The following is a 72,089-nucleotide window of genomic DNA, read 5'->3' on the forward strand; positions in this document are numbered from 1 at the left end:
CATGACAGAGGAGTTTCTTGTTGGTGGCAAGTACCCCACCAACTACTTTTTGAAAGCAGTGGGCAGATGCAGGCTTCTTTTTCTTATATTTCTCAGATGTTGCAGGATTAGCTTAAGTGCTCTGAGACTTTGAAACAAGTAATTGAATTCTTCCTTGGTATAGGGTGACAACTGAAGAAAAGCTCAGGAAGTGAAAGTGTTAAGGAGAATAAAGGCACTCTAATTCTGTTAAAATCTGTCCTTGTGCTACTAGAGATTCATTGACTGATTTTTCTTCTAGTCCTGAATATGTTTGGCTTCAGGACTCACCTAAAGACTCATTTCTATAATTGCCTAGAAGACCATAGATAGTTTGATAAGCTACTGAATAATGAGACAGACTTTTTTTTTCTAAACAGTATTAGATCAAAGTACACACTATTAATTATTAAATGTATTACACACATGTGATAATATTAAGTGCTACTAAAAAACCACCCATTGCATAATTTATAAGAAGCTAAGTATCTCTCTCCAGACCCTCAACTATTTTGAGGAAGGAGGGAAAAAACCAAAAGGAGCTACTCTTTAAGTTAATTACTATGTAACAGTCACAGCAGAACATTACATTTCTATCCCAGATGGTAAAGCGCCAGCTATATCAGTTTATCCCAGCAAAACAAAACATACTTCAGTCTTACAACATTTTGGAACAATGACTCAGTTTTTCATAGATGGCTAAGGTCTCACCTTGACTCGTGCAAATATCTAGGGCACGCATGTGTAACTGTTGCAAACTAAAAACCAAAAAAATTCTAGGAGGAGGGAAGGGTGCTAACCATTCTTCCACCAGCAGTTTTCCACCACTCCCATGTTTTCCCACGTGACAGCTGGAAAAAGCAGAAGAGATCTCTTTTTGACAGTTCTTTTGACTATGAAATTATACAACTTCAGAGCGTTTGGAACACACGAAAGCCAAAAAACCCGAAAACAAACCCCAAAACAACAACAGCAACAAACCCACCCTGCCCCCCCAACCAAAAAAACCTAAACAAACAAACAAAACCAACAAAAAAACAACAAAAAAACCAACCACAGGCAGTGTTTGCTATTGACACTTCTTCCTAAAAGGGAGAAAGAAGACTCTTGGAAGAGACCGTCCATAATTTTGTTTTTTTTCTCTTGCATAAATACTATCTGGATTACATCTCACTCAAATCACTGCACTTCTTTTTGTAAGGAAGCTGGACTCGATACTTGAGATTTTTAATGGAAAACCAGGGTTGAAGCAGTCAGAGATTCTCAGGAACAGCCCCCTTCCCCACCAAACACAACCGAAGGGTTCCTCAGGAACACTGAGCTCTGCCGAATATTATTTTGAAAGGCAGTGTAACTGAGTCTGGTAGCAGCAGCTGCCTTGGTTTACCTCCCCAGTGTGCTGCCCTAGGACAGCTGTGAGCTTCACTTAATGCAAATCAGGCTAATACAGCTTTTGGCAGCAAATCCCGAGCTCTTGTGCTGCCTGCTGCCACCAGGGCAAAGGCAAGTTGTGTGGAGCAGTAGAGCTGTTTTCACTCCTCTCTTCAGGAGAGGAAGTGAATTTACCGCTGCAGGGCTTGGTCCCTTCACCCTATTTCTCATCTCCACTCACCTTATTATTCAGCCTTTCTCCCACTCTTTATCCTTCCTGCTGCAAAAGACAATTTTCCTTGCCTGGAGTAATAGCGTGGAATACAGCTCATTTCAGCTGCAGCCTTGACAAACACAACAACATCACCCTGAGAAACAACTTTGGAAGAGCAGTTTTGAACGTACTAATTGAGAAGGCTTTTAGTGCTATTTTTTAAAATTTATTACTCTGGTCTTCAAAGGAACAGAAAGTGTTGTTTTGTTTTAAACAGACTGAACTGCATGAAAGATTTTCATGCCAGTTTCTTCTTAAAAGTAGATTAATCTGCAAGGCTTGTGATTTGTTTTGTGTGCTAGATTCTCGTGTCAAAGATGCTAGAAATAAAATAAGAAACTGCTACGTGTCTTAAAACCCCAATTTGATCTCATAGTGAGTTTTCTTAAACTCCAAGACCTCCCACAAGAACTGCCAACATAAGTAAGTAAAAGTCACTTTGACGCGTGTGTATTTTTTTGGACACTCTTTAGTGCCTGTTTAAGCAGATCTCAAAATCCATGTAAGAACATCCCATTGATATCAATAAATCCAATGGTTTTTTAACTTTATTCTCAGCAACCTAACACACTCTTATGAAAAGAAGGCAAGATGAAGGTTAATGACTTGCCCATGGCAGGCTAAAATTAAATTTATTCTGCGCTTTCCTGCTGTGCTTCTCTCTCCTCCCACCATTAGTCTGGAGAGTTTGTAGGATAGATAATCTGCCATGCATTTGTATAGTGTCAGCACAAGGGGAGTGCAAAGGTCTTTTAATGATAAACCATGTAATGACAAACTTTGCAATGCAGCCTTGAGAACGATAGTGTCAGTGCCCTCGGTGTCAAGTTCATTCATCACTTGACAAGTTGATGAATAAAGGTGCCTTCAAACACAAATTCAGAGGACATTTGTGGTGTTATGCTTGATGCACATAATTCTGCCTCTGTGAAGTCTTATCCCAATACTCTCAATAGTGATCCTCTTAGCATGTGTTTATTATGTACTTTGACTTAGGTTGTTGGAGCAGAATATCGTTCTGGGGACACATTTCTCTGAGTTAACAAAATTAAATTTTCTCTGCCTTTCATTTTCCTGAGGTTGTTTTCTCTTTTTCTGTAGACCATCTCCATTGAATGAGGCTGCCTACTTCTGGTAGGTCTGGTACCTCAGCTGGCATCTATTCTCTACTGCTACACCCTTCTAATATCCAGCACAGAGGCCTAGGACTGATGAGACTGTCTGAGATTTGAAGATCTTAAAAGGTCTTTTCCCACCTACAAACTCAACCTCCTGTAAGTTAAACTTCTGCAAGTGATTACATCCCGCAGGTTGGTTGCAAAAAGTGAGTTGCCAGACACTCTTAAAACACTACCAGACACCTTGTCGAATCCCTCACCGCTTCCTAGGGAGTAACCGGGACCTCAAAACCCACCGGGCATCGCTCCGGGCGTTCGCGCCTCTTGCACGGAGGAGGACACACCCCCGGGATGGGGGGCTCAGCGGCGGGGAGGCCGAGGGCTTGCGGGGCACCCCTCGCACCTCCCGGGCACCCCCGGCCGCCTCCCGCCCGGCGGCGTCGGGGGAAGGCGAAGCGTGCGGCCCGGCCTCCCGCCCTCCTTGCGCCGAAACCACTCCCTGAAGAGAAAGTCACCAGGGGGTGGGGAAATGGTGACAGCTCCAGGAAGCCGGCGGCGGCACCGGGAGACACCGAGGGGACGCAGCCCGCGGGGTGGCAGCTCCCAGCCCGCGCCCGCCAAGCCCGCCGCCGCCATGGGCTCCCCGCAGCGTCCGCCGCTCGCCCAAGTCTTCAAGGGGACCTTCGTGCACTCCAGCGCCTCCGCCCCCATGGAGATCCTCCACGGACACCTTCTGGGGGTGGACGATAACGGGACGGTGAGTGGGGGGCGCGGGCGGGGTGTCGCGGCCGCGGGCGCGGTCCGGGTGGCGGGGGAGATGCGGGGCAATCCCTGCCGGTCCGCTCGGCGGGGGCGGTGGTCCCCGAGAGCCCCGCTCTTCCGCAGGGTCCATCAGGGGCGGTGAGAACGACCCTTTTCGGCCCCGAGTCCGCGTCCGGGGGTGGTGAGGCGCAGGGCCGGCTCCGGCGGTCTTTGGGGAGAAAGCGAAAAATTTTTGCACTCCGGTCTATCGGGGCAGGCGCCGCGGAGAAGGGTTTTCGCACTTGCGGGAGCTGGAGGTAACCGGGATGGAGCATTTCGTCGGCACGAGTCTGCAGTTGGCGTAGATCTGCTTTTGAGGTGTGCTGAGTGTTCCCAGAACAGCAGCGTGCCTAAACCTGGCATTCTTTCAGATTTTCTGTTTTCTTTCAGTTTCACAAGCTGTTTTGTTTTTCTTAGGGTATCTAAACAGGGATTGTGACTAATTGCTGTGTACCCAGTGCACGGCCGTCTAAATGAGGCTTTTTTGTCTTCTTGTCACCAAAAAAAAAAAAAAAAAAAAAAAAAAAAAAATGCCCCACGACATATACCCATAAAGAATTACAAAAATGGTGATGTTGGCATGTCAGTAGTATGAGCCAAGCTTAAAACAAGCATTGCACTTGCTGAAAATGCAGGATAGAGTCTAGCAGGGAAGCAGTGTCATTCCCTTTACAGTATCACACTTGAAACTCAGTTTCACAGTGCAGGTTGTGGAGGCAGACTGGTGATTTCCTATAGACTCCATAACATATATGGGCACCCTATACAAAATTTTTAAAAGTAATTTTCTTTCTTGTGGCTAAAGGCTTCAGTGTGCCAGGCTTCAGTAACATTTGAAATCTGTGCAAAGCACATTTTGAGCCCTAACTCTTTGTTTTCTTTATTCACACCAGTCCGTGAGGGCCTGTTTCAAGACAGCCCTTTTATAGCTGTTGAGGAGTCTGGTGCAAGGTATATCAAGTCTGTGAGGAGCTGTATTTTGAGGTACAGGAGGGGAGTAAAAATTTGCAGAGATATGTATGTATTGGCTGGTATTCACTAAAATAATAGATTTGAATGAAGAAAGGTTTGGGCGGTGTAACTCAGATGCAGAAGACAGAATTTCATACCCCATCACACTCTCTTTAATGGCAATTTCTGGAAAAGTGTCTCATCACAGCACTCATAGGAAATCAGATTTTTTAGTGATTTTCTTGAAAAAGAAGTACCTTAGTAAGCTACACCTAGGGATCTGTGCTCTCACTTATTCTCTCTCCTTCTCCTAGGGAACAAGGATTCACAGTACACTGTTTTCCTTGCATAAATTAGCAGGTGGTTTTGGTTTTTTGTTTTTTTTTTTTTTTTAATTTCCATTAAAACACTATCTTCTTAAAATAAAATTCCCACCAGAATACAGAAACAAGCCCTTTTAATTTCTTCTCTTTTTATTACAAATTCTTGGCATTTTAATATTCCGGGGGTTGATATAGTGAGTATCCCATATGCTCTTTTCCTTCCCTATTACTCATAGTGTAGCCCCATGCAGAACAACCTCTGGAATCACAGAAGAGTTGGCTTTTTGAGAAGGACATAGTGGTTAGAAAATGTCTTACCTTTATTCTTCAAATTTACACCAAAACTGCTTTTCCTTTCCTCCCAAAGATGTAAATTTAACTAAGCAGGTGCTTTTGCCTCATGTCGCTGACTCCATCATGGAAGATTCTTGCATGGTCTCTGATACTGTGAACAGGTCAACTTGTATGAACGGCTGGGTCCTGTTGTGTGAGTCCCTGCATATTCCCCAAGGGATGTAAAATGTCATCTTTCTCTGCTTTGACCCAGATGTAAAGGGAGTTTTATGAAGAAAAACATTGCTTTTGGGTATAAAAACCCAAATTATCATCAATTTAGCAAAGTAAAGGACCATGTTTAACCAAGTGGTTTGCAGAGCAGTGTAATATCTCTCTTGAGGAACAGCAAATAGAAGGAACATCATTCCTTAGGGTAAAGAAAACAGACATGAGTGCTGTTCAGTAACATAATTGTTATTGAAATGTTGGTGTAATTATCCTACGTGAGTAGAATATTTAGTAAATAGAAAAAATATTAAAATAAAAGCTCCTGTGAAAGTCATGAGAAGCGCAAGAGTTGAGTAATAAGGATTTTAAATCTGAGGTTTGATTTAAGCCAGTTGGGACAGCAAGTGGACATGTGTCAGCTGTAAAAGGAGGAAGGTACCAAGGTACCAACATCCATCTGGAGTTCATTGCTTAGCCTTTCTCAGCAGGCTGGGCAGTTCCTTTAGCAGCTGGGTCTAGTAAGTGTTGTTGTCTCTCATTTAGCCTCACATTCTAGTTTTGGGAACCAGTCAAACAATAGGCATCATGTCTATAATTGCAGAAGTAATTTAATGACTGTGGGAATAGGGAGGGAAGAGATCATGTGGGAGGGGGAAGAGGGATCACCCCTTCTCATGCTCACCTATGAATGTCATAGCCAGAAATAAAGTAAGACTGGCACTGTTGGGTCCAAACAAACCATGTTTCTTCAGCCAGTATCATTCATTTTCCATTCTCTTGGCAGCAAAATATTTGCACTGTGGTGCTTGGAGGCACTCAGGGTTTGCTACACTGGGGTTGATGCACAATTTAGTTGCCCAGCTACGCTTTGATGGAAGAGCTTTGGGTATCACTTGGTATAAAAAAGACCTAAGTTAGTCACAAGCATAGGGAGGTCTTTACCCCTGATCTTTGATGCTTCAGCCCCATTACAAGGGTAACACATGAGAACTTACAGAAGTGTTTGGTGTTAGCAGCCACTGATTCTGAGTTTTTTGATATACCTTTCCCAAAGTGCCAATTATTCTACTTGACTTTCTTCTTTAAAGCTGAAGTTCTTAGTATTATGCAATTCCATTGACCCTGTAGTGACACTGCTGTAAAATTTTTTCTTGCTTCTACAGTGTTGAGGTGCAGAACTAATTTAAAGAACAGTGCATCTAGTTGGTTACCTTGAATGTGCAAGCAAATGCTGGAGCAAATATCCAAGCATAGGATCCCAAAGAGCTTAGAGCATTCAATATCAGAAATGTGTCTAAAGCAAATGCATCCTAAAGCAATAGGGTACTACTCTTGGCTGACTAAGGAGTTCCATTGGTAAGTTTGTTTGAAAAGAGTGTTGATGTCTTGCTGATTTACCCACAGCGTCATTCGACCATAATGGACCAGGTGTCAGGTTTAGAATTGATTTCATGTATCCAGCTTCCTTGAAACATATTTTCTTCATTTTTCCGTGATTCAAGTATTTTATTTTTCTGCGCCCTAAGAGTACATAACAGCCACTGCTTTTCCATGGCAACGCCTGTTTCCAGAATTTGTCGTCTGGTGTTTCATGTTTTTCTCTCTCTCTTTTTTTTTTCCCTCCCTCTTTACCCATCTCCCCCCCAGCAGCTCTAACATTGCTCATTGTACATCCATTTTGACTTCAGTATCTGAATGACATTTTCTTTATTGCACATCAGATATTTCAGTAGGTCTGTGTTCCAAGCCTTCTGCAGTTATAGAGTTAATTAAGTTGGCTGTATTCCTCTTTGGAAGGAAGATGACACTGCTTTTTGCGAACTACTAATGGAATACTATAATGTTACAATTTTTGCTAGTGCGGTATTTATTTATTTATATGGCATTATTTTAATTTTTTTTCTGACTTAAAATGTTAGACATCTGGTCTTTAGACAATGTAAATCATACCAGCCATAACTAATTTAAAAGACTAGGCAGCTGATAACTTCTTCTCTACAGTTTAACAGCCTTTAGAGTTTAGCAGCTTTGCTTATTTTTGTCTATAGAAAGAACAGAAAATGGTAAATTTCTATGCAAAAGAAACATACACATAAAAAAATGGCATGCAAGTAACTGCTAAACAATGCTTTTTTGGTCCTCTTGCTCTTCCTCCTAAGTTTCTCCCTATTGACATTTTACAAGTACAAGTACAAGTCTTGCCTTTTTTAAATGTGCTATTTTTTTTTTTCTTTTTAACTGTTGCCCTAGAAACTGCTGTCATGAGGGTGATACAGGCCCTCAGCGTGGACATCTTCCCAGGAGGAGAAGTATACTGGTAGCAGAAATAGTATTCCCTTGAACTTAGAGGAATGAGCTCTTACACCAAGCGAGTTGGAAGACCATGAATTGGTTTCTGGCAGAAACTGTGGTTAGGCAAGAATTTCTGTAAGCTCAGATGGGCAGTCATTGGCCAGGGGAGACTTTTGAGTCCTCTAACTTGTCAAATCTTGAGGAAACCTGGATCCCACCTGGAGCCTGTAGCAGGACTTGCAGTTCCTAGGCTCCACAATCTCTGTTTCCTGGGGAGTTGTCATGACTATTATTGACAGACAAGAGAATCAAGGAGTTGAGAATTCAGCTGCTAAGAGACATTTTGTAGATTAAAACACCATGGAATTTAAAAATAAGTAGGAAGTATGCTAAAATTCTGACTTGGCAACAGCAACTCGTCATCAGTAGAGTCGATGTTCTCTAGGAGTCAAATGGGGTTGAGTTTGGCTCCAGATTGCAGTTTTTTGGTTTTTTTTTTTTTAATAAACAAAGATCTCAGCATCCTTTTAACTTGTTCTGTAGAATGAAAATATTATCCACATTTCCCCCCTCAATTTCTTTTCTTATCCTAGGCACTGAAAAAATTAATAAAGCCCAACACAAGCAGAAAATTAGAAAATACTTCGCTCGATGTCGGTCAGTTGTAGGCAAAGCAAGTAATTTGACCCCTCTGGTTGTGAATACTGTAACCTAATTCCTGTAAGGCTGTTGTGCACCTCCTCAGCAAGTGACTGTACTGCTAGCATGATGTTACGTTACAGGACACCAAGGTCTGTGCTGTTCTGCCTGTTATTACCTGAGAAGAAATTAATTGTTTCATTACAAGTTACAAGGTGGGTGCGATTATGAGAAGGTATTTCAAAATCATGCTTGACAGTCAGGAGGAGCAAGTGTCTCAATGTAAACCTAACACCTTTGTAGTAAGCATGTAAAATTGGTTTTAAGATATAACTTGTTTTGCCTTCACATAAACCTGATGAGGGATGCACGTTTAAAGAACCTAACTGTGTTTTCTTTTTTTTTAGATTGTGTTTGTGGAACAAGCTGATCAGCTAGAGGAACTGGCTAAGACGTGGGGGTTCAAAACATCTGACATAAGACAACTGAGTAAACAGTATGTGTTTTGTTAAGATTAATTTCAGCAAATGCAGTTTATTCTTTGAGTGAGGGCAAGTGAGGCAGGGAGCACATTAAATCCACATAATACCCATAAATACAATGGGCAAAACTCTGTTTTGGTGCAGTGACATCTCTTTACCCAAAGGTGCTTGTGCTCTGGAAGAGACTTGGAGGATGGACAGTCCATGTTATTTTTGCATTCCTTGGTTTGGGATGGCAGACATGGCTGAATTGTGCTGGCTGACATATGCTGCACAGAACAAAATGCCATATTTACTTTTCAGGCATAATCTCTTCTGTGCTCACAGAACTAAGTGCCATTCTTTCTTGAGATTACATTTTATACCCATTTTGTTAGCAGTGGGCTGTGCCTAACATGAAACTCTAGACGCAGTAAATGTAGGTAACACTGACACTGCAAATATGAAACTCATTTGCTTGGACTTTGACATATTCCATAATAAAAATTAATACAATTAGAAGATTTAAAACTTCTACACACAGAACTTCTGATTTCTCACTATACTGCAGCTAGAGGATTTCTTTTTTCTTCAGCCAGTGAAATGCCCCAACTTTATGGTGAAGTGAAATAGTTTTGGACTGTATCTACTATGCTTTGCATGTAGTAGCACTGTGAACAACTTGTGACTTAGAATTGAGAGCTACAGCATCCTTCTAGTAATCAATTGTTAAAAAACTTGTATGTTTTGCTGAAAGGCTAATCATATAGTATATACATCAGTAATCAGATATTTTCTTCACCTGAAATAGCCTGAGGAAAGTGGAAGGTGCTGAGAATATGGACCAGGTTGAGGAAGACTTTTCAGCATTTATAGCCTGCAAGAAAACAGAAAGAAGGGGAATTAAAAAGAGATAAAATTCAGATCATTTAGTAGACAGGAAGAAGGAAAGAGGAGTGAGAGAAATGTTATGCAGTAGGGAATTTCAGCACAAACCAAAACAGTCATAGCAACTTCCTAGTAATGTTGATATATTCATCCCTGTTATTGCATGAACATTACATGACAACATATGGTTTTACAGTTCCATTGTAAACATGCCTTTCCTGTCAAGATATTGAGCAGAGCTTTTTTCACCAGTGCCTGTGTCTGCATTTTTAGACACAGTGTCTGTTCTTCCATTAAACCTTGAAATTAATTGATTTTATATATCTATATAGACATAGAAATAATGTAGAGGAAAACTGGCATATAGAAAGGCACATTTTGTAAGTGTTATGGTCTGGAAGCTAAAAGCATTTCATATATATCCATACTAGAAAGCAAGGCTGTGTACAAATGTCTTTTTCAGGTGGATTCGACAGTGGAATAATTTTAGTTATTGTGAAGTCAGTTTGCCTTTTTGGCATTTAGGGTGGGTCAATATCAGAGATAATTGGATTCATCATACTCTTGCACTGTTTTTCTCAAAGGTAGATATGTGTATTTTGCCATGTAAATGTACTACTCAATTGCTTCATACCAAAAAATGGGTGTGGGTAGAGGTACAGCAGGAGTTACAGGCTGAAGCTGGAAGAGACAGGTTAATCTATACTTGCTATTTACTCTGGTGGATTTTACTCAAATATACTGTTTAAAACAAAGCTACTTACCATGGAGAATTTTGAGACATTTTGGATTACTATAATTTTATTTTCTTTCCTTAGTGAATTCTTCATGCCAGGATTGGTTGATACACATATTCATGCCCCTCAGTATTCATTTACTGGTACAAGAGTAGACCTGCCTCTTTTGCAGTGGTTGACTTCCTACACATTCCCAACAGAAGCCAAATACCAGGACAGTGGTTTTGCAGAAGAAGTGTACACCAGAGTTGTTGTAAGTCCTGCAAACAACATTTACCTGCTTGATGACATTAATGTTTTTGTAATATAGGTATGTTTTCAGAAGGTCAGCAGAAAGAATAGCGCATGTTTTACTGTCATGGAAACCAGATAAAACCAAGATAGCCACTCTTCTAATTGCTAGCCAAGATTGTCTGTTACTAGTTCCAGTCTCGTTCTGTTGTTGTTGGCAATAGAGTTCATTTAGTCACAAGGTTAACAATGAACTGTTTATCACATTTTCTGAATACAATGACCAACATTTAAGACTACTTGCAGAATTAGTACAGCCAGCAGGTGCAGACATAACCAGGCATAGTAAAAAAAAAAAAAAAAAAAATTCAGAGGGTGTTTCCTTTGCTGCACAAAAATCATCTATTAGGAACTCATCTTTTGCCAAAACCACATGAAAGAGAAGATGCTTCTCATAGACTACAAATCTGGGGTGTTTTGGAGTAGTAAAGGAAGACACTGCTGCTGCTGAGGTCCTTGTAGTAGGAATGTCTTTCACTGCAGGGCCTTTAGATGGAGTCTCTCAGTGGTATTGTGGGACAGAGACTGTGAGCTAGGCTGGTTCTGAGCAATGTGAAGCCTTTTTGTCCACTGGATGGACAATAAGCAGCTAGGTCATATTGCAGAGTACTAGTTCCATCCTATAACTGAAATTTATCCTTTAATATGTGGACTGAAATATCTTCAACAGATTAAATTATTTGGCCAACATAATTTGCCTTGCATTTGTCTATTACTGTGACAGCATCTGTTGTCAACATAATATAACAAATCTGAAATAGTTATATTGTTCCTTGCCACACAAATTTAAAAAGAAATTACTTTCTGCCATCTGCCATGATAAAAACACGTGGGAGCAGCTTGGTCATAAGCTCTAGTGATAAACACATGTGCCTTCAGCTGCTTAAAACATCGAGGTGACCTCACCTTCGAGCTCTGTGCCCCCACATGCTATTACAGTGCAAACTGAGTGACCCCAGCACAGCTAGAGAGCTCACCGTGCAAGGTGTGTCACAACATCATCTGGAAAAGAGCTGCCAGTGAGAGGTGGAAGTCAGTGGTGGGAGCCTGGACACAACAGTTAGGCTCTCCCCATGTGAATCAGATAGGACAGGGTCAGGAAAACATCTTCACCCACAGAAGATGCAGCATACCAGTCACTCTGCAGTGTTTGATGGGGCCAATAATAACCTTCAGCTGTTAGAAACAGGACTAAACCTGCACAGAACAGATGATTTTTCGTAAGTTTCATTGTACTTTTGAAGTTGTAGTGAAAAAAAAGGTGGATTTTTTCAAATCAAAATCCTGTTTCCACCAAACACTTTCTATACTCAGAAAAAAAACAATTTAAGGTGAAATTTACCTGCTTTTAGCTGGAACCTCCTCTTCGTGCTGATGATTTGGAAACAGATTGTTTTTAGATTTCATTTAATAATGTTAGGATTTCAGAAGTAGAGAATTCTGAATTTTAAAAGCTAAGAAAGACAAAGGTAACTTGTCTCAGTAATGACATTGTTATTTTTGAGACTCATTTTTGGAATTCTTAAAGATTTTCATTTGAATATTGTAAGGAAAAGACAGAGTTTGGCTTCATGTTTGTCAAATAATTAGCTCTAGCTTTTCTCAAACATTGTGTTGGATGTCCCACCTTCTATCTCACTGAAAAAACTTAAAGAAAATTCTCAAATTACTTGGCAACCAGAATCCAAAAATATGGTTTAAACCTATATGTTGGATAAGTAGTCAATATAGTTTGCATCAGTTCCAAGGACAAGAGAAGCTACAAATTTCATCATGAATGAATGTAACTAAAATAGCTGGTCATTTACTATTATGTTCCCCAAAAGTAATATGAAGAAGCGTCAGCCACCAGTTCCTTTCAAATGATGTATTAGATAAATAATTAGCTCACAGTCTGAGTGGTTGTGCTCAGTTTACTTTTACAGTAAGTTTGTTACTTTGTAATTGGGGACAACAAAGATTTTAGATACATGAAAACCTGACTTGTTTTTCCAGCTAGATCAGGAAGCTAAAAGAAGACGACCATGTTCCCCAAAAGCCTTGCCTTGCTAATGCTAGATAAACAGTGCTTCACTGTACTGTGAAAATTGGAGAGCCTTTCATAACAAGGAAATAACAAAAATGACTAGTTGTTTGTATTTCTAAATATAAATTGGAGTATTTCCAGTTTGGGGGAAGGAATATAGACTGGTTTATATGGGTTTAGCCTTTGCAAGAGTTCTGTGAGGAATTCTTTGTATTTATTAACACTCAGACTTAAAAAAAGCTAATATGAAATTAAAAATCTGTATTTTTACCTTCCCACTTCACTGCACAATTTCACAATAACTAAATGTTCTTGCAGTTTGAAATGAGACTGCCTGTTCTGCATTTTGGCAGCTTTATTGAGTTTTTTTTCCAGACAGTTGAAACTGATTTCTTTTTTTAGAGACGAACTCTAAAGAATGGCACGACTACAGCTTGCTACTTTGCAACAATTCACACAGATAGTTCTCTTCTTCTCGCTGAAATTACAGGTGAGTCTAGCAGTGAATTCTGAAGGATATTGTGTGCATCGTATTAGTTGAAGGAAACAATGTTTAGGAGTTTGAGAATACCTAGGGATCTGTCTTTCTCCTAATTTGTTTTTTATTCATTGTACCTGTCACACTGTGCCCCCAAAGCCCACCTGTTATCCACATTCACTTAGGCACTTCTGTCCTACTGTTGCTTCTCCTTGTCTCTTCACTCCCAAACCTGCTGCTGGCTGAGCTTGAATTAGGTCTGCTGGAGCTATTCTCCAGCTGCAGCTCTCTGCTCTTTCTAACCTTTTGTTATTTGAAGTTTAAAAGGACTGCATGCCAAGAGGCCCAGTCAGTGAATTAATTTCCTGATACTCTGAGGTTTCAGCTGATAATCAATGTCAAAAATCTTCACACAGCCTCTGAAATTGGAGAAGTGGAACCTGCATCAGAATCTTATCCTTCCCTTCTGTTCACAGTTGCAAATGCCTGCTGTTTGAAAATGCTGTAGTTCTTGCAGGATTTCTCAAGGCTCAGACAACTCCCAAAGCAGAGAAATTTAATAAAAACCTCAGATTTCATCAAAAATTACCTTGTCTTTCCGATTTAGTAGAAAATTTTGAAGCCATTACATTCAACAACTCAAATAGTAAAAGTGGACAAAAGATCTGATTTAGAAACACATTTGACAGCCTAGAATTGAGTATTATATGCATTTCTTACACATGAGTTCTGATTTATTCATCTATCATGGGTAAATCTCAAGAAAGAGGCTAGAATAGATCTGGAAATTTCTCCCTCTAACTGCATGTGGGAGGCATGTTGGCAATCTTGCTCCTTTCCCTTAAGAAGACATGGTTTGCTGAAATCTTTGTGCCTTTTCTTATCTCCAGGTAGTCATCTACTACAGCTACTGTACTTCCATGCTGGTGTTTCTCATCCTCTATTTCACGCCCATCTTCATATACAACCATTATGAATTCTAGTTGTGGTTAAATTACAGTAATCTAGCTCTCATTTATAAAGTTGGATAATAATGTAGAAGACAGCTCCTATTTAAGTGTTGTTTGTTTCCTTATTTCTTCTTTTCTTTTTATCCTTAAAAGTCACATGAATGAGCCCAACTTAGAGCTAAGAAAAGAGTATAAACTCTGGTCATCTTAAATGAAGCTGGGTGGGGTGGAATTTGTTTTTTATTTCAGTACAAGTTTTGATAATGGTTTCTGGGAACCAGTGATTCTGAGTTTTTATTCTAATGCATCTCAACAGATAAATTTGGTCAACGAGCATTTGTTGGAAAAGTCTGCATGGATACGAATGACAGTGTGCCACAATACAGAGAGATTACTGCTGACTGTGTCCAAGAGACAGAAAGGTAAAATGATAAAATTGATTGCATAACCTTTTAAAATAAGATTTTTCATATGTCTGAAAAGTGAATGTGAATCTAAGAGATTACAGGTGTGAATTTATTAGCAACAGGTTTTATTCTTCCAACAGTACTGTCCGCTATAGTCCTGGCAATTCCTGCATATCCAGTTGCTGCACAGCCCAAATGGCATCTCTCTGGCTTTTCCAAAGAGATGGAGAAGCCACAGATCTAGGGTTTGAGAGAATATGTGTGTTTTCTGCCTCCTCTTTTCCTTTTCACAGCTGTGTATGTGGAGGTGGTGGACTTGACATACAACGGAGAGGTGGCAGCCAGTTCCTTTGTCCCCATCAACTTCTGAGCTATTTCCTTCCACCATTTAGGTTAAGGCTTTATTCAAGCTGTAGGAGTCAGCTTTCATATACTCCATTTTAAAGATCTCTTCTCCATCATAGCAGCATTCAAACTACTCCAACATGCAGCTGAGAGAATAAAGGAGAATCAAATCAAGGCAATGTTTGTAGTGGAGGAGAACCAAGACTGGATTATGGCAGCTTACTGTCGTATGTTTCTCTTGTCTTTCACACCCATGCTCAGAAAACAATTAAGCAGACATACAGCTCTTCTCATAAGACTATTTATTTACTTGTATAAATATTTCAAATGTCATGCTGAAAGAGAAAACCCCTAAGAGTAATAGAAATATCTTATTGCACTTGTGTGAGGTCACTACCTTGTTTTTACAAATCATGCTAAAGGCATGACAATAAAAGTTAGAAATGGTCATGGATTTCTAACAGTGTTTGTATTTAAAGGCATTTTTAAAACATGTAGTATTAGTTACCTTCATTCTACTAACATTTATTTTCTTCTATGTAAGTCCTCAGCTTTCATAATACAGTGCAAGTCCTGCCAAATGGGCCTGAAAGCAGCAGAACTTCCAGTTCTTACAGTTTTAAAAGCTTCAGAATGATCTAAATAGCTTTCTTTTAAATATCTATCTTGTGCCTCCAACTCATTCCTTTTTGATTGTGTAATAAGAACTATTTCTCAGCTTTGGGTGAGAGGTTGCCACAAGTACTCCATAGCTGACTAGGGAAGAGAGCCATGTGCTTCTTGGAATGGATCTGGAGTACTTACCTGAATCAAAGCAATACAATTGCAGAAGGATGAAAAAGCTATTTCATTAAGAGGGCAACATTTTAGTTGTGTTTTTGCAATTTGTTTTTTTAAGAATCTAAGAAATGTGATCTGTCACACTGACAGAAAATGAACTACAATAATTTCAGTTACTTACAGTTAACCTCCAGAAATATTTATATTGTATGCATGAAAATAAGATACAATTCCAAATGCTTTATATATTAAATTTGTCAAGAATTTGAATCTACCATTCTTTGTCAAAGAGGATTTAAAAAAAAGTTACGGAATTGACAGCTAGATTACCATATATGGTACTATTAGTTATAGCCACCTGCAAAGATGAGAACCTATGTGCAAGTCTGTTCTTCTGCTACAGAAGGCAGTGATTTGAAGCAGAGCTTCTTTCCTCATAGAGAAGTCCATAAGCCAACAAACTATAGGGTATATTTGCGAAACATACTTCATCACAATTCATCAGTTTTGAAACAGCTCACACTGTTCAAAGAATGTGAAAAAGAATGAAAACAGCCGCATTGAAGTTATGGCTTGTCACCTGACTATTATACTTCTGTTGGAGTTTCTGTTCAAATGAGCATTTTATTAAATCAGGTTAATCAGTAAGAGGAGAGACAGGCAGATGATACCTAATTAACTTTGCATTTTGGCTCTCAAAGTTAGACAATGGTGGGCTCAAACTCCTTTGGTCATTGCAGAAGTTGAGGGCAGGTCTCTCACTTCCATTTGGTGATCTAGCACAAGTGCTCTGTACCCAGCCTCTAGCATTATTTTCTTTTCTCTCTGAAGATATTTGATAAAATTGATACAACACATGTTGTGATCAAAATTACATGGTTTTCTTACTATAAACTATGAAATAAAAATTCACAGAGATCCTGCCCAGAAAACACCTCAAACTGTCTTTTGGAAGTCACTTACATGCACCGAAAAAACAGGCTTTCAAAGAATTTCCGTCTTCCAAAGTCAGAGGAAGTTTAGTTTGCTATCTGCATTATCCGTAGTGACTGCTTGGAGTTTTTTGTAGAGGTCTGAGATAGTTTCTTTTATTTAACAGAGCAAGTAAATCTTTATTTTCCAAACGGTAGATCATCTGTATATTAACATTAATAGAAGCATTTCCAGAAAATCAAGGGTTCTTTAAGTGAACGAGGCCATATGCATCTCCTGTAAGATATGTGCTGCATCTTTTAAAAATTGGATTTGAAAAGATTTTAACACTGCAATTTAAATTCATGGACAGGCAAATCTAAGTTTGGTTTGTTTTTTCTTTCTCTAATATTGCAGCTGTAGGTTATAATTATGTTTTCAATTCATTTAATGTAGCATGTGTTTGGTTTTCAGGGAAACTCAGAATAATTACTGCTTGTCTAATGCTAAGCATTGCAAATGAAAAAGCAATAGTCTACATGTTCAGGGTCAAATTCAAAATTGGCGTAATTTGGTGTCACTATCCTGGCTTCATTGTGTTCCCTCTTTTTATTTCATCTGAAAATCTGGCTCAACTTTCCATAAAAAATTGATCTATGTCTGAAATGTTTAACAGGGTGTCCAAGTATATATTTTTAATATTTTCCATAATTTATGACATTGAGGACAGATTTATAGCAACTTTATTTCTACCCTTTTTCAGGTTTGTCAAAGAACTACTGGAAAAGAAAGTAAGTAGTGTTCTTTTTGGAATTCACTTCTGTATTTAGAAGACGCTGTGTGAATACATTAAATAGTTAATCCTCCTATCCAAAGCTGTTGTCTTGGTGACAAATCAATAAATATACATCTTTCTGTGTAATAGACAGATATCATCACTCTGATAAATATTCTGCTAGTTTCATTGAGAAATGGACTTGTAACAGTGTCAAGTCAGTTTTCTGTGCTCAGAGCAGAGCAATGTCACACCTGTATGTTTCTCTATTGAGTTTGAAATATCTCGCTTCCTAGAAAGGAAAATTTTCTGTTAAAGAAAGGTGGAATTCAGTTTATCACTCTGTGGTACATAAGTAGACAGACTAATTAAAAGAATTCTCACCAGCAGAATTCATTGTTTTTTCAGTACAGTTACTGATCCACTATAAAATTAGTGTTTTGGATCAGCACATGTCTTAAAGTGTGCTTCTAAAGAAATTCAGGCTTGCGTTCCTGTGGTAAAGATAGAGGTTTACGCTCCAATATTACAAGCAGTAGTACTTTTCTTATGAGCCTTTAGTTTTCAGTGGCTTCTTTTGACATCCTATCTCAAAATATTGAAGAGCAGATGCCTTGAGTTTAATGCCTAAGCCATAGGTATTACTGGAGTAAGTTGGCTGATTTGCAAGGACCCGAGCTCCTTTTTTCTGGGAGATAATACAAGGAACTGCAGTCCAAGTTACCACTTACTGGCTTGTGCAAAACTCTTGCCTCTGACTCATGACAGAATTGCAATCCTGTTGACTATTTTTTATGAAAATTTTAATCTAGAGATGCAAGGTGTAAATCTCTACAGTTCTTGGTGTCTTCTCCCCTATTTCCTACTGTGTAGTATATCTGATTATACCACTATTCTTCCTACCTAGGGAGGAGTATAGGAGTTTGTTGCTATTATAAATAGAGAATGTTGAACAAGAAAAGGGCTTTGGTTTTGCAGAAGCTTGCAGTTTTGCAAGCTTCTTCAATGGTCACAGAAGTGGGACTCAAAAATATCTGGTCATTCAACCAACTTATTTCTCATCATGCATATGGGACTGTCAGCAAATGTGAAAAAGTATCCAGTGCTGCTGAAGACTGGTAAAATCACAGTGACTTTAAGAGAGTTCTAATGAAAATAAATCCTTTAATAAAGTTCATTAAAATTGTTGTAAGAAATCCCCACTTTAATTCTCTGTTTCTGCAAAGAAATGTCTAAGGAAAGCAAGGAAATGACTATACAGCTTAATTTGAGTTGGCACTGATGCAGTAACCAATAAGCAATGAAGACAAAATGTAATTGCCATGTAAATGCTAGTCTTACTTACGGTTACTGAAATATATATATGTGGAATACAAACCCTGTCTTTTTATTATTCTCAGTATCCCAGAGTACAGCCTATAATAACACCCCGCTTTGGCCCCTCCTGCACAGAGGACTTGCTGAATGCCCTTGGCGATTTAGCAGAGACTCACGATCTCCATGTGCAGGTAAGCTCTGAGAGCTCTGTGTGCAATTTAAATGGTGTGGACAGAACTGACAGCATGCTGACCATCTGACGACACCTTCAGGAGGAGCTACCTATCTGCTGCCGTGATCTCAGCATCCACTCTGTTGTGGGCTGCTTCTCTCTTTTACCTCACAATCACATCATGTGTTATTTTATCTATTATTTTAACATCTTCCAAAAAGTAAGTGGGCCATTGTGTCACCACACTATTGGGATGGACATGTGTACCATCTCATATCACTTTTAAAGGAACAAATGGAGCTACTTCTTTGGGTCCCATGGAAACTTCTTTGGGTCTGATGAAAAAAGAAATCCAAGGTGTACATCTAACTATAGGCTTTACAAACACTAGTTTCTATGAATGTATTTTTAGCACCAGTAGATTGCTCAGAAGGTTGTAATGTCAGGTTCAGTGCTGTTTAAAGGACTAACTGCTACGCATTTTCTTATTTCAGAGTCACATAAGTGAGAATGAAGAAGAAGTCAAACTTGTGGAGAACATGTTTCCTGCCTACCAGAATTACACCGAACTGTATGATAAAAACAAGCTGCTAACCAGCAAGGTAGCCACATAAAAATTCCCCCACCATAACTTACATTAATCCATGTAGAGAATAGGATGGTTTACTGTATTTACCTGAAAAATCTGTATTGTTCTTTGAAGGTCAGTGACATCTGGGGAAAGTAAATTTGTTTTATGTTCTCTGTTGAAGTGTTGGATCTTTAAACAAGCCCACACTGTTCCTAAGTATTTTAGGGGAGATGAAAAATAAACATATTTTATGCTCCCTGATCCGTTTTCCAAAGGCTCCAAAGAGAATTAGGGCAATGGGATTAGAAGGAGACTAGATAACTGGTATTGTAGGAACTGGTAATTCTTGGACAGTACCCAGTTATCCTTATATTCCAAGGATATTATCCAGTTTTTGCACACTGGTTTGCCTGAAGATTTCTTCTGTGGTGTTATGGTAGGACCAACTTCATTTTTTTCCTTTGGAGAAGCAACCCTCCTTGTTGAGTTCTGAGCATCAACCTCACTTGCAGACAAGTGCACCTTACTGCTCTATCCAAAAGCACTCTCATCTCGTTTTACCAGCTGAGTCTACCAAGCTTTGAGAGGCACACTAGCCTGAAGAGTTGAAATTCATTAATGCTTTATGCTGGTGAGATAAATGTAATATAGCTGCCCACAGTAATTACAGGTCGGAGTGCCAAGGCACACGTTATTAGACAGTGGGGTGGCAGAAGTGAATATGAACAACCCAGCTAAAGTCAGAATACTTAAATATCAGTCAAGTTAATTAAAAAATTTAGGAGAGAATTTTCTGAGGCACAAGGGGCAGCTGGCAACTCCCTGGGAATTTGCTATTGAACTCCCATTTCTGTGTTTGAAATTGAACCCCAACACATTACTTGTTTTCTGTCCTTTTTGCTTGAAAAATCAATATGGACTACAGAAGTATGTATACAGCATTAACCTTTGTTTTCTTGCACAGTCCTTTGCATACTGATTTGGATTGTGGGTGTTAGTGCTCTAAAGAGCATATTCATGCTGCAAAAGCGTAGGTCTTAATTCTGTCAGACTTTTACGCACACAAGTGAAAATGGTCATGAAAAATCATGATTACTGGTGCCTTCTGGACTCAGGCTCCTGGTTGTTCGGGAAAGCATTCTATTAAACACAGAACCTCAGATATCGTCTCCCCATCCACCCAAACTGAGACAGCAAGTCAATTTTTTAAAGTGTTTCTAAAGCAGGGTTTTTTTGGAGATGTTGCTTTTAAAAAAGCAATACAGATTTGCAGGAAGGTAGATGCTTCAGCAGCTACCATATAACTGAAGATGTGGCTATTCTCCTTGTGTTTTCAGCTACACTGAACTTGATAAGTAGAGATGGGAGAGGTAGGAGGGGTACAGTGCTATTAGGAGATGCTCAGTGGAAACTGTCTCCGTGCCATTCTCAATTTTATGTCCAGATTGCAAGATCTAACTGAGCTCTTGCTCTTCTCTTTCAGTGGGCATTTGGCATATGAGGTAATGCCAATTAGATTTGTGTGGAAGTAATTGTTTTATGTACTATTAAATTATCCTATCCTGTACCTCTATATTTTGCTTGTGAACTTATTTTTGAAGTCAGCTATGTAGGCTAAGAAAACTAATTTATCAGTTGCATAAAAAATTAGATTATTTTACTTAAAGAATATTTAATATCTCTCTCTCTCTCTCCCTGGTGCAAAGCTTTAGAGAGCCAATAGGAAGCATGCTAAGAGTACATACATCTTCCATTGTATCTGATGTATTCCTAGCCCCAGTACTTAGTCTCTGTGTTAGCTAAATATAAATTGTAAGGTTGCTACAGCACTAGGACAATTGAGGAATTCTTGCTTTTGTTCATTGAAGGTCTTTGGTCACAGCAGTCACTGCAAGAGCAAGCACCCTGTATTCTTATATTGAAAAAATGAAAAAAAGCTGAAGGAATGACATGTCAGGCATACCGAAGTTAATCAGTTTTTTCCATGTTGCTTTTAAGAGCTTTGTTCAGGAAGTGCATTACTTTCACTTGATGGTAATATGTGTCCTTTTTGGCTATTTGAAGCAGTGCAGCAAAACTCACAGCCACAGAAGTAAATGCAATATTGAGTAAACTGGTGATTCTCTTTTTCTTTAGACAGTCATGGCTCATGCCTGTCATCTTTCTGAAGAAGAGCTGAAACTTTTTAGTCTTCGTGGAGCTGCAATTTCACATTGCCCCAATTCTAACTTTTCGTAAGTTAAAAAAAAAAAGAAAGTAAGAATGGTGTATAATTAAATAAAGCTGTTGATCATGTAGTACCCTGAGTTGATGCTACCATTGCAAAGCTATTTATATGATACCTCATTACACCATCAATGACATATTGGATTGAACGTGACCATTCATCATCCACTTCCGCATAGCATGCTCTGGACTGATTTCTGGTCTTTCAGTTTAGTTATTGACTCTATATCTATATCTGTATCAATATTTCTTTTCTAAAAATTTGTTTCTTTTGACTGTTCTGTCAGTGGTAGATTCAAGGCATCTCCCTTCCCCCTGAAGTGTGTTAATGTTTTGGGGGAATGGGCTATATAATCTTTCTATTGAGCAGACGTGAGATACTGCATGGTATCCAGCCAGAATAAATAATAAACCAGATCTTGCAGACGTTAAGGGAGAATCTTTGTCATAAAATGGCTCTGCAGCCCTGCTCTTCCTGAACTTTTTCTGCATGCATCACACACAACATGTTCCTTCTCCAATCCAGGTTGCGCAGCGGTGTCTTAAATGTGCGGAAGGTTCTTGAACACAATGTGAAGCTTGGTCTTGGCACAGGTTAGTAGTTTGCTGTAGAAGTGGTTTCTTCTGGAAACCATTGGGAGATACGAAAACATCCACCTGTTCATATTTAAAAATCAGCAAGTCTCCAACTTTTGGTCCTCCTTTGTTTTCCCCACTAGAGTATGGAAGTCTAGAGTATTGAAATCTAGGGTTGGTCCAAAACTGTTTAAAAAGAAAACAAAAAATTAGTGAAGAGTTTTGTTGCTATTGTGAGCTTAAACAGGGCTTGAATAACAACTTTGCAGTTTTCTGTTTTTTTGTTGTGTTCTATTCATTTGGCTGTGTGTGAGAGCACGTTTATTGGGAATTATGCCTTCAGAGACAGTGCTTAGCAGCAGAACTTGTTCGGTTTACCACATATGTCTCTTCAGGCCTTTGAATTAAAGCTTATAGAAATTTAACATGGAGAATTATACCCAAAGCTTGTTTCTAAAAGTCTGATCCCTTATAGATGTTGCTGGTGGATATTCAGCTTCTATGCTTGATGCTATAAGGAAAACAATGATGGCATCTAATAGCCTTCAGATCAATAAAGTGAATGAAACAGGACTAACCCTTGAAGAAGCTTTTCAGCTTGCCACTCTGGGAGGAAGCCAAGGTAAGAAGAAAATTTTTTTGAGTGGACACAGAGAGCTACAACCCTTTTTTATTATATCTCTCCCTGTCTTCATGGGAGATTCATGGATTTTCTGGTGCCAGAGTGAAGTCTAACTGGTGGGCAGAGATAATCCTTCAGTCTCTCATACCCGTACTAGGCTTTTTAGAGAAGAGTACTCTATTACTCTTGAGAGTTTAATAATAAAATCTTAACGGCTTTTCAGGTTGTACATTTGCTTTGCAATGATCCTCAGACTTCTTAGTCATAAGGTTATAAGTGGTTGTCTATTTATTGTACCAGCTGGAAATTTGTTTTCTCAGCAACCATCACCTAGAAGAAAAACTGCAATTACTGTAAAATCATGCATTCTATTTGTCATCAGTTTCTAATTTTGCTTGTGATTTTTGAGCTGTTAGCGAGGCAGTTTGTCACAAATCAAAACATCATGCAAATCACTCCTCCCTCAGGGAAAACCAGAAAATTTAAACAGGCTATCCACTATGGTTGTTCAAAATGCATTTGCATCTGCAGAATACAGTCATATAGTATGTGGGTTATCCAGTTTTGGATAACCAGTTTTGTTATGATCAGTGTGCACATACAAATATACACAATTAAAAATGTTTTAGTGGAGCTGGTATGATTTAGCAGAGAGGAAATCCACACATAAGTGAAAACCTATTACTGTTTCAGTTAGCAGAAATGAGCTCACTACCTGCTAAAGCATGAGTCCCAAATCTTTTCAGTGCAGCCTCTCCATAGCTGCCAAAAACCTCCATTGAGAATTATAAATGGAAGTTTGAAAGATGTAGTGAAAATGTCACCGAACAGGTCTTGTCAGGACTGTATCTGAATTCTTGAAGAGTGCAATGGGGGAAGTAGAGAAGAGAGAAGATGAGCAGGGAACAAAAAGTAATCTTTTTCCTGCAATATATACTGTTCCACAAAGTGTGAGAACAAACTAGCTGAGACACAGAAAGGAAGACTTATAAAAATCCCAAACTCCTATGTGGTTTCCCTTCCCAGCTACTCTTGTGCTTTTTCTATATTAGGTTTCTCTAGTAAAGTGTTAGTTCTGTATATTGATTTTAAGCTGGTTTATCCTTACTGAATTACTTTTAAAGGTAGAATATATTACTTCTACAAGCTTTCAGTAGCCTGGATACTGAAAGTGAAAATTTCAGTAGCAGAATTTTAAATGAGTGGTTCTTATGTTGAAATAATTTGCTTTGTTAAGACTCCTAAACACTTGTCACCCTCTTGTGTTTAATCTAAAAATTGCATTCTGCTCAAAAACCTGAAGGACTATGAGATCATTTTAGTTGAAAGTAATAGGTAATCAAATATTTCATAATTTGTAGGAGTTTGAATGTCTTTAAGATACTGTGATATTCCTGCCACTCACAAACTTCAATGAAGACTGAGATTCCTTTGTCAGAGCAATCTGAAAATAAATGTACAACTTATTTGTAGATATTATGCTCTTTGATAACTTAATTTCAGAGCATTGGAAAAATTCATTTAATTCACAGATACTTTCGACAACTTAAAACCATCCTAATTTATTTCTAAAGAGACGCAAAGGCCTCTTTTTAGGTATTCTAAGTACTTGCAAGCACTCAGTTCTCAGCTAAATAATAGACCACAAGCCAAGCCTTACAGGTAGATAGATATGAGACCTTCAGATCTGGCTGTGATTATTTTTCCATGCCATACTATTCTTTCTTCCTGCTTATTACAATTAGTTATCCTCACTGGACACTTCTTTTATTATCATTTTATTATATATTACTATTGTAATAGGCCTATACAACCTTTCAAAGTTGCTTAAACTGTTTAAAAAATGCAATCTAATACTGCCTTAGCAAGGTGAGTGTTATTATATACTTTACTGTTTCTCTGACTTATTTCATTACCCTGTTTGTAGGTTGAATATTTTTGCGATATAACCAATTGCTTCTTAAGTTTCTTAAGAACTCAGGTGATAACATACCCAGTATTCAATTTGGTTTTGGGTTTTTCCTCATAATCATCTAAATTCTTGTTTGTCTTATGAATATTTCAAGTAAGTTGGTTGGTGCTGAAGACGTGTTTGTGAACTTGTTTTCTTCCTCAGCTCTAGGACTAGATGATGTGATTGGAAACTTTGAGGTGGGCAAAGAATTTGATGCACTGCTAATCAACACGAAGGCTTCAGATAGCCCTTTTGACTTGTTCTCTGCTGATGATTTTGAGGTAATCAGAACAGGATTGATGATCAAAAAGTTAATGGAAATGCTGTGGGGCAGGTCTGTGATACAGACAGAAAAAACCTCTTGAGAGTTATTCTGGTGACAGGAATTGGTGTACTACACCCCTGCTGTCTGTGCTTCAGCCTAGAGGTTCCATGCTTGCTTTTCTTCAGAATCTTGCTGACCCCAGTGACAGTTCCATAACACCATGAGCAAAAATGCATGTAATGTTTTTAATGCATGTTTTATTAGCCCAAGAAGACAATTAGAGTTATCTATTTGCAGCGACAAATGACAGACAAGAAAAAGCAATTTAGTTTTAGTCAATAGTTAGAGTTCAGGCTGAACAATGGCAACCTGTTGCCAGAGAAAAGTTAGGTTGTCTTTTCTATATTGCTATTAAAAAATGAAGCAAGCACTTAAGATAGCTAATTTGAGTTAAAAGCACAGTTTTTATGCTAGCATTAAAGCAGTGTTGGCTTTATGGTATGGAAACACCTTCTCATACAAAAATCTCCTCTGACTAAAAAGATAATTAAGAGCACTTACTTGAATTTATAGATGTAGCCAGACTGCCTGGAAACAATTCCAGTTCTGTAAAAACTGTTATTTTTCAGTTTAAATCTAAACCTTTTAAGCTCAGTTATTGGTCCTTAGGACTTTAAAAATGTTTAAATTTTATTTTCAAAACGTAGATGATGTATGTTAAGTTTTGATTTCACTGTTACTAGGAATATTTAGGAGAACTGATTTATCTGTTCTTTCAAGCTTCAAATAATTATGATATCGGACAACGGTATTGCTTTCTGAATTGTTTTCTCCCATTTTTCTATAGGACACTCTCCAGAAGTTCCTGTATCTAGGTATGTTTTGATTTTCAACTCAGGTAGAATTCTCATTTCCTACATCAAACATTATGTCAATTAATGTTGGGGTTAATATAAATGTATTTATATATAAGTAAGTATACATTTATTTGCAGTAATTAAATATATTTATTCAACTCTTATATAAACATTAACCTGTGCCTGATAATTAGTATTATTTAACATTAATAAATAAAAATTTACTTATATTTATTTGTAAATATGCCCAGGCAGTGTCCGGACTGGGGCTGCATTGCCTCTGTGTTGTGATGTTGAGGCGCCTGGTGCCAGCTCTGGCCACAGCTGTGTCATGCTCTACCTAGACCCTAGCCTTTTTTGAGGAGCTGTCTGGGTCAGACCAGCTTTCTTGCTCAGATATTGTGCAACAAATAATTTCCTGTACAGATACATAATATTTTTGGGGTTTGGATCTACTGACTATATGGAAAATCCATTCTAGTATTCCAGCAGCTGAATGCTATGTTTATTTTTTTAAAAAAGCATGGGTTGCAAAAACATTTATTGATCTTTTTGGTAGCCCTGGCTATTTCTCTCCAAATGGACTTTCTTAGTTCTAGGAAAAGTTCATTGCAAATGATGTGTTCCACAACTGATTTTGTGGACTGCATAATTTTCATTAATTAAATCAGTGCATGCATTTATGTACAAATCTCTGTTTTGACCATGTTATTTCAGGTGATGATCGGAATATTTCTGAAGTGTATGTGGCTGGAAAGCAAGTGGTTCCTTTTTCAAGCTCTGTATAAATCCATTTCCCTTTTGCAAAATACTCTGCTGATCATTCTGCATCTGATTTGGAAAAGATTGTTTAAACACAGTGCCTGATCATCAGGAATGACACCTCACTTTTGGATAATGTTATAAAATTTGAAAACATTGAAAATTTTGTTAGACCTCTTGAGAATTACTTTACCAAAATTTTCATCATTCTAGAGGGAATGGCTATTTAAATATCTCTGTAAAAATTTGTGCATTAATGGGGATTTGATAAATACCTTATTTAAAGAGGACACCTGCTGTTCTGTTCAATAATAGTATAGGAAGCACTATGTGGAACAATGAGATGCTCATTGTCTATAGGGATTTAAAAAAACCCCACTGCTTGTAAATTGATGGTCCAGGTAATGGATATCATGGAAGAATGCAATTTCCATAGTATTATCGTCAAGTATGGAAAAATTAGTGTCATTTTGGAGAATGTAGAGCAGTTTTCAGTTTTTCCCAGGAGCTTTTTTAAAAAAAAAAATTATTTAGAACATTATTTTTAAAGAGGAATTTAGTAAGACGTGTGTGTTTATAAATAAATAAGGATCCTTATCAAAGAGTTCAGAATTGTCATTTGTAGTCAGGCAGTCCATTGAATTACCTTGATCTGAGTGACGGCTGAATGAAACTTTTGTTTATTAGAAGCAGGCACTAAGATATCTCTGCAGGCTACACAATGGCAAACAAATTAAGAGGGTTTTCTGGACTAGAGGGAGTGCTTCATCTAGTTCAGCATCCTGCAGAATCTTCCCAAACTCATTTGCTCCTGACTGTTCAGACAGGATGATGATGTCCCTTCTCCTTTCTGCAAGGGAAGTGAGTGCATTTAAAAAATTTCCACGAGAAATGGTCTCTTTCTGGCCATTACCACCTTTGACTTGAGGTGAAAATCATCACTGAAAAAAGCAGCTCGGCTTTCATGTGCTCTTTGTGTCTTTCAATGTGGCAGCCATAATTCCAGCCCTGTACAATTCCAGGATTCCAGGTAAAAAATATGCCCTTTTTGTTTTGGAAATCTGTGTGACTTCCTTTCCTAAAAAGGCATATTTCCCTGCTTTTTATCAGAGCCTTTTTTTTTTTTTTTTTGTGATATTTGTTTGAGGAGGGGATTACTTCTTATTTCTTTATTATGTTTTTGCAACACAAAGGATGCAAGCTTTAATTTCAGGGTCATTAGAGACCAATATTGTATTTAGATACTGTAAACATGTGTTGAATATGGTTTTAAGGCCTGCTTCAAGCTTCTTTGATTTCACTAAGCCTTGTTTCGCACTTTTATCTCACTGCCTGGGGATATAGGACTTACCTCTGTTCACAAAACAAGGGAAGTCACTGCACCAAAGTTTCACTTTATGTCTACTTCTGACAGAGTGCTTGGCCCAACGTCACTCATAATGTTCTGATTTTAAAAGCATTTTCAGAGCTTATTGTATTGTTATGATTACGCCTACATGAGACAGCATAGCATCAAGGGGAAGAGTAACAGCTAATTTGGGCACTTAAAGCAGTACAGTCTGTTCAGTGTGGTTTTTTTGCCAAAGCTGAGGGGCCATACCAAACAGCAGGGAATAACCAGGAGATGTCTTGCAGACATCACCTGGATGCAGCCGCTCACTGAGAGTTCACTCAGGTATCTTCCAGGTTGCTGCACTGTGCCACTGCTTGCCGAGGTACAGCCTTCCTACCCATTCAAAGACTTCTAAGGCTTTAGGAGTCAAGATCTAAGGATTAAGATTTACACATTCCATCAGGGTGTTTTCTCAACCATGATGTTTTTCATGTGTCCCAATCACCTACATAGTAGCACACTTGTTCAGCAAATAACAATCTTCAGCTCTTTCACTTGGTTTCCTGATTCAGGGAGCATTTTTTCTCATGAATTTTGACATGAATTTAATTGACCAAATTTCACATTTCAAAACCAAAGATCTGTGAGACACATGTTTTAATCCTCCCAGTTACTGTTTGAAACTATTTTTAGGAAATTACATGGTTTTCAGCTTTGGCTTTCCTGTGGTGGAGAAAGATCACACAGCCTTGTGTACAACGTATGCTAGTGCCCTACTTCTTTGCCTCCAGAGCTATGAATTAAGTCAATGCTTTTATTTTAGTGGTAGTCTTAACTGTCTCTGACTTAATTGTTTTCCCATTATTTTCTGGTGTTTTTAAGAAAGGGATTCAGCTTTCTTCTTAAAATACTTTTGAGGATGGACAGGTTGCTTATTTAAAAACCAGGAACACACTAAAACTTTAACAAGTTCAGGACTACACTGCTGGCCCAGTAACAAAGGGACTCTCTAGGATAACTGCTGCCAGTGAGCTTTGTATCTGAATTTTTACTGTGTCACGAGCAGTTTGACTCTTGTTAAATTCAGGGACAAGGTAGGAACTCACCTTTTGACCAGGAGGAGTGAGGACCAAGATGGATAGGATTACCTTAAATGCTGAGGTGCTTAGGCATAAAGGAAAGAAGTCTGAATTTGATGTTTGAAGAGGCCAGTAGAGGAATTCATACAACAAATAAACTGTGAGGGTCTTTTGACAGCAACATCTTAATTAGAATTGAATGGACAAAAAAATGCACTGCCAGAAAAGTTAAGTGGGGTCATCTGAGGCAGTCCCAAAATCTTGTTCAGTGGAAGATTGCTTATGCACAGGAGTTTTAAAGTTTTAGGTCATACAGAGAACGTAGTAGTCAGATTTCTCTGACGTAATTTTGGGAAAGTCACTAAGGATCCCACTGTGAACTTTTAGTCCTTGGGACCCTCTGCCTGTGTGTAGATTGCCAAGATATTTGTTACAGTGGAGGAGGATCAGTGATAAGTTACTGCTGAGACTCGCACATCTACACCACATGCAGCTCAGGACCGCATATATCCCGTTTCCTTGGATAGATGCCGATACTGCGTGTGCACTTTGAAGCAGGCCAAGTAATGGGTTCAGATTCTTAGTGTCTCTTTTAGAGATGAGTATATTTGGAAGGCAGCTGAGTTTTCAGTGTAGTTTCCTCCAAAACAGACTTCATTCTTGTATACCAAAACCACCCTGCAAACTGAATCAAAGTTCAATTAGGGAGAATGATTGGGAATTCAGAACAACACTATTGTCTCAAACCAAAATGCCAATGGAGGCTAGAACTCAAACTATTCTCCCTCTAAGTTCATCACAGAACTTAGTAGCTGAATACAAATTGAAGCAACCTTCTTCCACCTTCCTCCCTTTTCCCTAACCACCCCACCACAAAAAAAAAAATACAACAAAACAAACAAACATAACAAAAACAGAAAGAAAGAAACAAAAACAAGTTAAAATGAGACAACTGAACACTAAGGGGATATGAGTATGTGGAAGAAAATAAAGGGATAATTTTCAGTCAGTATAAATTGACACATACGACAGTATAAAATGACTGATTTAAGATAAAACCTCTGGAAAAATGCACATGCAACAGATTCCAGATGTCTCTCCCCATGAGTTCTCTTACCAGATGGTGGATGAGATCTTTCTTTCCTAATATGTCTTTATGTTCAATGGTAGCATACCATTCAGACAAAGGAAGAAAAAGGCTATTTGTGTAGAGCTTGCTTTTTGGGACAATATGCTTACTGTGCTGTATGGTCAGATGAGCACTTATTTATTATAAATAGAATGTATTTGAATTACTGTTATATGTTGATCTCATTGTGTCACTTTAGGTTTTGAAATACTAGCAAGAATTGCCTATGCATTATGCAGCATTATTTGAATTATTCATGTGTGGCAAGTGGAGTTCTGCACTTTAAAATGTTGCCTTGGCCTAATGTTTATATTTATGCTGTATTTTTTGTGCAGTCCTAAGGTTTTGTAGGGAAAAAAAAAAGTGTATTTTTTCACTGTACTGAAATTTTCAGTAAGTCAACTTTCTTTTAAAAAAAGGAACTTTAAAATTACCCTGTCTAAAAGTCTGTGCCTGATTATACACTCATGAATGGAAAAATTATAATGGTTTTATGAACTTGGATAGTAACATTTAATGTAAAAAAAAGTGCAGATAAATAGAATTTTTTAGAATGTAATTAAGATAGTGTGGTGCAAGTTAGCAAAAGGTATTGTTAAATATCTATAAGTTTTATTGAGCAAAAGAGAACATAGTTATTATTGATTATTCATTTTAAAAAGATACATAAGTTTTGAAAAACAAAAAGCCCAAGTTCTTTCAAAGAATATCCCAGTTTTAAAAGAAAAGGTATTAATGTCATTACTCAGCCTAGCTGTTTAAAAGTATTATTTTAAGAATTTCCAATAACAATCCATGAGAGATGATCAGGTGGACATCTTCTAAAGTTCTGGATTTCTATGAATAAATGGTGCTGCTTTATTTGCAGCCCGGTATGTGTTAGGAGTCAACTCACCTGTAAAATTATAGTGTAGAGTCACAGAATAAGCTGAGTTGGAGGGGACCCTCAAGGATCATCATGTCCAGCTCCTGGCCCTACATAGCACCGTCCTCAAGGACAGGGAAGTACGAAGAAATTTGCAGAAGAGTGGTAGTGGAACACAAAATACTGCAAAGTAGAAAGGAGATAGGTCAGAGGAACTCATAAAAAGAAGGTGATATGTCAGAGAAATTTTAGGTGGGAAATGCTCAGAAAAGAAGATACATTCTCAGGTGATGTTCTGCTAAGTCATGGATGTCATTCCTTCTAAAAGTCATTGAGGTCCAAAACCTGACCAGGTTTCCAAAGCAGTTACGTACATGCTTAACAATACAAGCCCAAATACCTGCTAATGGCGTAATTATGAAGCTCTTCACAACTTTAAGACCTCTGCTTCAAGATTTAAATGAAAATTACCTGCAATGGCTCCAGAAGAAACATAATGTAAAGGGCACATTATGTTTTATCTACACCTGTCCTGTAAAACATTTAGCACTGGCCAGGACAGAGGCTGAATTAGTCTGGTCCCAGTGAAGAGCATCTGTTCCTGCATGCCCCAGACTTGATTCCCTGTCATGTGCCTGGTGATGCAGTGATAACTGAGTCCAGTACAGGACAAAGAGTCTGGTGTGACTGAAGTGACTGAATACAAATTGTTTTAGATATCAGATTGTGTAGAAATGAAGCTCATTGCTGAGACCACAGCACATTTTAAATTACACAATCATATGTATCTAACATTGAACTTCTAGATACTAGGACTTTGGCTTAAAGCTGTGGGGTTTTTAAACCCTTGCACTGTAAGTGCAAAAACTCATGCTTCTCTTAACCAGCAAATGACATCTGCAAGGTATGAGAATGAGTAACAACGTTGACAAAAACAATTCTTGGGAAGCCAAAAGAATATCAGCAACATTAACAACAATTTGTTGTTTAAAGTTAATAGAACTATTAGTTTATGTGGAAAGGCTGAGCAATGTTTTTGGGAGGCAGTTTCCTGGAAACTTCAATGGAAATTCTTTCTTAGAAAATGCCCAGAATCAGTCTGCTCCAACCAATAAGGTCCCTTGTGGCTTCTGCAGAGGCAGTCACTTCTATAGGAGTGAATGTAGTAGCCATGCCTAGACCCTCACTTCTTTACCCTGCCATGACTCAGAAGTGTGTATTAGGTTTAGTTCTGGCATTGGTTTGTGGTTTCTCAGATTTAGTCTTAGTTTGAAAATAACTATGCTAAAGGAGTGGAGCTGGGAGAGGGATAAGGACAAAGGGCAATCTTACACCAGCCTGCCTAATGATTCAACCCAAAATATTTGTCCCACCACGTAGATGTTATTATGTTTGCACAGCTCTTAGACGCAATGATTTGGCTTAATGACTTGAGTGAACTCGTAACAATTAACATCAGTCAAGGCTAGGACATAAACTGTGAGCAGCTGATAAACACATAAAAATGTTTTACTGTGATCTGCATTTAAGTCACCACCACCTTGGCTTTCCTTAGCCAAGGGCTCCTAGGCACATTTAGGTACAAAAAACTCCCTGGAGATAAGCCTGCAGGAGAAGGGGCCAATGTTAGTGACAACTGAAGGCTGTAAACAGCATCCTGTCTGGCCTTGTTTTTTGGAGCTGGGTTGTGTACTCCTCTAACAACTTCTACTGATGAAGCTTTTAGAAAGCATTAGTACATGCTCCTTACCTGAGGATGTGTGCATCCCTTGCTTCAAGACAGATTTTCTTTTCCCAAAGGAGAGTTCACATCTTGCTGGAGTAAGTTCTTCTGATGCTGATTTGTCTGCTTGTCACCTGTTGTGCATAAGCTCTGGTTTATGTGAAAATGCCTAACTGGAGTTAATGTTGTTGAATTTATCCTTCCTTTTGTACTTGTGCAGTTTCAAGGAAGAACAATGTATTAGGAGAAATGGTATGTGCGATTTCCACTTTTCTGCTTGGTTTTGGTCATGCTAAATAGGAAGTCGTACTGTTGAACAAAATAAAGAGGCCTTGTGTTTACACCAAACCTTGTCTCTGTGTCTGACTTTTGAGAAGAGAGAAAGCTGACAAGCTGACTAATAAACAGCGAAGGCCAAAATACACAGCAACATACCCTGTTTGCTGGGGAACCTGGGCAACGCCCCATCACAGGAGTTTGCAAACTCTGCTTAGTATGTACGTTATTTTAGGGGATCTTTATTCAGATTCAAAACTCTTACAGCTTTTGATGTATCTTTATTATCAGACTTGTGGGCTTCATAAATAAAAGCCAGCGCTTTGGTAACCACTTTATTTTTTTTGTATTGGATTATACTGTCCTGAAACGCTTGCCTCTTGTGGTTAACAACAGTCACAGCTCCTTTGATGTGTGTTTCTTCGCTTTCTTACAAAGCTTAGGCATAAAAACGTCCCCAGTCTAAGCAGCTCTGAAACTAACCAGAAGTGGGTTTTCTTAAAACAAAAACTGCCATAAAAGGACCAGTAATTATACACTGAGGAATTGTATACTGAAATGTTGAGAATTATGTGCAAGCTGTTACCAACTTATCCAAAATTTTGTGCACAAGAAATAAAACTGTTCTGTATTTTCATCAACCAGCTTACCAACAAGTCATCGAGCTACAGAGAAAAGAAAGTGAAAGAAAACTTCCTTGTAGACTACTGTTCTGAACAGGAGGGTCCATTTAGGCTTTCAGCCTGGGAATTTGGCTACTTAAAACTTTACTTTTGAAAAACAACAGGAAGAAATGCTTTTGCAATATTTCACTGGAGAACTGTGTTGAGACTTACCTATTTAGGGCAGTATGAGCCCCAGATGTGAGCACAGTTCTTATGGTGTAGAGGGTTTCCAAGTAAATTTGAAAATCTGAGAGCCTTTGGTATGCTCTCAGTAAATCTCAGGCTACAATTACCCATTTCACTACAATGACTTGATGCAGGCACAGTTTCTACAAGTGAAAACAGAGTTTGCAATCTCAAAAAAAAGTCACCGAGTAATCCTGAACACTTTATCAACATAATTTTCATTAGTCTTCTCCCATATAAAGAAGGAAACAAAGATTCTTCTTGGTTTGAGATCAGATACTGGATTGCATAATCTCAGTTTAATTTGCAGTTCATGACTTAAGAGCATAGTTAAAATGCAAAATGCAGGTTGCTTGCCCTGTGCTTGTACTCTGTAATCAGCTGTCTTCCTTTCAAAGCATTAGAATTCTCGTATTAATTCTAATTAAATACTAGAATTAATATTTAAGTGTTTAAGAGTTACCTTAAAATTATGGCCATAAATGCCATGAAATCAAGCTGAAATATGAGTAATGCCTCTTCCTTTCATAATTGCTCTTAGCTGTAACATCACAAAATACAGAAGTATTTTTCTTCTTAGAAATTGAAAATATTAAACAGTAGATACATTTTCATCTCCGCCCCTGCTTAAACCAATCTCACCTTCCAGCACACTGGTGAAGAAGGTTCATAGCTGTCAGAAACCCGTATTCTCTGATAATTCATAAAGAATATAGATTCCAGCTAGCTGTGGGCAGCATTAATACTTGTATTCTCTCGTTGCTCTAAAAATTAATCCCTGGCCTTTTATTTTTGAGAAGGAATCCCCATTGTTGTATTTTGGTGGCTTGTGAAATAGCAAACATGTGCCAATAGAGATCAATACTGCCTTGCGGGACAAAGCAGCCAGTGCTGAGCAATCCTCCCTATCCCAGCTCAGGCGCTGCATCTGGGCATTTCCAGCATTGTTATACAAAAATTCACTTGCTTCAAGGGTAACAGGAAGAAGACAAGAGTTTGAGCTGTGTGCAGCAGATGCTCTTACAGAAAGAGAGATTCACAGATTTTAGAAATGTAAACCTGTCACATTGACTGCTGCTGTCTACAGCCCAGGCTAGCTCCAGCGGTGTGTGGCAGGAGTGGGGAGCAGCCGGAGCCGCAGAGCTTTAAAGCTGCTCCTCTGAAGCCTCAGCTCTACCCAGGGGAGCGAAGGCCCCGGGCACTGTAGCAGCCAGCCGCCCTCGAGGAAGGAAAAGATAAAAAGTAGCAAGGAGGCTCGCCACAGGAGGGAATCCAAACTCATTAAAAGAAGTCCACAGCAAACAAGCAACAGTTGCAGTGTCGCTACACCTTATAAAGGAGCGTTGAACAGGAGGAGTAACCCAGTTAGGGACCAATAAGCGGGTTCGGAGGGAGGGACGCTGAAGGGATGGACTCACGTCTGGTCCAATGGTCTTGGTGGGTGGAGGGAGAGGGGTCACATGCCCCAATGGGGCATCGAGATTTGGGGGATTTCCAAGAGGGGCGGTATCCGAGGGGGCAGGGTCTCGGGGGATTGACAGGGACCATATTAGGGTAATTAGGGAGGGCTTGGGTGACAGACACAGAACAATCCAGAACTCCGGGAGGGCTTTGGGTGATTGACAGCACTGGGAGAGCGGCTGGGGTCTGGGACAGACCAACTGGGAATAGAAGTGGGGAAGGTAGGGACGAACATACAGAATACTATAAAAACATCGCGTCACCAGATAAACCTATAAAGAATTGAACAGTTGCAATCCTCTGTTCTGACCTTTCCAAGCCAGAGGGGGTGGCTGAGGCATCCCGTGAGGCCATGTCTCATGTCTTCATCATGTATCTCCCTTGGGGCCGAATGCCTCAGTGGAACACACACTGAGTGAGTCTGAGTGACCTGGATTAGACTTGTTTCAGGCACAGTGCATGAGAGCAACATAACACTGCACACGTTCTAAACGCTCAGTTTATTAAACCCCACTTACTATGGGTCTGGTTCCCTTAAGTGCAGTGCGGTGATGGACCCCGTGCTAACAAACAGTTTGGGAGGTTGCTTGGACACCCTGTTGCTCAGCCAGCCTACAGAAGCAGCCCAAACTCTTCACTGGAGGCCTGTTGGAGAGCCGGAAGATCCCATCATCAGGGCATCCTCATCTCAATCTCTCAAGAGTAAAATTAAATTCAAATTGATGCACTTGCACTTCTTCTGATATAAAAGCTATCTCAGTGCAGTTTATGTGCACAGACAGCTCTCAGCTGTACCCCTGCCTGGCTTGGGAGCTGCTGTTGTCCTCTAGCTGCTGCCACTTCTGGCTGTAGGTGCTGATGTGGAACTGGGACACGGTGAGGCAGCATGAGGTGGTGTCATGAGCTACCTTCATAAACTCCTGCACTTCAGTTTTTCCTCTCTTTAAAATGAGCAGGGCTTGGCAGTATTACCCCTGCTTTGTAAAACCCTGTGAGGAGTTAAAGGGGAAAGAAACAAAATGAAAATAAGAGAGAAAAAGGAAAGAAAGAACAAAAGAAATCATGAAAAGAACAGCAGGAGGGGGAAAAAACATGTGTCCAGCTTTTTCCCACTCTATTTCCTAGGCTATATCTTACTGAGGCGCTTCATAGCAGTGGAAGCAGCCAAGAAGAGGTCTCCTGCCTCTTCTCCTGGAGCATGTCTCCTCAAGGTTGGCTGGCAGGACATCTACAGTGGTCCTAATGCCTGGTAAACCCATGCCATAAAAATCTTCCATTTAAAAAGTCCTCCAGCCTTCTTGTAGTACTGAAAGCTGCACTGGAGAAAAGGACGCAACCTGCCCAAAGAAAAACCTTGTTGTTTAGGCCACGAAAATTGAATTTATAAAGTCACTGTAACAATAACAAAAAACAGCAATGCAGACCCTCCAGGATCTGTGGAATTACCTGATGGTTATTATCCAAAGTGCAAATGTTGCACAGGCTGCAATGATGAGGGCTACAGCCTGTGGAAGCATGAAATGAGGGTGGGCCATGGTCTCACCTCACACTGCTTCATCTTGCCCCAGTCACACACAAGTGTGTGACTGTGCCATCATATGTCGCTGCAGGATTTGTGCCAGGCTTCACAACAGCTCCTTCCAGGACTCGGGTGTGCTTGTGCTTGCAGCTAACCCTCTCCATTATATTCTAGGTCTTTCCTGCAAAATGCAATTTAATTTAAAGTGCCTGGAATTGGCTTGGTAACATTTTTCCAAAAAGAGATTTTCTGCTGAGTGGGAAGGAACTAGATGTAATTGTAAGGTGATGACGAAGAGGTACACAGTGGTCACAAATGAGTGGTTTAGGTCACTTGAGGAATCACTGTCAAAGGTATTAAAAAAGCAAGTTTAATATAAATTTCCGGAAGCACGGCTTAACAAAGTTCAGTGGCCAGGTTCACTGCATTAAGTACTACATGGATGAAACATACAAGGAAAATCAGGTTAGAATTGATTTTAAATGATTTACAAGGAGACAGGAGACATAAAAAAGGTTAGGATGCAAAAGGGGAGACCCTCCTTCTGAGTCATGAGGTTTTAGCTCATTTGCTAAACTACCAGCAGATACCTGTCATGTTGGAATCCCCCATGAGTACAAGGGTGGCCCGTGTGAGATTTCTGCCAGCCTCCTGTAGAATGAATCATCTGCCTATCCGTCCTGGCTGGGCAGTCTGTAACAGACTCCTACCAGGACACCCGCTCTGCTGACCTTCCCCTGGTCTTTACCCACTCAACCGGTCACCATCATCAGGGGTTTCAATGTAATCTAAACAATTTCTCACAAACAGTGCTACCCCACTGCCCCTCCTGCTTCACCTATCTCTTCTAAAGTTTTTATAGCCACCCAAGTAATAAAGTAAAATTTCATCCATTGCAAAAAAACCCCAAAACTTCTGCAGGGAAATGTTATCTGTAAATCCTGCTGGAAGTATTAAACTGTTGTGGGACTAATTAGGCATCAGGCTGGCTTGAGCAACGCTTTCTCCTACACAATACCCATTCTGTGAATTCACTGAAGTCTTCAGCCATCACACTGATGACCCTGGCCCTTCTGTCTTAAGACCAAAAATCCCCATAACTTTCTGATGTGTTAAAAACAATTGATTTGGGGGAAAAAAAATACAGCAAAGGGAGTGGGCACAAGAACGCCAGAGTTGTTAACAGTATAATATTCTTCACATGGACAGCAGGTACATCTCCATGGCACACCACCCTCTCCTCACTGTGTGTCCTCTGCAGGGATAACTGCATTCTTCATTATGCAAGAGTGTGAAAGGGACTGAGCTGGGTCAGACCAAAGGTCTATCTAGCAAAACTGTCCTGTTTCTAGTAAGGATGATAAATAATAAGGATGTGCAGGAGGAAAGCAGGACATAGCACAAGCCTTCCCTTGCAGACACCCCTGCTTTCAGCGAGCAAGTCATATAAGGTCAACACTGCAGTAGAGAAGTTTGTTTCAGCTCTTTAGTTTGTCCAGTGCCTTTCTGATACACCCATGTTTTTGCTCTTCGCAAATCCAGCGACTGTGAATCCCACCTGTTCATTTTGTGTTGGGTGGCACAGTCCTTTCTTCTGTATGTTTTACTGACTGCCTAAACACATCCCTGCTTCCCAGACTGCAAGCTCTAGTGAATAGTATAGTGTCAGCTTTTCGATTAGCATCACTGTCCTTAAAAATGATTTCAAGGAAGAGTGAGAATGTTTTGTGCTTCTTATATTTTTGGTTCAACTTATCAAACAGGTGTGTTCATGTATTTATTTTGTAATTTGGTTTGACAGAGAAAGATTAGGGCTGGGCAGTAAATTACATGTGAAGTAGACTAGACTGGTTTCACAGAAAGCAAGGAGGAACTGCCAGTACTACCTGTGCCCCAAATAAAGCAGACCGTTTCATAGACCTGGAAGCAGCAGAACATTTTGCACTTTTGCAAGGGCCAAACAGGTTGTCATTTGCCTGAAGCCATTAAAATATCTTATTTGTTTATGCCAAAGCTGACAGACATGCTGAGCTGGGAATTGCTAAAAGATGGTGTCAGATTTAGGGTTCACTGGACTTTAAAAGAGATAATGTGCTGCTAACACTCTTTCCTTGATCCAAGACTGACTTAGAGCATCAAGTTTCCACCTTTTCCTCCTTCCTGTATAAATGTACTGTGTGGTATGAGAGCTGTTATGAAGAGGATAGCAGAAACTCTATGACAGGGAATACGAGAGGAGAGAAGCAAGAGAAGGGTATTTCCTTCCTCCCCACTGGCCCTTGTGTATATAAGCCCTAATTCTTAAAATAGATCCTTTCTGACAGAAAAGGAGTACAACAAGAGTATGGAATGTTGCACTCCTAGTAAGGACATGAGAGGAACAGGCAGTACAGCTGGCAGTGGTGTCACCTTTTGGAGATGTTTTGTGAGTTCCTGCTAATGTGCATTCTGTAAGCACTATCAGAACTTTACATTCTGGCACAAGTTTAAAAATTTGCGTCAAACTACAGACATACTTGAGCTCTGGCCTCAGTGAATTTAAAGCTTGACGGCAAATGGATGCACAAAGTGCAAAATATCCCTTTGGATCATCATTCATACTCACTTATGTTATTCACGTGAGCACGCAGAACAATTTTTTCATAATTGTCCTGATAAACATTCAGATCCTGTGGTGACAAATGTGGAATGCGTGGATGAACTACACGAGATTATGGTATTATGATATCCTTACAATAGCAAGGATAAGCATTTGTAACTTGTTTTCTAAACCCAAGATTACCATGCAACCTCAATATCCTCATAGATGCAAAGACCATGTAAATATCAGCTGCCCTTCTCTTGGAATAAAGTCACAAAACCAAGGTATTAGACATTACCAAGAATTACCTCATAATAACCACAACAGCCTTTTGAAAACACTTAGCATCATTTTACTCTAGAGGGCAAGAACAACAGCATGGCCCGACTGCTTTTTATATCTTTGGCAGAGCCCAGGAGAGACCAGCTGGACACTATTGCTCCTCTGCCAAGGCAGGGGGTACAACAATGAGCACCTCCCTTGGCCGTGAGGATTCACCTGCCAGCTCTGCCCCTCTCTGGAGCAAAGGAAGACAATGCTGACTGCTTGCAAAGGTCTAAGCAACTTGCTCTGATAGACAGTGAAAGATTGCACTGTATTGCTCCCCTCTGTAATGTTTGTGCTGCTTTGGGAGAGTTAAACCTTCCTGCAGGCGTAATTTAACCAACCACTTCCAGTCTCAACAGCATGTGAAGATTTTTATAAAGAGGATTCTTGCCTGTTCAGTAAACTCTACACCCTGGTTACTAAAAATATCTATATAATTGTTTTGGGTCGTTCTGTTACTTAAGCAGGTTTCTGAAGTGTTAATTGTGATATTAGTGCTAAATGCACTGAGCTGTCTTTTGCATTTACTGAAATTATGACTCTCTGAGCTGACTAAATCTTTACATGTTTAACTTCAGAACAAGACTGAGCTAATGTATTTCCAAGTGGTATTTGATAAGCAGATTATTCCACTGCCTACAAAAATCCATACTAATAATTAGGTAAAATTAAGTATGAGAATGATTTGCGTGGTATGTCTCACTGACATAAATAGCTCCCACACTCTTTTCTGCATTCACTTGGTCTATTCACTATGCAGAAGGTGAGAACCTTGAAGCAACCATGGCCTCAACATTGTATACTGGACTTTGAGACTCCTATTTTAACATTTTTTCATATTGTCATAAAAACATAACAAATACTCTTATCTCTTATTACTGCCATTTGCATGACAATTCACCTAAACATGACATAAAACTCCTTGTTGCAAATCTTTATAAAATCAGAAAACAGGAAAAAAAGTACTCCCCCTTTTCTCACAGGTCAGATCACATGTGGGCAAAATTCACATGGAGGCATTATAAAGAGCAATCATACTGCAGACATTACGTCTTCCTTTTTGTTAAAGGAAAAGTGTTGCTTTGAAAATTGAAAAAGGGACTTGAAGCACAAACTCCTTCACTGGACGATCCGATCCACATGGCTGCTTACAGGGCTTTGTGCAAGCTTTTGTGGTATATTTGTGCCTTGCCTCTGAGCACAGGTAAAAGTGAAGTTAGCATGTCTTGTTGAAATTTGGTATTCCCTGGCACTTGCAGTGAGTGTGGAGGTGTGAGACTGCTCATGCTGGAGCAATGGTGATGGAGGAGGTGTTGTCCTCCCCTCTTGAAGGCTCAGCTCTGCCTGGTGACTTTGAAAATCTTCTCCATCTGATAGACCCTTGTTGCAGCATCCTTGTTGCAGAGGCAATATGTTGGGCATAAATATTCATCCCCTCCATGGTGCCCTTGGCAGGGCCTGGCAGCTGACTGCATGCATATACTGCTGAAACTCCACATCCGTCATCATAGTGGTGGTGTGGCACAGACAGCCCCATGGCACCATGCCCTGCCCTTTTGGCTTACTCAAAGTCTTTCTGAGCTCTGGGGCTTAGCAGTATATGGTCAAAGTGATCTGATTGTGCCAGAGCTTGGCACTATCAGCACACATAAAACAAACGTACCTGCCTAAAATATTTACTTGTTCCTGGAACTTTGTTCTGGGGCGAGCCAGTGTGACTGACAACTTCTTTAACTGAAAAAATGGGGTTGTTTTAACCTTAGTTTTTAGCCTTGGAAAGGGGGGCCTTAAGACACCAGTTAGTTTCTTTTATTCTAGTATTTTTTTAAAAGCAGTTTCCTTATACTGAAATTCCATGTAGGTACCCAGGGAGGAGGAGGAAAGAAAAAGGCTGTTATTTAGATGCTGAGTCACCAAAGGGAGAGGTTTGCAGTGTGAGGATGCATTGCTGGGATGGTGTGGGCTGGAGCTGGCACTGCAGCAGGTGTGGCTGGGACCCCCACAGCCCTGCCAGCCAGCCTGGGACTGCTGCAGTGACACAGGTGGCCCAAACCGGGCTCTTGAGAGGCATGGCAGGGGGGATTCCTGCTCACATGGGGATGGCAGTGTCAGGGCTCAACCTGCAGCAAGGAGACCCTGCTGGGCTGTCCTGGACACCCTTTCTCTACAGCTGATTTTTGTGAATCACTTTCAGACATGCCAGAGGGAACCTGAGGCACAGTGAAGGCTGTGGTTAGCCACTGGTTATATTAAGCTGAATCAAACTCCTGAGCTGGTTGCGTTTCTACATTTGTGGGCAGAGGATGGCTCTTTCCTTGAAGGAGGAAAGAAAAAAAGCTATACAGTGTGCTCATGGCTGTAACTCTGCATTCACAGAAGGTTTTGAAACACAAAAGCATCTATCTGATCTCTGAACATAAGGCTTTGCTTCTCTACACGCAGCTTTCAGATGACTGAGGTGGGAGAGTGAGGGGCAGGGATTTTCAATGAAGCTCTCACCTAGAACAGAGCTGAGCAGCAAGCAGGTGTGTTTGAACAACAGGCTTTTTCAAACCACAATGACCAGGTTTGGGAAAAGAGAGCTTTCAAACAGTACTCTTTGTCTGTACTCCACCTAACAAAATTGTGTTTAGTTAAAAAAAGACAAACATAAGTTAACAACTTAACCGATGTTAGTAAAACATTCCCTAAAAGAGGCATATTTAGCAGAAAAAGAAGTGGATTACCCTGACTGCTTAGGACTTGCAGTCCATAGTGGCATTCTTGCCTTCAGCTTTTTAAAAAATTTTTCTCAATTTGTAGCCCAAACCAGCATACTACTTATACTGCAGGGTGTGCATATATTAACTTACTTTCTTCAGCACTAATAAGGTCTGCAAAGATACGTTCTTGGCATAACCTTTTACCACAGTTAAAAACACACACACACAAAGCAGCTTTTCAAATTATGTGAACTGCTTTAAGAAAATCAGACATGTTTGTTTCAGACTGTTAAAAGTGCTATCGTGAGTGGGGATGAAATAAAAGAGAAAAGGCCAGCCAAAGCTTGTGCAGGAGTTAAGTTACAGTGAGGGTGTTCCTGAGGTCTGGCAGCAGAAGTGTATGGGTATTCTTGCCTATTGGTGCTTTTCTTGTTTGGCGTTGGTGTGACACTGTTGTTTCCTGAGCTGAAGTGCCAGCAATCAAAGAATTTTAATAGCCTTGTGAGGACCAAGTGTGGTGGTGGATGGATTTTGGCCTCCAGAGAAGCATACTGGAGTTCACAGACCTTTTGGGGCAATATTTGCTGTAAGGTAAATATAGAAATGGCAACTCTAGGCTTCATCTGGTTTTGCCCACCAACGTCATATGGTGGAGCTGCGTCTTGAGTAGTGCCCAGCCAAGGGGCTGCTGTTCCTCCCCTGGCCCTCTCTTATACCACTCTGGAGCTTGGGGGAAGCAGGGATGCCACAGTGACCCTTGAAGAAGCAAGGAGAGCTGGGTCTAGAACCTGGCACTGCTACTTTTCATGGCCAAGGGCAGTGTAGAACTCAGATGTTTCACTCCTCTTGCTGAAAGATGGGTTTAGTCAGCATTTAGGGCATCCCTAGATGTTGTACATCTGCTTCTGGTAGCATAACTCACCCACCCTCTCTGAGATCTGCGACATTGCTCTTTAAAATGTGGCTTTTAAACTTGGATCACTTGACCAAAAGCAAATCAGGAAGCAATTGCACAAGTGAGGGTAAAACTAGTGCTCTAGGACAGTCAAGCAACTGGTGGCAGCAGTCTGGTAATACAGCACGACTGGAGCCAGAACTGCAGGACCGTGTCCTCACTGACCCTTTTCGTGCTTTGTCTTCCCCTCTGTGCACTGGGGACAGCAACCCTTACCCACCAGCACGAAGGGCTCTGGGAAATGAAGAGGCAGAGTCCGTAAAAGTCTTGGTGTTACTATTCACTGATATAACCTTTGGTCTCCAGCAGCTATTTGCAGACTGAGTGTTACATGCCTCTATTTACTGAAGGCTGGCCAACACTGAGAAATGACTCTGTGCTGAACTGTGATTCAGCCTCAGCAGATGACAAACATAACCACCCCTGCTTAGGTGAAATGATGAGTAAATTAACTTGAATCTCAAGGCCACTCCCTAACATAGTACAGTTTTCAAACTCTAGCTTAGAAAATGTTTCTGAGGAGCCAGTGAACTACTACTGTTGGACCTTTATTTATTGGCAGGTCCAGATATGTAATTACTAGCTTGTATCAGCAACAGTATCACCTTAAATGTAAAGCTATTTCTGCAACCGGCAGGTGACTGGCTCACACTCAGCCAGCAAACATTGAAGTCACAATGGCAAATGCTAATCTTTGCATCACTGCTATGCTTGAAGCTGCCAGCCAAACTGTTTCAGCACTGAGACTGAAACCGTAATTCCTCAGCAGCGTGTACAAATCTGTGTGTCGTGGTTTCACCTCTCCTGCCTGCCTGTGCATCATCCTCACACTAGATCCAGCAATCAGTGAACTTCCTGCAAGCTGCTGTGGTGACTGAATTGACAACAAAACATCCAAGACTTTGGTCATACAGGGTCAGTCAGGAATTCTAGCTGAAATACACAAATCTGTATGGGTATTATCCATCATATCAGTCCAGCAATCAAAGGAACCATCTCAGTCTCACTCTGAAGACTGAAACCAGACTGAGAGGAATCAAGATATTGCCAGGGTCATAAATCTATTTTCCCCTCATAAATTCCATGCTACTTAAAATACAACTAAGGAAAATCTATTTTAGCCTAATCCTGTTTAAACCTAATCTGACCTGGTCTCCCAGAAGCATTATCAAAGTCAAATAGCCCTGTACACAAACTGTTTCACAGGCTCCCTTGGGAACTCAGGGTACAGTCATCACGTACCCAACTTCTCACTGATCCACTAAAGAAAACTTCAATCAAATCTAAAAATGTTTTTCACTCAAGGAAAACCCTCATCAGAAAATGACACAGGTTGGGTGGATTTTAAACAATATACATGTGCACTATGGTAAAGAGTCGATGAACTTGAATGAGCAATAGTGAATTAAATTGATTTTCTTTTCTTCACATCTGTGCTACAATCTCAGTGATACTACCAAGTGAAGATTACAGTGGGACTTCATTCTCTTCTGCTATATTGGAAAATCATTAACCGGGCAAAAATATTAGAGACAGGGATTGTAGGTCTCCAAAGGTGAAAGATGTGAGCTGTAGGTAGCATTTCTTCACCTACATGCTTGCCATGCAAGAGCTCAGCATATGCTTTCTGCTTCTAACACCTCTCACAAGATTATGCCAACAATGTCAACAAACATCACCACCAAATGCTTTCAGACAACAAAATACATTAACTACCTGTCAAAACTGCTATCAATGAAATCTGATAACAAACCAATAAAGATAAGTCCAAATACACATCTCTAAATAGGCCCAGCTAGCATTTAATGACACCTTTCAGACACTGGATAAAGGGACTGAGGGATATGATTGCAGTGGAAACATGAAGCTGACAGAAGAGTTCTGCAGTGAGCAGGGCCCCATACTGAATAATGGCTTATCTTTTTTTTTTTGATTTAATTATTGCAGCATCTAGGAGGTATAGGAAGAATCTAGAAACACATGGACCAGGAAAAGCCTAAAAGTGACTTCCCATCAATAGTGCTCACTGCCCTATAAAAATAAACTCAACCCCCTGGTAAAATCCCCAAACAAAGCATTTTAAAAGTATTGATTTTTCCCTACTCAAACCAAACCATGGTGAGCATGGCTGGATATGGAGGAGGGTAAAATCAGTTAAGACACAGCCACATTGTACAGCAGATTAGTAGGCAGCTAAGGTGTCTTGAGTCCAGTTAGGCAAGTACATTTGGCTACTATGCAGTCTCTAACTCTTTCCTTGGTTTTCAACACTTTCCATGAAACATGCCAGCCTTGGTAGTTCATTTAGCAAACAAGCCTCTGGTCTATCAATAGAGAAGATCTCACTACACTGATAAGTGGCACACACAGTCCCCTCTACATTTTATAAAAAACCCCACACACGCATAACCATTAAAAAAGCAAACAAAACAAAGAACTTGATCCACAGTGACAGTAAGATAATTGAGAAATGTTGTCACCTGTGCATGGATCAAAAATAGAATCACAGAGCAATGGTAGTAATGTGGCATTTACAGGCATCCCAATGGGAACTTGAAAGGAGGAGGAGGGTTCTGGAAGTGCCTTCTCTTGACAGAGGTCATGAGTAACCTGTAAAATGCTGACAAAGAGGGAGGCACTTCACCGTGCAACCCCCTCAGATGCCTAAAGTTAGTTAAGTGAGACCTAACCTGCCTTGGACCAGGACTCATCACACAATGATTAGAGAATCACCGAATATTCTGTGTTGGAAGGGACCCACAAGGATTATCAAAGTCCAACTCCTAGTCTACCCTGCATTACTTGTACTTGGGTACAAGAGTAGATATAATTATCCCATTTATTTTTTGTTTTCTCTCCATAGTGAATAAACCCAGATTGTGATAAGCAGGCTTATTGCTGCTTGGAAATAAAGGCTGGTTGTAGATACAGGAAGAAAAGAACTAGCACGACAAGGGAGTTTAATAAAAACACAGATATCTTACTTAGGCAGTTTGAGCCAAAGTAACACTCACCTGAGAAACCTAACTTCCAACACTGCTACAATGCTGGCCATGAGCTTACAACAGAAACACACCGTGAAATGAAATTGGCATTAAAAAAATAATTTGCCATCTGCATCTTACCATCTAGTATAAAAGGCAAGTACAAGACAGCTTCTTCAGGAAGCTATGACATTAGCAATTTCAATTATCAACTTCTTTTTAAATAGTAGGTTTTACCTATGCAAATAAAACAGTCAAGCCAGTGTCTTTGGTTGCCATTGTAGGTGTTGATTCTTGCATTTATTTCAGTACTCCCATCTTTACCCCTACTTTTGTTTAATTTATATCAAATCACAGACTGCTGATATTCTGCTAATTTGTATCCTACAGAACTCAGTTCTTCATATCATGAATGATCCAGTCTTCAGTTCTGTGTTACTAGGCTGATGTACCTTTCAAGCAGAAATGGTCTCTGTACTTCCTTTGGTGAAAAAAACCCCAAACTCAACCCTGTTTCTTTGGTCATCACTAAATTACTTCTAAAATAGGCAGCTTACAGGCTGAAGCACTTTCTGCTAAGTGTTTACAGTAGATTAAGCAATAACTCAGTTCTGCAAAATGGCATTTAAAACTCTCTCTGTGGTGGTAACTCTCACTACACTCACAGACAGAACTTTGTTCCTGCACTGTATTTTGACAGTCACTCATTATTCTTCCAGCTGAAGTTTTCTAACTATTCACGTGTCCTATGTCCATTCCAACACCATCCAGGAACTTTCAGGTGTACTGCCAAAGCCCTTTGTGTCTCCTAAATCAGAAAGTAGTCGATCAAATATCCTGGGTGTTTAATTACAGAAAAAGATCAAGAGAGTCAGTAATACATAATTTATGAGAAAACGCTAGCTCAGAAACTAATGAACAAGCAGAAGAATCACACATCTATACAGAGAGCAAAGTTACATTTGTGACTGAATCATAGCTACTTAATACAACTGGATACCTGAAACAAACCAATTCCTTATTTGCTGTGTATTTCTTCCTTCGAGCAATGCATTAGATGATACTGTAGAGCAGCTTAGGAACATAGGAAAAATGACATGCATTTTGACTCATTAGACATCAGACCCAAGTCAAATCCTTAAGTACCCTTTTAGTGACTAGGAGCCGTGACAAATACAAGCACCCTGGACATTACACTTGCGAATAATCATCTTCCAAAGGAGAGTAACCAATGCTTTCAGTAGCATGCTTTCAAACAGCTAAGTATCATGAAGATCGTCATCAGGGCTTCTTGACCCCATGGCATCCTTACACATCACAACCAACAACCAGCCAAAGCATCTGGCAGTTCATCAGCACTGGAACCACCACAGGAAGGCTATCCTTACTTCAAATTTCAGGTTTAACAGTAATAGCTATCAGTAAGTTTGCCCAGAATCCTGTGGAACATAGTGCACAGCCATAACACTTGAGGCTAGGCAAGTATTTCAGAGATTGAAGATTATCAAACAGTTTTTCATGACCTAGGTGTTTTCATTTACTCATGTGTTTATATGACCCTTTTTGTTTCCTAATCAAAAAAGCCTCCATCATTTAGAAATGTTGTTTAAAACAGAGTGAGACTCTTTCCAGAACATTATGCTTATGTATGAGTTAAAAAGATCTCAGTCTAACAGGCAAATGTTAAATGAGGAAGAGTGATATGTGAAGCAATTATATTTTTCTCTTGGAAGATGTACCAGTGCAAGTCTAAACAGTGTCCCCAGACATAACTTTGCCAATACCTGCTCTTTTCAAACAACCTTCCCCTCCTTTGTTTAGTGAATCGTAACAGAATTAGAGCTCAGGAGTGATTATACACACTACATACACTATTAAAAGAACAAAGCTCTGGCCAGCTTGCAGACTTAACTTTGAGGACAGGCTCACACCCCACTTAAGTGTAATTTACATAATACAGTTCGCAATTTCAGAGGAAAAAGAGGGACTTTTCATTTCGTACTTTCCTGTACAAATGTGCCAAGATCAAGTATTTCAACAATGTTCACAAGTACAACCTTTGCACAGAAAAAGTCAGACTGAGACCACCATAATCATTAACTAACAGTATCAGTACTACTACCAGTCTTAAGCCACTCTAGCCAAGACAGTATCAAAACCAGACAGACAGTTCCTCAAACATCCAGCTACAGCGCATTCTCAGGTTCCAAAAAAAAAAAAAAAAAAAAAGACAAACAACATCTTATTCTTATGGAGCCACTGACATCACTTTAATACAAAAGGTAGAAATACTGTAATTTTGGTGCTTTAAAGCAGTTCCATGATAAAGTCCTAAAATTTATCCAGGAAAATGAAGTCCCAGAGCACGCCTGTGTTCCCTTATTGGAGGTATACACACAGTGGCTGGAGTATTAACTTATCACAATGACTATCAGCTGACTGGTGGGATACACATTATCCATTTCTGATATAAGCAATTTTTATGGATTATCCGGTATTAAAGATGTCTTCCTCCATGGCAACATGTGCTCTGTACTGTGTCCTTTTCCTTCCCACTGGAATGCATAAACCAGGCATATTTAACACCTGTATTTGGTTGCTGTCACTGACAGTAGTAACTGCCCAGGTCTGCTGGTTAAGATGTAAACAGAATAGTTTAGTCAGTGTACTGGCTCAATCACGACAGATCCACTGAAAATAAGTTTGAAGTTTATTGCTAATATTTTCCTTTGCTCCCTTTAAAGCACATTGTTGTTTGCTGGCATTTTCGTCAGGTCATCAAGTAGTTACCTGTATTGCAGTTGCTCATGCAAGTTGTCTCAAGAGAAGTTGGTATATCCAAAGAAGGACATAGGCAAGCTCAAGTATACGACAACATCTGTAAGAACTTGTATTAAACTTTGCACTTGAGCATCTGCAAGGTCACATTCTCATTACAGCAAGAACTAAAACCAATGAACTACCATAAAAGGAAGTATTTCCTTCTGTACATTATTTTTATTATTTACATAATACAATATAGCATAGATGCGGGGTAGCTTATGTGCAATACATAAATATGAACTATCTGTACATGTTTGCATATCTAATAACTCAGAAGTACAAAGTTAGAAGCGAAACCTGATGCTTTTAATAGTGAAGTAAAAACCAAGACTGAACACTGGCAACAAAAATCATGTCAGGAGTAGTGCCTTGTGTACATATGTAACTATTTACAGATGAGAACAGGCATTACCACAACACTAGTCTAAACCGTATTTGTTTATATAAAAAACACAAGTTTCAGACATCACAAAACCCCCTTCCATTATAACACAGAAGTGATATATATTACCAGACAAGCATCAGTGAAGAATACTGCCTTTTCTAGAGTTGTTATTGTACAATGCCGTAAATAACGCAGCCCATGCAATACACCCAAGAACACTACAGTCCTATACCCAAGTACAATTAAAAATGATAAAGCAGCCCTCCAAGAGTTGTTCCAGCTACCATTTAAGTCTACAGCAGCCATGTTAGGTATGGTTTTCCATGCAGAACGGTGCAACTGTTACATTTAAAACTAGAAAAATTAATTCCTAATATTCTTCTGAACTTGGAACACACAGAACATAAGTAGTACATGAATAATAAACTGCTCTAATACTTCAGCAACTTATTTAGATCTGTGTTGCTTGATAGAGATTCTGTGGTATGTCTAGAAACATTTGTAACTGTTTTTTGAAAACCAATCTTACAATATTGTGCTACACAACATTTTTAGCTATGCAAGGAAAAGCAGACAACTCTGTTGCAGGCCAGTTCATAAGCTCCTAACAGGACATTTCCTTTGGGAACTTTTTTTCAAGATTCTAAAGTTCATATAATCTTTTCCAAGACAATTTCCTTCTCAAGTGCATCTGATTTTTTCCATTTTTCTCAGTGCAGTTGTTAAGTGACTTAAATATGGCATTGAAACTCATCTTACTAGGATGGTGGACCCCTCTACACAGCTCACATTCTGCTGGAAAACTAAAATGAAGTGTGGCAACTAAAAAGTAGAATGAGATTTTAAATGATAGAAGTAGACTGCCAACTGTTTTGATGTATCCTTCTCCAAAACAGGCATATAACATTAGCCGAACATTAAATACCTCATGCACATCTCAAAAGGCAGAGCTGCTGCACACATGCAGATTGCATACATCGGTTTGGCACATGTGAACTAGAGTCTGTCCTCTGTGCATGTGTATTCCTGTGCAGGTTTCTGATCATCCATCTATTCTGGGGAGGGCATATATATTTTCAAGGGCTGTATCTATCCAATTCTGCCTGTAACAAACACCTGAACATTTGAAATATCATTTAGACAGACAGGACTAGAAGTAAAACTTTGGAAAACAAAGGAAAATGACCATGCACCTGCTCTTTTCATGTTTTTTAGGATGTATTGAAAAAAAAGCCCCACAAAAAGTCAGTCTTTTCATAAGCACATTAATTTATATTCTCTGAATTTTTTCAGCCACCACAACTGGATTCTCTTTTCTGATTTTTGCTGCAGCTTCTGCTTTGTAATCATATGGGCAGTTATGCTTGTCAGAGTAACGGTGAAGTCCACAAAACAGGTTTCCACATCGGCAGTCAAATCCTGTACACAGAAAAAGAAGCAACATTACTAGGAAGATTAGTTTTTAATTAAGGTATTAATTAAGGGTGCAGTCACTACAAAGAGGATATGTTTGTCTACTATGACATAAAAATAAATGGTTGTACTAAGTTGTTTGAATTCTGAAGAAGCTTATAAGGTTAATAGAACACATATTTTATCAAGTTTTATCTAGCAAGAGGTAACTAATCATGCAAATTTGTTTAAAATTGTCAGTGTTCTCATACCTGTAAGGCCAACCTTCTTCCTGCACATGAAACATCTGTTCTTCTTTGGTTTCGGCAGTTCAGCACCTCTCTCTTCACTCTCTGAAGTACCAGGCTGAGAAACTGATGGGCTTGGTTGAGTAACAACTGTTAAAGCAAGCAAAGGAAATATGGGTGAAATTTGCTTTTTTTGACTTTATCTAAAGCAGTTCACTGAGACAGCAGCTAGGAAGCTGCTAATTCTGTGACAGATCCAGAACACAGCTATAAAACACACAGTTCAAAAAAGCCCTCATTTAAATAACAAAGTGCAGATTTGCATTGCATATCTGTATTTTTTGTAGTTTATTCAGTTTTAGTGTTCAAGTAGGTACAGTGAAAATAAATACTTTCTCAATTGCCTCTTTAGACATCTTTAGAACATCTTTAGACACAGCTATTTTATTGAAAAAAAAAAGGTTCCCTCCCTGAAATTTAGTTTTCTAAATTGATATCCTCTTCATATCCAAAACTGGAACTAAGGAAAGCTGAGAGATGCACTTGTACACCACTGTAATACCTGTTCTTGGCACAAATTTGCTGAACACTCCCAGAGTATGATAACATTTATCATAATGTCAATAACTACAGAATGCATTTCAGAATAAATGGAGTATATAAGCCTCGAGGACTTATTTGCAATCAACTTCATACAAATATAGTTTGTTAGTTGTGATTCTTTTGAATCAGTACTTGTTTTTCAAAACTGTGTTTGCACTGACACTCAAAGGTATTCTAAAAACACCCAGAAAACTTCACAGTTCACCTTACAAGAAAGGCCTCAGGTGAGACATCATAATCTAAACAAGATTTATAAGCAACAAATGCTCAGAAGTAACAAGGAACCTTCAGTGCTCATCACCAAAAAATTTCATGCAGTAAAACAAATGGTTGCTAGTATTTTCTTGTACTTCTACATTATAGCAACAGCCCCAATGAACAACCAAGGTCATTTACAACCTGGGTTTTTTGTCACATCACAGATTTTTTATATATTTTCTTTTGTGAAAACAAATTTTTTTGATAAAGATTTTCTAGATGAACAAATATGACACTCAGAACTTGTCTTTAAATCTTAAGAAAATTAGTGTTCAGTACCAGTTTGTCTACTTAAGAGTCTGTGACTAAAACTGGCTTAACAACCAGCAGTATCACAAACTGAGTGTACCTGTTGAATGTTACACGCCTTGGCTAACAGCCTTTAACTATGGCCTTAAAAAAAATAAAAAGACAAAACAACTCCCCAAAAGCATGGCCACATGCCTTTTTAAAGATTTGTTATATTGCTAGTTGGTTTCAAAATGAAATGCTAATTGTAAGCCAAGACAGATAAGTAAGAGGAACCAGAAACAGGCACATTGCAATTTGGTGTGTAGTTAGCTATGGGAAACTTCATCTACATCAGAACCAACTTAAAAACTGAGCCCTGGGAGCATGCATGCTGTTTCAGTCACATGCAAAAGAAAATGCAGAGGGGGGCAAATCAACAGTGACATAAAGTCACTCACAACATACATTAAGAGAAAACGGAAATGAGAAGAGAACCATTTATATCACTGCCTAACATGTATCAACAAGGAAGCAAAAATGGGAACAGCAACTCCCCAGGAATTACCAAGGCCAAGAGACAGCCTCGTAGAGCACCCTACCACAAAACAAAGCCTCTGAGAACAAATGCATCTAGGGCAAATGTTACCAATTACTACAGGTATACTTTCATCTTTGCATCAAGAAACTGCAACAATGGCAGCCCACAACCTGTACAGTGATGAAAGTGATCCTAAGAAACTGCAGCAGCACATTTCCTGAAAGGGCTGCTGAACTGGATCCTTCCCCCATAACTAAAACATCTTCCAAGGAGGAAAAGCAGTACACAACATGCAGTAATGGTCACTAGAAGGTACCAAGACAAGAGGGAACAAAGTTCCCTAAATCCAAACTAAAACGTTCCATTTATTACTCTCCATGAACAAAGGATTCTCCTATTATTTTATGCCAGCAGATTTAAGTCTGATTTGTTTTTATGATGTTAAATGTTCATAAATGTGCTTCTGAGTGATGGCTAGGACAGAAGAAAAAGCTGCCTATCCTGCCCCCTAAAGCGCAGAACAAAACTCCTTTTTCTTCAACCTGTAGATGAAAAATATTGAAAATTGTAGTTTTTCTGACATGACATCAGGAGCTCATGTAAATCAAAATACTGTTCTTACAATTGCTTGTCACAAAAGGCTTCCTTTAACACAAAGGACAAATCCAACTGGGCAATTTGTACAATTCCAGTCCTCAAGATATCCAATTAAATTCATGTCAGAAATCACACAGTGTTAATCAAAGTGCTCTAAAGTGATTTCTGTATCACCACAGAACAGGTAGCTGAAAAAATGCTGACAGCTGGAAAATAGTGGTTACTGGTACCTGTAGACCTGGTTCCTCAGTAACAGTGTTCAGATGAAGCAAATTCGTCACCACTAAAACACCTCACCACTGCAAAAGAGCTCCTACTGGCATGCATGCACATTCTCATCCTGATCTCCAAACTGGAGAAACGTGGATTTTAAGGATGGACTATGTGGTGGATGTGGAATTTACTGGATGGACGCAGCCAGAGAGGTGTGGTCAATGGCTCTATGTCCAGGTGCAGACTGGTGATGAGTGGTGTCCCTCAAGGCTCTGTCTTAGGACCCCTGCTCTTGAGTATCTCCATCAGTTACACAGACAGTGGGATTAAGTGCACCTTCAGCATGAAGGAGGGGATGCCAGACAGCGAGAACTGGACAAACTTGAGAAATGGGCTCGTGAGAACTCAAGCAATTCAACAAGTCCAAGTGCAAGGTGCTGCACCTGGGTTGGAGTAACCCCAGACATGAGGACACACAGTGTGGCTCATTGAGATCCCTCTACAGAGAAGGACTTGTGGATTCTTCTGGATGAAAAACTGGACATGAGCTAGGAGTGTGTGCTGGCAGCCCAGAAAGCCAACTGCATCCAAATAGGAGTCAGCACATCAAGGGAGGGGATTCTGTCCATCTACTCTACTCCTGCCAGACCCCACCTGGAGTGCTGAATCCAGCTCTGGGGTCTTCAGCACAGGAAAGATGTGAATCTGTCAGGTAAACACCAGAGGAGGAACACAAAGATGCTCAGGGGGCTGAAGGACCTCTCCTACAAAGACAGGCTGAGATGGGGTTGCTCAGCATGGAGATGACAAGGCTCTGGGAACCTCATTGAAGCCTTCCAAGCTTAGAGAGCTTACAAAACAAGGATAGATTTATGCATGGGCAGATAGTGATGGGACCAGGAGAAACATTTCTGAATTACAAGAGAGAATTATATTAGATATTAGGCAGAAATTCCTTACTCCGTGAGTAGTGATGCACAGGAACACAGGGGTTGGAATGAGATGATGTATAAAGCCCTTTCCCCCCCCAAACGGTTCCATGGTTCTATGTAGCCCTCTCCATCACCTTGGTCATGTCCCTTCCCGTCTCTGGCTCAAGATCTGCAAAGATTTACTTCGCTTGAATTTTACCAGATCAGTTCTCCTACTACAATGCCAAAAACTTTAGGCACAACTGATTTTCAGAACTGGGTAGGCTTTTATTAACTAGAATTTTGGCCTTAAATGATTGCCTGTAGGCACTATAAGATGCATTCCCATCATGCCCAAGGACAACTATTATCCTAGCAAATTAATGATAAACACTAACATAATTGAAGTACTGGAGGTGGGTGCCTGAAAAACTCCACAAAAATACAGGCACTTCATCATGAATTTGGGAAAATTTCCTTCAAATGTAGCCTAAAGATAAGATCCATGAGGAGCAGCAAGGCCACTGATGGAAACAGTTAGCCACATGACGAAGTAAAATAGCTACTCAACCTATATGCAGAAAGGTTCTACAAACTGGGGAATAAAGTTCTTCTCAGACCCCAAATTATTAAATCACAGTGACTACATGGGACTGCCACTCAAAATTGAAAACCACTCTAAGAAAAGAATGTTTAAAGCTGTCAGTAGTTTTTCTTATACAAAACAGTATGGCTGCTTCAAAAAAAGCATGTGTATTATCAGTATTACAGAGATTTCACACTGGAAAGGAATGAATATGATGTTTTGGTTGAAAAAAACATGCTGAAAATAAATCAGTGCTATTTTCTAACATTCCCCATATCAAAAGTAACCAAAAAGGGATATAAAAGTAAAAGAATAAAGTTTTTAGAAGCTTCTCTGACTAAAGAAAAATTCACCAAAATAAGATCTAAACACCTTAAACTTCAAGGATAACGGGCACAAATTCTTGAAAGCATAGGAAAAAAGATTGATTTAAGGACTATGACTTGATGAAGCTAACTGCCAACTCCCACCATTGAAGAAATGGAAGAAACAAAACAAGAGAGATAGAAGGTAAACTCAGAAGTCATCCAAAAGACATTAGATGCATTTCCACAGTTCTGGAGCTGAAACATAGTAGTAGTAGTAGAAGTACTAGAAACAATACAGTCCTTATGCTGCAGCCAATGCCAGCTGGCTCCAGGACAGTTGTGTCACTGGCCAAGGCTGGGCCAATCAGAAATGATGGTCATGGGCCACTCTTCCATGGGTGCTCCCAGGCTGGAGTAGCCTGTCCTTGAAGGACTGCACCTCTGGAAGAGCAACCCATATTGCAGCAGTTTGAGGGGGACTGTTGCCTGTGGGATGGACTCACATTGCAGCAGTTCTCGGGGAGCTGCTGCTCGTGAAATAGACTCATGTTGGAGAAGTTCATGGAGAACTCTCTTCAGTAGGAGGGACCCCATGATGCAGCAAGGGAACAACTTCTCCCTCTGAGCAGGAGGAGCCTGAAGTGACGAACTGACCACAACCCCCATTCCCTGACTATGGGGCAGGAGGTAGAGCTGGAAGGAGGGAGGAGTGGGGGGAAGGTGATTTTAAGGTCTGTTTTTACTTCTCATTATCCTGTTCTGAATTTGTTAGCGTAATAAATCAATTTCTTATCTCTAATTACAACCTGCTTTGCCCATGATGGTATTTGACGAGGGATCTCTCCCAGTCCTTCTCTCAACCCATTAACCCTTAGTTAAATTTTCTCTCCTCTGTCCAGCTGCAGAGGGGAGTGAGTGAGCAGCTTTGGTGGGTGCCTGGCATCTGGCTCAGGTCAACCCACGACAAGTGGTTACTATTAACCCAACTCTATCTCTTTTACACATCTTTTATTTCCACTTGAATATCTGCTAAAATAATAATAAACCAAACAGAAAAGGGTCCACCATGCTTCACCCACTTGGTGGATATACTGCTCTAATAGTGTAACACATAGAAAAGAAAGAAGTTCACTAAGTTTTGCATTTAATTCCTGCAACTTAGCAGGGCAAAAAAAGGAACTATGAATCATATTTCTAGAATACTTTGGGTATAGTCTGTCTTCACTCCTTAAAATGTGTAAAAACTTATCAAAATCCTATAAAATGTATTTTTTTAAATAGCACCCATTTATGAATTTGAGGACATAAAGGTCCCCCTATGGGGGACCCATGCTGGAGCAGCCTGCCCTTGAAGCACTGCACCCCATGAAGAGTGACCCATGCAGGATTCATGGAAAACTGGTGCTTGTAAGATGGGCTCATGCTGGAGAAGTTCATGGGGAACAATCTCCCATGGGAGGGACCCCACTCTAGAGCAGGGTAAAGACTCCTCTCCCTGAGTAGCAGCAGAAATGTATCATGAACTGACCTAACCCCCATTCCCCATCTCCCTGTGAGCTACTGGGGAAGAAGTAGAGCTGGGAAGGAGGGAGGCACGAGGGGAAGGTTTTTTTTTAAGATCTGTTTTTACTTCTCATTATTCTGCTGTGATTTTGTTAATAATAAACTCCATATCTCTAATTCAAATCTGTTTTGCCTGTGATGGTATTTGGTGAGTGATCTCTCCCCATCCTTATCTCAACCCATGAACCCCTCATTTTATTTTCTCTCCCCTGTCCAGCTGTGGAGGGGAGTGAGAGAGATGCTTTGGTGGGTGCCTGGCATTCAGTCAGAATCAGCCCACTACAACAAGTTACAAGAAAACAACAATGCGAGTTACCGAGTTACATCCACCATGCCTTTCTTCAAATGTTAAGATACAATTAATTGTCTTAGCACCAGGTTTGTTCTGAAGGTGCATCTAGGTTGTAACCTCAACCTGCACCAAGAAGAAAAAACCCAAAACCCCCCCAAAAAATCAAGAAAAACAAGCTCGTCAAACTTAATTGTTTAATTTTTTTCTCAACTCCTCTACCTTCTAGTCAGTTGTTTTAATTCCAAAAGCAAACAAATATAATTTTATGCTATAGACTACAAAAAAAAATTTAGTTTACCAGATGTAATCCTTCTTTTAAACTTTCTAACTTGTAAGGGAAACATACAAAATTTCTTTTGCCAATGAACATCTGGCAGAAGAGCATGTGACTTCATACTGTTGAAGATACAGTTCATGGTCTATTATCTGGTTATGAAATTGTCCCTAGCATCAGGCTATGCTTACAGCTACACTGTGTTTCACTAACTCCATGATTGCATTATCTTAGAGAATCACACCTCAAAGTATGTATTAACTTTTGTTGCTATTAGGTGATTATTTACCATTGTTCCAGTTTGTCCTTTAGAGACCAACACATAATGGATGCTACTGGAAAAAAGGAAGATAAAAAAATCTGTCTAGTCCAGACCCACCAGGAATTTTTTTTATAAAAAGTCTAGGCCAGCTTCTCTTGCCTGCAAGACACAGAGTAATGTACCACTGAATATAGCCAACACCTGTTAATTTAAGATGTCCAACAAACTCTAAGAATAGTATATAAGGACATTATCTTATGCTGTCCAGGATCTGTGCCAAGCAATAATACTTAAAAGAGAGCTTGGGCATTAGAGCAGCTCAGGCTGCCTCACAAATTTACAGGTATGGTCTCTCAGGAGGTAGCTTAGTTCTTCAAGTTTTTTCCAGAGGCATTTAATTTTCCTGGTAGTTTTTCCAATCATCTCTACACATGCCTGTGACAGCTTTTACTGGTTTTAACCTCTGAGATAATTTACTACAATTCGTGTCTTTGAGCTGCTTTGGATTTTTTCCCCCCATTCTAATCAATAGTGAGCTGTGTGACCTAACATACAGCTGACCTGAAAAACAGGCTATATATCAAAAGTAACTATTCTTTGCAGCTGGCAAAATGACAACAGTTCTAAGAAAAGTAAAATCACCTATTACTTCCTCACTACTACCATTTTATGTATTCCTATTTCCTTCTTGACACATTCCAGTGGGATTTCATAACATGGCACAATGGGTTAGTGAATATTGTAGCAAAGTCTAAATTACTTTTCAGTCACATAATGAAAGCCTCTTCAGATGACATCAGTTAAAGAAATTTAGTAATTGCAAAAATTCCCTCTCAGTCCATACATAATGAAAAATGCAATATATTGTATAACTGTACTTTAGTCCGTGTCACAGAACCTTGACTTATGAAAATGGTAAAACCTCCTGTGCAAATACCGAGCAATTAAACACCAAGAGGCCAATCAGCCCGTGTTGGCAAAGATATAACTAGGTAAGAATCACTTTGATACAGTGCTGAGTAGCATCTGCTGCCATTTTCATCTCATTGACTTCAAAACTGAAAAATGGATTTTATCTTCAGCTTGAGTGAATAGACTTCCTACTATACATCAGCTTTCAGTTTTTAAAACTGTTTTAGAACCGGTAAATTAAATAAAAAAGTCTGGATTTGCTAAAGTACAAAACAAGTGTGTTACAATATCCATTTGAACAAACTGGTATGAATTCAGTTGTTCACTGGTTAGGTTAAGCAAGCTGCCCCTCTCTCTCTGCCTCACTCCAAGAAATGGTTTACACGTTGACGTTTTACTACTCCAGCTGCAATTATCTAACAGCAAGAGAATAAACAGTTAAACAGACAATTCATGCACAGCAATTAAAGCTGCAACTATCCTGTGTCCCTGAAACAATGCATTGGTTATATCTACTGATTACTCAATTAGTTCAAGAACCCTTAGCAACTTCTGTTAATGTTTTTAAACCACATATTGTCCCTTCCCCCACAGCCCCACACCTCTGTTGAATGGAATTTATTAAGCACCCTTCTCCAAATACAAGCCATTTTGCCTGCCATGAGTCAGCTGGAATCCCAACAGTTTGACTTCAAAACCGAACACCTTAACCTAATGGAATTTTAGAGTACCTCACTTCTAAAAACCAATGTTCGGGATCTAAAAACACCCTGGTAAGTGTCAATTTTTTTACTAACAATTAACATATATTTTTAAAGCTGTCCTGGAACTAGTCTTTTTTCTTGATTCTGAGGAGACAAGACTCAAAAGCATCCTAAACACATTTCTCAAGACCATCGCAACAGGAGATGGCTACTCAGAAAGTAAACAAACCCTCCACCCATATTAAGTCACTGGTTGTGCCCAGTGTCACTCTGAGAACATACCTGGCTCAGTCTCTGTTTTCGGTGTTAAGTCGTCTTCTCTTGAAATGCTCATTTCTGTCATTTGCTGCGTTACAGGCAAAGCGGCAACAGGCACATTTCTGTTTAAGCACAGCGGAACACATAATTTACATCAGTTTTACATTCCTAATAAAAGCTTTAACTGTCCAGACCCATTAATGAACTATTGGTGCAGTTACTACTGATACGTTTTCCAGACCTATGCTTCTACTATCTTCAAAACACACTTCTTTACTCTGTTTTGGTTTCCCTAGAAGAAAACAGGTGAGCCTGTAACAAATTATTTCTGTAGATAAATAAAACCCATTCTTTTTACTGCAGCTCTACAACACCAAATATTTGAATGATTTTTCAATTTACATGGATTCATAGAGCCCTGTCAGGTCACCGGTCCTTTTTCCTCTGCAGACACTCACTGCAACAGTGGAGGGTTGCTGCAGGCTGTTCCTGCACACTCACAGCTCATTCAACCCTCACAGTACAACCTTAATTTTACCTTGTTTTTTCAGATGTGCTGCCAGCAGCACCTTCACAGTTGTTTAAGCTAGTGTCTGGTCTCTGTGCAGATGAAGATTCTGAGGTAGGACTGTTTGAACCATTGGTTGTTCCTATGTAACAAGAATTTGACAAGTTATGAACAAATTGCAGAAAACACATTAATCAAATAGTCTCCTATACAGCTATGAACTGTCTGCATACAATCTTCACTGCTACTGCTTATTACTTTTTACTTAAAGACACTTTTTACTTAACCAAAATACAGATGGCGTAAGAAAATGCTAACAGAAGAGGCTAAGTGGGAAAGCAAGTTATGGTTGAATGCCAAGCAAACCAGAACACATTACACAGAAATGTATTTTTATCTTTACTGTGCTTTAAAGTAGTATTGAATATTCATTCTTTCAGTTCAGCTTTCAAAAGTCCTCCTAAAAAAATGTTCTAGTATTCCTTGTAATCCTCTGTACATTTTAATTTAAAAGAAATAAAGAAGCCCCCAACAACTCCCCACACCCTTACCCATTGGGCTGATTCTACCACTATTCTGCTGTCGCTGAAGATGTTCTTTGTAGCAAACAGAACACATCCCATTTGTCCTAGGATTTCCATAAAATCCACATCCTGTACTACACAGCATAGGCCCTGGGGTCTGGTTTGTCTCCTGAGTCATCTCGATGCTGTAAATAAAACCAAAAACTGCATTAGGAGCTGGCATGCCACCAAAATCAATTACAGGGTTAAAAGTATTAAGAATTAAAAGAATTGTAAGAATGTGTGCTCACCCTGCCCTACCAAGTGATATCATTCTTAAAGAGGGTTATATGAATGTTAATATACTGTTCAAGACTGCAATTTATTGCTAAGCAACATCATTATGAACTTTTAAGACAAGAAAAAGTATCATCATACTAATACTGAGAAATAATATACTTGAAATAATATACTGAGAAATAATACACTGGGCACTGAGCTGCATGTACAGGTTAATTTAATTCGACAGCCAAAAAAACCTCCTTATGTACCAACCTCTGAGCACTAACAGGGATATGCAGAATAAGTAAGACCAAGTTCATACCCACAAAGCAGTTCTGGCAAATAATATAGCTTATTTTTCCTTTACTCCAGCAGAGTCAAGAGACTCCAGCAGAAGAGCCCTGCTTTTTTAGTGCCAATTTCATATAATTTTGAAGCTAATTCCACTATCAGCAGTACTTACTCTCACAGTACTCTTCCAAGGGAAATAACACTAACAACTCCAAACTGTTGAGTATGTTCTATTACATAGCTTACAAATTTACAAAAGACAAAAACCCTTCTCTAATCAAGTTGTATAAAGACTTCTAAGCCTCCCAGAGGCAGTCACTGCTAACTTTTGCAACAAACCGCATGTTGGACGTAAGGTTTTCACCTTCACTGCCTGTTAACCTCTGCAAAGCAAGGTTAGTAGAAAACTGCACAGCAGCCAAATCCTTGATTCCCAAGGGCAATAAAACTGGAACACAGCAATCATGCATTTGCTACAAATTGAGGACACGTAATAATATTGCACTAAAATTCAAATTTAGTAGAAGCTGTTCATATGGCATCTGAAGACATTTTAGTATAAACTTTAGATTGCTGTTTTCCTACTCAGAAACTGTCACAGTAAGAGATATTTGACAGCTGACACTCGCCAGAAGTCAAAAATGCCAAAAGTGAATTCATTACAGCATATAGAAAAATACCTCTAATTAAGAGAGCCCACACTGCAAGTAGTAAACTTATGTTTCTCTAGCACTACAACTGCAACTGTGCCTTTAGCTAAACTAAACTTCTGGGATCACAGTAAACCAAAACCAGGAGAAAGTAAACAAGCAAAATTCATCTTGCCTGCTGGTGGTCACAGGACCCAATTTTCCAGGTATAAATAGCTGTACTATTTATAGCTTTGTAACACCTTCCAGGTATAAATAGCGTCCTTTCTGGCTACAACACAGCTTCACACTTACTCTGATACAATTTAACAGCCAAACACACCAGTCAAGGAAGCTAGAAAAAAAGCCTGACCCACCTAGAAAAAATCTAAAAAGAATCTTCTTATCTGTATTGTAGACTAATGTCTAGATAATACAAAAAAAGACTACTTCTGCCCTTTTTATTACTAACCAGCTAAGACCAACATGCTATCAAACACGCTGCCAACACCAAGTGACCTGCTTAACTTTCAAGTTAGTGTGCTAAAACAAATTTCACCACTTACTAAACGTTGCTTTAGCAGCCAACTCTAACATCCTAATACAAACTAGACAATCAGCAGCTCCTTTGGTCTGCACAGTCTTCCACTACTTGAAATGCATGCCCCTAACGGAACGATCAAGTCGTTCCTACCCATCGCTGAACAAGCCGTGCTTTTCCAGTGTCCGGGAGGTGGCCCGGGTTTCACCCCCGTTCCCTTCTAGGGCTCCTCCCGACAGTGGGAACCCCTTACCGCAGCTCTGCGCCGGGCGCACGGGCGGCAGAGGAGCCCCGGGCTGCCCGCTCGGCGGTGCCGCTGCCGCCGCGGTGGGTCGGTCACATGGGCTGACGAGCGCCGGCGCTTCCGCCTGTCAGGCGGCGGCGTGACAGGGCCGGGGAGCCCGGCCGCCCCCGCCGCCCGCTGAAGTCAGTCTCTATTTATATCTCCCGCAGGCCGCCGGCTCCGGCGGGAGGAGGCGCCGGCGAAATCCGACTGCCTTCCAGGCGGGAGCGGGGAGAGCGGGTGCCGACCTGCAGCCCAGAAAATGCAGCATCACCAGCCCGCCGCCTTCCGCGATCGGGGCCCTGGGGCAACCATCGCTCCACAAATGCGCCCCGCAACCCCGGGCGGGTGGGGTTACACCCAACCGCTCCTCTTCGAGAGGAGGGAAAAAGATAATTGAAAAAGGTCTCCTTCCACCAGCACCCTCGCAGTCACCAGCCCAGCTCGCGGAAAGGGGCGCGTAAAATCCCGTTAGCGACGCCGGCCGCGCACCTCAGTCACCCCTGGGCGCCGAGGCCATGGCCGTGCCTCCTCCGTCCCAGCAGGCGATGCCACACTGGCGGCGTAACGACAAAAACGAGGGCCCCGACGCGTGCGGAAACCAGCCCCAAAACCCGGGCACTGCGTTAGCAACGGGCTCACTGACCTGAATACCCAATTGCCTCAACATCCTCCTCCTGAAAAAGGATCACGATCAAACGCGAGAAGCACAGGAACAAAACAAAAGGAGAATGCACAACACCTACGGGGGTCACTCGCCGCTCACGGCCGCGCTCGGGCGAGGCAGAGCCCAGTGTCGCTACGGGGGACCCGAACCAGCACTGGGCGCTCCCCAGGCGGGTGCAGTCCGGCGGCTGACTCAGACAAAGGGGGGGCCCCTGCCAAGCGCCCGCAGTGCCGCGCGTCTTAACTGCGTCCCCCACCCCCTCGACCTCCTTCGACACCCGGACACAAAAGATTCGCGAGGCTGCCGGCCTGAGGAGCGGTGGCACCGGGAGGGGATGTCCGGCCGGGCCGCTGCTCGCAAGCGCCTGAGTCACGCTCGGCCTCGCCGCCGGCAGGCCCCACGCCGCCGCCAGCCACAGGAACCTCATTGTTTCGCCACCTGCGTTGCCCCGCACCGGCCGCAGTGGGGACCGAACGGAACGAAGCCGCCGAAGAGGAGGCCCGGGCACACGCCGTCACGGTGAAGGCCCCGCGGAGCCCAGGCCAGCCTGCCATCCCTCACCCACCTGTTCCCGGCGGGGGCCACAAACCCCGCGGCGGGTGCTGGAGAACGCGCCGCGGATAGCTCCGGGCGGCTGCGGGGAGAGCGGAGGTTGCGGGGGGCGCCGGGCTGGCGGCCGCGCCGCCGCCGCTTCGCTCCTTTGTTCCCGCAGCGGCAGCGGCGGCCGTGTCGGCAGCGGCGCGAGGCGGGACCCGCCGTGCGTGGAAGGCGGGCGGCGGGAAAGCGCTGGAGGAGGGTGAGTGGGGAGGGGGAAGAAGAAGACGGCGGCGAGGAGAAGGAGGAATAGGAGGAGGAATAGGAGGAGGAGGAAGAGGAGGAGGAGGAGGGGGGGGGGGGGAGGAGGGAGGAGCCCAGCCCGCCCGGCGGACGCGGCTCCTCCCCCTGCCCGCCCGCCGGTGCATGCGTGCTGCCGCCGTGCGCTCAGCCCGTTGCCGCTCTGGGGCGGGGCGGTCTCCCCCCCGCGCCGGCCGTTCCCACGGAGCCCCGTCACGGAGCGCGGGAGCCCCGAGCGGGGAGGGAGCCGCGGGCCGGGCGGTGTGGGCGGGCTCCGCGCTGGCGGAGCGCCTGCTCACCGCTAGGTGTCAGGGGGACGGAGTGCCCCAGCGCCGGCGCGCTGCGGGACATCGAGTCTTAGAGAACCTGGGTTGCCTTGAAAATACAATTTTCTTGGGTATTTTTTTGGTTTTATTTGACCTAAATTTGCTTACAATATCTGGGCGTCTTGTGAGATGGAAAGTAAAAATGTAAGAGAATTGCCGCGAAACGGAAGAGAACTTCCAATTTAAATTGCCGGTTATAAATGTCATTGCCAGTTGTCTGATAACATAGTCCTTTCACTGCTCTGAAGAGCAGACCTTCACAAAAAAAGAAAGAATAAAAAAGCAACTATACGTTTTACTTAATCCAATGATAAAGAGCTAATTCTGCTTGCCATTTTGGACACAATCTTATCTTCTAAGTGGTCGCTACCTTCAGGAATACCGTGAGATTCACAAAACTGCCTTTTTAAACTTGTGATGTTTGGAATATCAGGGACCCATAAAAGGAGGACACTCCCAGGGTAGCCTTACGATTTTACCACAAAGAGCAAAAGAGTGTGTGCATCCTTAGAAAGCACAGCTTCAGAAGATGGCGGTGATTTTGGACCTCCTGTTGTTTGCTTAGCAGCATCACAAGCAAGGTGCCTTCTGAGGAAATGGATGACTGGTTAGAGAAAGACACACACTTTAAAAAGTCTTCTCAGGTGAACATACTCATTATAGATCAGAAACATACAGCTTCCATTGTCTTACAGCTGTTGTTTCCGGTTGTATGTTGTGAATTCTTCAAGAATGTGGGTACCTGGAACTTGGCAGATGAGGGAAGAAGGAAATAAGTGGTTTGTGAATCTGAGCAGGGTTCCAGGCATTCCTTTGAAAGGCTGTAAGCTCACCTCCTGATGAAGGGCACCTGCCCTCTGAAGAGGTTTGAAGTGTAGCATTCCTGAAACATTTTGGTGGAGATACTTGTTTTTAGACATATATGGTGAGCAGTCCAACAGAGGGGATGAGTGACCATCTTTCCCACAGATTCTTCTCTAAAATGTGTTGGACTCCCTTATGGCAGTTTAAGATACTTAGATGATCTAAATCAGTATTGGGTGTAAAGAAGTCAAAATGATTTTATGACAAATGTGGAGCATTTTAAAGGATGGAGTTTTAAAGGCACAGCTGAAACTTTCCTATCAGGACAAAAGTGTTCCTCAGTAACAGGAAGAAGACAGAGTACTGCTAGCTTCAGAAGACTAGAGCTAATATGAGGCATTACTCAGAGTTACTGGTCTTTGAAAAATTGCTTCCTGTTTACGTTTTCAACAGGCCTTAACTAAGGAGTAGGGATTATGCTGACTTTTCACTGAAAGATGCCTTTTGTGGGAAAACCAATTGATAGCCCCTGATTCTAATAGTTATTTATATTATTGTATTGTTTTATAGTATTGCTTACACTGTGCATTATGTGTTATTTATAGATTTATTTGGATTTCATAGCTACATATGGATAAGTAACAGTCCATGAAGTTTGTGACTACAGGAAATAATAATCATTACTTCAAAGAAGACTATTAAATATAGTTTGATTTCAAAGGAAAATAAACACATTACAAGAAGTATGTTCAGATGCTTTAGGTGGACATACATTTGAATAGAAGGGCAGATTTTCCGTTCTGATACACCCTTTCTTTTTTTACATCCTTGCACTGAGGAGAGACTACTTCTGAGTACCGGACACTTAAAAGTAGTTTGTTTGAACTTTGGTTCAGTTCTCAGGGGTGTCCGCAAATACATACATCCCTGCAAAACTTGATAAAAAGGAATCAGTACACAAATAATTTCTTTCTGCAAATTTAGGGGGTTTTATTTTAAAATGTTTTTCTGGGACGATAAGGACTGACTGAAAATTTGGTCTATTTTATGTAAAGCATATCACCTTCAGACAGCACAAGCTGCTTGGTGAAGCATCCAAGCACCCCTTTTAACGAAAATGCTGACATGGTTCTGAGGGCTTGCCCATTTTCTGGATGTTTTAAATGTTCAGTGGCCTGTGGAAGAGGGAGTTACAGTATTTCAATGTGCTGTAGAGTATGCATGTTTGTGAGAGGGCATAATAGCAGCTATTGTAATTTAAGGTGACTTAAAGACACTTCTCTGTAACCACAGGTACTCCTTAGCAGAGTTTCATTAACTGATAACACCAAATTTGTATGTATCACTAGATTTGCAAGCACACTAGAAATCTCAAGCGTCTCCATTGTATGCCTTAGTATTTCTGCTGTAACTCACATAGAGGTTAAAACAATGCATCCCCAGAGAAGCCAGCTGTCTGATGCATAGCCAGACTGAGTCAGTCTTTAAAGGAGATGCTTTGGCAAAGTTCCTGTAAACCCCACCCTGAAGAGAAGCCTGATGTGTCCTTCAAGGTATTCAGGTAACAACACCTAGAGGTCCATTTACCTAAAATTCTTAAAAGCTTTTGAACGCCTTGATTTAAGTGACTTTTAAGAGGTATGTAACAACTCACGGAAACCAAGGTGTTCGTTAGTCTGATTTCCACAATGACTTGTTTCCTGTAGAGGCCAGTTTGGGCTTTTGCATAAGAATTCTTCCTATGCCAGCCCAGTATTCTTGCTGTGGCAGCCTTGGATGATGTTTACTTAACTTGTGAATGTAAAAACCTTCACGAAGAACTTTCTCTCATAAGCCATTTGCATCAGACTCTTTTCAGAGCTGTCCATGTTCTTGTTTTGGCAAGTCTTTAAACTCTCTGTAACTTAGTGTATTTAAAAAGCCTTGTAAATGTAAACAAATACAGGTAATTTTCATTAAGATAGTAGTTTGATATTCATGTTTCATTTCCAGAATGAAGATATGTTTGGAAAAAACAGCTACTGCTGAGAATGCAGTTTGAAACATAAAGAATATGCAAAATTAACAACTCTGAGAAATTTACTTCATGACACTCCAAAGTCACTGCAAGCCTTCACATTGCCTGCTTAATTTCTCAGCACTTGGAGATTTCTTTGTCTCTGCGTTCCTGACCCATTTCCAGATATCTGATGGCATCAGTTTCTAGATTCTGCTTTTCCCTTTGGTGGTCTTACTACTAATTAAAAAAAAAAAAAAATTAATTTATAGAAGAATAAAGGTAGTGTTTACCCATAATATAGGATAATGATGATACAGAAATGAATGCAGATGGCAGCAGGGAGGACTGTCTATACAGACGCACTGTCTTGCCGTTTTGGGTAATGCTGCATGCTCCCTTGTATTTTAATCTGAATTGAAATGAAAAAAAATCTAGTGATTGCAATATTGATCTATAATATTGATACATAAAGCATACAACGTTTTCCCTGCTGATGATCTCATTACATTTGTTGCTTCTTTTATATAGCCCCCACTGCTTAGAAGAGGATGCATTTCTCTCCTGGGATGAAGAGGGCCTGCTGTACTGGGACCAAAGTGGGAATTACATTGAACATTTCTAGAAATCAGGTCAATACCCAAGTATGGATTTATGTACTAAGTTTAGTCGAACATATTTGTCTAATAGACTGGGACAAGAGTATATGTGGTGACAGTGAGACAATCAAAGATCCCTGCCATTTGTTTAATCCCTAGGACACTGCATCAGTGCTCACAGTACTCCTCCTTGTTAAATATTAGCCCAGCCTGCCATGCTAGTTCACAGGCTCAGTTAAACCTGTTTCTAGACATACAAGCCTGAGAAACAAATTTACTGATATGAGTGTCTCTCCGTGGGATCAGATTACTTTTTCTACTGTGCTGATAGGTGGGATTGGCCAGTTTAGTTTGTTTTCTTCATAACCTGGAGGTTGAAAGCTGCAGAGGCAGGGAGAATCTCCACTGAGAGCTGGCACTCAGAGTGAAAGTACTAAGGGAGATTTCCAGGCCTACCATGAGCAACACCAGGGATACCTCCCCAGGCACTTCAGCTTCATTCACTGAGGCTCACCCGTGGTCTTGCAAACTCAGTCACCATGAAAATCCCTTTATTAGTCCTTTAATAAAATAAGCACTCCAAAAATAAAATACAGTAAAATAAAATAGTATTATAAAATATTTATTCATCTGGGAAAATATATAAATTACCAAAACTCTAAAGAAGCATTCATTCTTTGGACATTCCTTGTCTTCTCTTGCTTCTTTTTCCAGTGTGTCTAAGCATGCTATATATCCTATATTTCTTTTGATCCTGTTAGGTTTTCAGTACCTGGACTTAATTTACTTGTTTTAAACACTTTTTAATTTTCAGCATTATCCTTTCTGATGGGTTTCTGTTGTTGATAAACTTTCTATTATCCTCTGGTTTCGTCATCACATCTTTTTTCCTTATATCTCTCAGTTTATTACTGAGGCAGATTTTAAAGCTAGGTAGCCATGGGGCAGCTTACTGAACGTGTTCATAGTGGACTGAATTCTTGGAGCTTTCGATTCTTAGTTCATTGGAAGTTGAAGTCCTTTCTTGTCCATCCAATTCTGTGTCCTCATGGTCACAGCAATAGTATGAACATTTATGGTGCTTTTTTAAAAGATTTTTTTTTTATCATCAGAATCCAATCAGAAAGAAGCTGTGCAAGGTTCTTTTGTAAATATTGAAGAAAGCCTTCTTTACAGTGTGTTCCAACTATGCACATTAAGAGAAACTAATTATTTCTTTTTTTCCTGGAAAGAGATACAGTGGCCAGATACCTTTCTTAAGTGGTCAGTTTTTAAGAAGTAATTGAATATCACCTCATTACCCTGGTCTGTTTCCTTCTTTCCTAAGAGTCAAACTATTTGTTGAAGGAGGTGTATGTCTTGGTTTAAGACAAGTTAAGGAGGTTTTATAAAATGGGTTACCTTCCATGTAGTTTAACCAATCCCTTTCCACCAATAAGGAGAAGCAAATATGAGTGAAAAAAAAAAAAAGTTTACAAAAAACCCCCAAAACAGCAACAGGCAAAAAATATCAGTAACAGTCACTAGTTACAAAGGTGCTGAAAGCTCACTGACCCTGGGGACAAAGTGACACTCCAGCTGGCAGAGCAACCCCCAGGATGGAGGCCCCACTGCCAACTGCTGTGGGGAGATGAAGGGAAATGCCGACAGCCCTGCCCTCCCCCTCCATCTCTGGTGGCAGCAGCTCCGTCTGCAAATGCAGCTGGCAGCTCTGGCAGCTGGTACTTGGTCGGGGGCTGGTACTTGGTCAGGGGTTGGTGTTTGCTTAGGGACTGGTACTCAATCAGGGACTGATACTCGGACAGAAAACCACAGTAGTTACTAGGTCTAACCAGAACCATGTAGAAATACCTGTGGATGATAACAAATACCAGTTGTTCTCTTTTGGGGAAGCTAATTTTATGGCAAACAGGTAATCAGGATGAATATTTCTTCCCAAGGAAGGTATGAACGATGCATAGGTGATAAAGCATAGAAAACAGCATTAACATTTGCAGGGCATCAGGACAACTGAACCATGAAGAGATTATAGTTTGCATTTTTCCATTGTCTGTTTCTCTTTGCTGTATTTTGGGAAAAAATACCAGTGTTTTGTTAATAAAGGAAGCTGTGTTTACCCTCTGGACTTGAGGTTGTCTATCCCAGAACATTTTAAAAGTAGTCTAAGTGTCATTACTGATAAAATTCCAAAATAATATTGAGTAATGAAACTAGTAATGAGAGGAAAATACAAAAATCTATGGAAATTCTGCCTACAGATTTTCTTGTTGTGTCTCTTGCTTGTAGTTTCAGTCTTTCACAGGAATTCACCTGGAAAACATTGATGACTTTTTGGTCATGATATCTCACCATGTCCTGCAAACAGACACTTAGAAAGTTTTGTATCTGAGCATTGCATATTGATCCCTTCCCTCTGCATAGCAAAACTGACCCAAGTGTTTGTGCAATTTTGTTGCTTTCTTCTACTATTAATTCAGGTTCTGGGACTCTGTCCTGTAGCAGAAAGACAGGAGAGAGAGGCCAGACCCTTTCTTGGGTGCAGGTGAGCCCTGATGCCAGCCAGGGCACAAGCTGGGGGGTGCCTGTGGGTGGTTAAGCTGTGAGTTAAGCAGTTCAGAGCAGCCTTTTGGTGACCGGAGATCTGATTTACACTGCCAGCAAGACAATATTATAGGACTAGCAGGGAAGGTCCTGAGCTGCTCTTGCTCTGTGTTTGCTCAACAGCACAATGGGAAAATCCTCATTGTGTTTGCTTACCCACAGTGTAACCAGCTTAGCTGGCTTTATTTCAGTTTAGATGTTAGTGGTCTTTCAAAGGTATTAAGCTGTACTGACAGAGCTACACTGAGTGAAAAATAATCTTGTTTTAGATTTCTAGCCTGGGCCTAGATTTTAAAAGTCTAGTGCATAGGCAGTAGCAATGGGGTAAGTTAGGAGAAGTCTCAAAGATTATACCAGTGGTATTTCTGTGGAGATCCTGAGAGTGGCACAAGTGACTTGAGACCTCTCTATTTGGGAGTGTACCAGAAGCTTTTCATTGATGTTTTATCTGGGGATGTCTCTCCCATAAACTTTCCCGAAAACAGGGTCATGGAAAGGCAGTGTTGAGATACAGCATGGCTCTGTTTTCTGCTTTCACATGGTGGCTGGGGCCTGCCTAGGATTCTTGCCCATTTGCATGTGGTGACCAGAGCATTGCCTTTCCATTTTCTTCTTCTCACGTCCTCCCACTGTGATGCAATCCTCCACTGTAGATGATTCTAGATGTAGATGATGGAGGGTGATTCTGTCCCTGTACCCCTCCTGAGATACAAAAATCACAACAATCCTGCCATTTAACCCACACATCTCATTCATATTGGTATGAAGACTCTTTACTTTGGCTTTAGAGCAGCCGTGCAGCCATTAGAAAAGATATTGGAAAAATATTTAAAAAGCCCCACCAAAAAAAGATGTCATACCTTATGACTTTGAAACTCAGCGTGGCACATCTACTGCTTAATTGATTTATTTTACCATTCTCTCTATAAAGAGAAAACCAACACACACTCAAGCCCACCTCTGATTTTCGTTTTTCTCCAATTTCCTTGATGCTGCCTTTAAATATCCAGGAATTATTGAGCGCTTCTGACTTGACTTCTGGCTGAGCAGATGAATGTGAGTGCACTGATTTGCGCTTTCCAGCTTACAACTGTTTTGTAGCAGTGCTAGTGTGTGCTCCAGGAAAAAAAGCAGACAAAGAATTGGCTTGTCTGCATGCTGCTGTCTTTTCTTGTGTCCAGATTTGGGCAGGAGGGTGGTGGAAGGCTTTCCATGCTTTTGGCTCTCATCTCCCCTTTGTGCAAGGACTCTTCTATTTCAACTGTAAAATTTGTCATACTTGTAAGTGCTTGTGCCAAGCCGATGGGTTAGTGACTTTGTGGAGGTTACAGTCATGAACCCTGGCTTTTATTAAAGGATTTGAATGGATTGCTGGCTGCTTACAGGCTCAAAACTGCAGAAAATAGGTATGCAGAGCCC

General features: G+C 40.4%; 2 protein-coding genes across 2 annotated transcripts; one reads left to right on the top strand and one right to left on the bottom strand.

Annotated features, from left to right (window-relative positions):
• Nucleotides 1–3,304: 3,304 nt before the first annotated feature.
• Nucleotides 3,305–33,140, top strand: GDA (guanine deaminase). Its single transcript, XM_032096274.1, has 14 exons — nucleotides 3,305–3,538; nucleotides 8,699–8,787; nucleotides 10,459–10,630; nucleotides 13,097–13,184; nucleotides 14,439–14,544; nucleotides 17,330–17,357; nucleotides 18,742–18,849; nucleotides 19,325–19,432; nucleotides 21,538–21,635; nucleotides 22,154–22,221; nucleotides 22,679–22,825; nucleotides 24,942–25,060; nucleotides 25,892–25,919; nucleotides 26,619–33,140. Exons 1-14 carry the CDS (start codon nucleotides 3,311–3,313, stop codon nucleotides 26,687–26,689), a joined length of 1,458 nt encoding a protein of 485 aa, XP_031952165.1. The 5' UTR covers nucleotides 3,305–3,310; the 3' UTR covers nucleotides 26,690–33,140.
• Nucleotides 33,141–50,675: 17,535 nt separating this feature from the next.
• ZFAND5 (zinc finger AN1-type containing 5) lies at nucleotides 50,676–64,344 on the bottom strand. The gene is made up of 6 exons (XM_032096314.1): nucleotides 64,076–64,344; nucleotides 60,866–61,023; nucleotides 60,345–60,456; nucleotides 59,831–59,928; nucleotides 51,321–51,446; nucleotides 50,676–51,075 (listed from the first exon to the last, which is right to left on the bottom strand). Exons 2-6 carry the CDS (start codon nucleotides 61,014–61,016, stop codon nucleotides 50,927–50,929), a joined length of 636 nt encoding a protein of 211 aa, XP_031952205.1. The 5' UTR covers nucleotides 61,017–61,023; nucleotides 64,076–64,344; the 3' UTR covers nucleotides 50,676–50,926.
• Between the last annotated feature and the right edge of the window lie 7,745 nt (nucleotides 64,345–72,089).

Source organism: Corvus moneduloides, chromosome Z (assembly GCF_009650955.1).
Source record: "Corvus moneduloides isolate bCorMon1 chromosome Z, bCorMon1.pri, whole genome shotgun sequence".
Lineage (NCBI taxonomy): Eukaryota > Metazoa > Chordata > Aves > Passeriformes > Corvidae > Corvus > Corvus moneduloides.

Coding starts and splice junctions, on each gene's coding strand:
- ZFAND5 (XM_032096314.1), bottom strand. CDS start 61,016: ATGACTCAGGAGACAAACCAGACCCCAGGGCCTATGCTGTGTAGTACA. Junction 60,457..60,865: donor TGGTAGAATCAGCCCAATGG/GTAAGGGTGTGG, acceptor CTTGTTACATAG/GAACAACCAATGGTTCAAAC. Junction 59,929..60,344: donor AGCACATCTGAAAAAACAAG/GTAAAATTAAGG, acceptor GTGCTTAAACAG/AAATGTGCCTGTTGCCGCTT.
- GDA (XM_032096274.1), top strand. CDS start 3,311: ATGGTGACAGCTCCAGGAAGCCGGCGGCGGCACCGGGAGACACCGAGG. Junction 3,539..8,698: donor GGGTGGACGATAACGGGACG/GTGAGTGGGGGG, acceptor CTTTTTTTTTAG/ATTGTGTTTGTGGAACAAGC. Junction 25,920..26,618: donor CCAGAAGTTCCTGTATCTAG/GTATGTTTTGAT, acceptor ATGTTATTTCAG/GTGATGATCGGAATATTTCT.